This window comes from Pristis pectinata, chromosome 31 (genome assembly GCF_009764475.1).
Source record: "Pristis pectinata isolate sPriPec2 chromosome 31, sPriPec2.1.pri, whole genome shotgun sequence".
Lineage (NCBI taxonomy): Eukaryota > Metazoa > Chordata > Chondrichthyes > Rhinopristiformes > Pristidae > Pristis > Pristis pectinata.
The window spans coordinates 13,173,114-13,244,727 of record NC_067435.1 but is presented as its reverse complement, the minus strand read 5'-3'; the positions used below and the strand labels follow the sequence as shown (position 1 = coordinate 13,244,727).

At 44.0% G+C, this 71,614-nt stretch overlaps 1 protein-coding gene across 2 annotated transcripts; it reads left to right on the top strand.

Moving 5' to 3' along the window:
• The first annotated feature begins 20,681 nt into the window (after window positions 1-20,681).
• On the top strand, window positions 20,682-54,823 carry LOC127584905 (vascular cell adhesion protein 1-like). 2 transcript variants are annotated; one of them, XM_052041896.1, is made up of 8 exons: window positions 20,682-21,243; window positions 29,946-30,221; window positions 33,442-33,756; window positions 35,059-35,352; window positions 36,223-36,504; window positions 45,026-45,271; window positions 46,055-46,336; window positions 52,084-54,823. In XM_052041896.1, exons 1-8 carry the CDS (start codon window positions 21,177-21,179, stop codon window positions 52,362-52,364), a joined length of 2,043 nt encoding a protein of 680 aa, XP_051897856.1. In that variant the 5' UTR covers window positions 20,682-21,176; the 3' UTR covers window positions 52,365-54,823. The 2 variants fall into 2 exon arrangements, with proteins under 2 accessions (XP_051897856.1, XP_051897857.1); XM_052041897.1 differs by having other exon boundaries at window positions 20,770-21,243; window positions 36,307-36,504.
• Window positions 54,824-71,614: the final 16,791 nt, after the last annotated feature.

Here is a 71,614-nt window from a genome sequence, read left to right as displayed (position 1 = left end):
TATGCAAAGCATCTATCAGGGAGTCCTTTATCACTTCTGCAGTCAATGGCACCCTCCTCCACTCTGTCAGGAGATGATGTTTTTCTGCTGGTACTTCCCCTGCTACCCTTCCTCAAACCACTACTCGTCTTGATTTGCTGTTCATCAGCCCATATCTTGTGTTCCTCAGGCTCCAGAGTTGCAAGCTGCTCTTCCTCAGGCTGCAACTGTCATCTCTGAATTGCTAGGTTGTGCGGCAGAGAGCACATGGTGATGAAGTCTCTTACCTGCTGGGAGCACATTGAGTGACTATAAGCAGCAGTCCCCTTCTCAGAGACGTGGTGTGCTTTATTGGATGCTCGATGGTGTCAATGGAAGAAAATATCCAATATTCTATCAGATAGCTTCTTCCATTAATTTGGGATGTCTCCTCCACAATACAAAATTATAAAAGGTGATCAGATGAGATCTACCCACTTTAGAACATAATGGAACAATTAGTTTGATTGTGATTGAAAATATTTGTTTTGTTTGAATATTAAAGTATGAGAACTATGCTGAGAAATATTTACATGTTGAAGTGGATATTGAATGGAAAGAGACAGGGATGGGGTAATAGGTATTGCTAACTTGGGCAGTTACACTCACCAGGTCCCACATTGAATGGATATATTTCTCTGGCAGATAATGTGAATGCATTTGAGGTTTGGATTAACACAAACTTCCCAGCTGTGAAATATGGAGATTCTGTGGAGGTGACCTGCTGTACTAGATCCACAAATAATTGTGGAATATAAACCAGGAATGCATCCCAACAGGACTAAAAGTGGCAAATGGATCAGAGACCACTTCTCCAGTGTCCAGAAATGGGACTTTACAGTACCTTGCAGTGTCATCTATCAGAAAGCAACATCCTGAAGGACTAAGAAAGGTGCTCACTGTACACAACAAGTGAAATCTCTTGTTCCAAACAAATTTGATATCATAATGTAAAATATGACGCATTACAAAGGATGTTAGTTTCCTGCTGCATTTTATCATGGTTCATAAGGCAGGGGCCACTCAGCATCTCATTTTGGCAACCAACTTGATCGTGGCTGATCTTTAATGGAAACTCAATCTACTTTGGTTCTGTAGCCCTCTTCAAATAAAAATGCTATTGGCTTAGGTTTTATAGTTTGTTTTGAGCAAGATTTGAGAAGGAAAGCTTTTTTATTTATGTTGCTATTTGTGCGAAAAAGCAAGATTTTTCCATCATCTGTGAATGCCTTTGCTCTCTCATTTTCCATTACAAGTATTCTCAGATTTATCTGGTGTTGAGCACACAATTAGATTACTTAATTCTTCAGTATGTTAGGAAACACAAGTCTAATCTATGGAGCCAGGTCTCATTGTTTAACCCTCTTAGCCCTGGTGAATTGGTACAAAGTCCCCTCTAAGGTTAATGTACCCTTCCCGCTGTGCATTGCACAGAATATAACACAGTACTGGCAATGGAGTCTAACTAAAACTTGAAGCTTTGTTCTTCAGCCCAATGAAACTAAAGCTGAACATTTCATTAGCCTTTTTATTTTTCATATGTTTTTCACGCAGAGAGTGATGGGTATGTGGAATGAACTGCCAGAGGTAAAAGTGGGAACAATTACAATGTTTAAAAGGCACTTAGGCAGGTACATGGGCAGCAAGATTTAGAAGGATATGGGCCAAATGCAGAGAAATGGGACTAGCTCAGGTAGGCACTTTGTTTAGCATGGACGAGTTGGGCCAAAGGGCCTGCTTCTGCACTGTATGACTCTAAGAACACAAGAAGGAGGAGGAGGAGTAGGTTATCTGACCCTTCAAGCCTGCTCCACTATTCATCAAGATCACAGCTGACCTTCTACCTCAACACCACTTTCCTGTGCTTATCCCCATATCTCTTGCTATCCAGGAATCTCTTGATCTGTTTTGAATTCATCAATGACTGAACCTCCACAGAGGGTAGAGAATTGCCTGCCCTCTGCATGAACAAGTTTCTCCTCAGCTTAGTCTTAAATGCCCTACCTAATATTCTGACATTGTGATTCCTGGTTCTAGACTCCTTAGCCATGGGAAAAATCTTTGCATACAGCCCGTTGAACCTTTAAGGATTTTGTAAGTTTCAATAAGGTCTTCTTTCACTTTTCTAAATCCTAAATACGGGCCGAGTATACTCAATGTCTTCTCATATGGTAAAACCTCCATCCCTGGAACCAATCTAGTGAATCTTCACTGCTCAGCCCCATGACAAGTATATCCTCTTTCAAGTAAGGAGATCAAAACCATACACTATATTGCACATGCAGTCTCATCAAGGCCTTGTAATATTGTGTTTAGGCATCTCTATTCCTATACTTAAGTCCTCCTGTAATAAAGGCAAACATACCACTTGCTTTTCACTTTCTACACCTGTATGTTGGCTTTCTTGTGTGCAAGGACATTTTGGTCTCTTTGAACACCAACATTGCCTAATCAATCACCATTTAAAGAATAAAACTCTTGCTTTTCTGCTTTGTGCCACTAAGTGGATAACTCCACATTTTCCAGATTGTATTTCATTCGCCATGTTGTCATCTATTCACTCAGCTTGTCTGTACTCCTCTTTACATCCTCTTCCCTATTCAGAATCCCAGGTAGTTTTGCCTTTAGCAAACTTGAAAACATGACATTCGGTCCCGTTAATCAAACCTTCAAAATAGATTGTGAATAGTTGGGGCCCAAGCATCAATTCCTGTGGTAACCCTCTATTCATAGCCGGCAAAGCTGAGAAAGATCCACTTATTCCCAGACTTTGCTTTCTGTCTGATAATTCCCAATCCATCGCAGAATATTACCCACAATTCTATGTGTAATGTTGACCTATATCCTGTATGAGACCTTATCAAAAGCCTGATGAAATGCCTTCTGATATAGGAGAATGGATTTTCCTTTTATAAATCCATGCTGACTCTGCACAATGCTGTTTTTTTAAATTAGAGATTTCAGCACTTTTCCTAATGCTGAGATTAGGCTAATAGGTTGGTACTTCCTTGTTTTCTCTCTTCCTCCTTCCTTTAAATTGTGGGGTCACATCTGCTACTTCCAATATGCAGGAACAATTCCAGAATCTATAGACTTTTGAAAGAAAATAACCAGAATATTCATAACATAGCGCCTGTTTCAAAACTCTCAGATGTTAATTGTAGAATCCTTTGACTACATTGGCTTTTAGTCTCACCAGCTTCTTTTGTATTACTTTTGAACTACAGTAAAACTCTGATAATCCACTATTCCATTGTTTGGAAATCCCATTGGTTTGGCATGTGACTCACTAGGGCCCCTGGTCCACACTCACTTTAACCTCGGTGGGGGGGGGGCCCATTCCCATGCTGCTTTTAAATTCACCAGGGCCCCTTTCCTGCACTGCCTTTAAACTCACCAGATTAACTGGAAAAAATGTCATACTGCAATGTAACATCTAAATAAAGGTGAATTAAAAGTCTGTTTGTATATTAATAGGAGTTAAATCTATCAGAATCTGTCTGGCTCGCTGCCAGATTATCAGAGTTTTACTGTATTTGTTTCCTTCAGTTGCTCATTCTCACTGGATCTGATATTTTGCACATGCCTATTAGTGTTTTGTGTGCATTTACCACATACTTCCTAGCAAGCATTTGAGAACCAAGTCACTTACCTAACCTTCTATTAGGGCTTATAATGTAGAATTGCTGGTTAATGTTGCTCTAAAACTAGCTATGACCCATTTAAGGTAATTTTTTTACATTGGAGTTCAAGAAAAAAATGAAATACCCAGGCTGCAGGCACCAAAGATGGGAATGTTGAGGGGACATCATAGTAAATGGGCTAAATAAAATGAAAGTCAGCCATTGGGTCTCTACCCATTTCCCAGGTCTTGGTCTGTAGCCTTATAGATTATAGCACACCATTCTCACTAAAGATTAATTTTTAAATGCATTGAGGGTTTCTGCCTCCTCCACCCTTTCAGGTTGTGAATTCTAGGCACTCGCTACTGTCCGGATGAAAATATTTTCCTTTTAAACCCTCTAATTCTTCAATCTATTACCTTAAATCTAAAACCTTTTGAAATGACCTCATTGCTAAGAAAAGTAAATTGACTTGATTCACTTTCTGCAGCTCTCATAGTTTGAAACATTTCTCCAAAAGATAGCTGTAACTATCTGCTCATTATTCAACTGTAACGGAGTGTGCAAAACTTAGCTTGAAAGGGTCAACAAATATTTTGCAAGCACTTTGTGCCAATGGCTCGGCTCCACTCACCAGGATTCCTTTTTTTCAATTGTGCATTCAGAGCTAACATTAAGGAAATGCCTCAGTGCAGGGAGGTTTGTATGTAAAGTCTGCTCTCTGATGCAGATATGGATATTTTAATATTGGCCTTTTTTGTGCATTGCCACCAAGTGGAACCTTAATAGTGTTGCATGCCTACAAACAGCTGACTTCATAGACAGATGTACATTTTTGAGGCCTCAGTAACATTGCAGCACATATCTCACAGTTTTAAGTACCAATCAAAGAGCCACAAGCACCTACTGACAATAATTTTTTTCAATATTCCTGGGTGGATTTCCCATTGCCAGGGGCTACAATGGGACTTTTTAATGAAGCAAAATAGAATGCTGTGCCAAATTATTAATGTTATTATATAAATATATTGATTTGTTAACTTTAGTATTCAAGGGTTTACATTTTGAAAATCAACTGGATTAGGTTTATTGAATGGGTGAGCACATTTTTTGAAAATGCAAAGAAAGATCTTGCACTTTGCATTCACTGTGTTCCTAAAAAGATTCCCACTTCCCAGAAGAGAGACTTAACCTTTTTGGGCCCCCCTTTTCACCCTTCTCAGTGCAAATTATAAACAATGAAGAAAAAACTATTTGTTTCTCTAAAATATGCAATTATTTATTTCTCTAAGAGTGTGCAACTCAAGGCTAAGTAACAGCAGGAACTAAATCTGTTGAAAGGTGGATCAGAGCTTAATATGTGATGTAGACTGGGTATGCTTTATTTAATTTTCTTCTAAATCTTTACTAGATAAAACAAAAAACACAGCCGTAATCAGAAAATGACAGAACTCTGTCTGGGTTTCCAGTAAACATTAATTAAACTGGTGAGGTTACAGTGACTTGCAGTTCTTGTGAAGACCCCCTCAGGCCCCATTAGAGAGGGCTAGCGACAGTCAGGGCAGCAAGGTCGAGACTAACCCTTCTTAGAGTTCTCCCCAATCAGAATGTGGAGGAATTTATAAATGTAGCACCAAGAATGAACTTACTGCCTGGCAATAACAGTGCTGCTTTGTAACTGGCCTTTGGGTTATTTATGCCCAGTGGCCTAGGCACCCTCCCTTCCAGCCATTTCTGCTCTGGGGGAGGTCACTCACTGTTGCTTTGTGTTTGTCCAGATGAAGGGTCATGACCCGAAACATCAACTGACCATTTCCCTCCATAGATGCTGCCTGACCCGTTGAGTTCCTCCAGCAATTTGTGTGTTGGGTGGGCAGTAGGGCAGGAGGGGAGTTGAGGCTATTAATCCACACGTTGCCAGTTTGTGGTACAGGATGTGGTTGAAGGTTGCAGTAGGTTAGCCCCGAATCTGTGAAGAAAATGGAAGGGGTATGCTCTGGGATGCAAAGTGAAAGATGAACAGAAACTTGAACATAGTTAGGGGCAATGCTGGGAACAACTGATGCAGAGGAAGTACCAATGCACCGCCTGCCCTTGTTCATTTAAAGAATGGGAAATTGCTTGAAGTTCTGCATATTAATCATAAAGCAACAAAAACTGCAGATTCTAGAAATCTGAAATAAAAAATGATAATGTTGTAAACCCTCAGTGGGTCAGAGAACCAGTTAGCATTTCAGATTGGTGACCTCTTGTTAGAAGCAATGTTAACTCTGATTCCCTTCTCCACATATGCTGCCCATTTTTATATCTTTATGTTATTAGCAGCTTGCTATAACCATTGCTTTATGTGCTATAACCATTCAGAGGTGATTCACAGGCACAAGCATCAAAGGTAGTTTGTCACTGTGTCATTTAGGAAGGTAATTGAGCAGGTAAAGCAAAGGATATTTAAATGAACTGCAAGATTTAAGGAAGGTTTGAGTAAAAAGAAGTTGTTGAGAGTATAAGGGGGGGAAATCCAGAACCAAGAGCCATCAGTGATTCAAATCCTGAATGTTCAAGTAACTAGATTTAGCAATGCAGAAATGTAGGGCTGCAGACCTGGAGGAGGTTACTAAATCTGGGAGAGTGAAGCAACATTGAGAATAGATGAGTATTTTTGAATCAATCAATTGCCAGTCTGGCAACTCATCAAGTATGGGCACCTGAGCTGGAGTATTCAGTGACCAGGATTTGAGACACATTAGAACAAGGACACCCACGTTCCGAAGGAGCTCGGGTTTATGGAGAGTGATAGGTATGAGATTGGCCAAGGTGATGGAATAGTTGAGTCTCCAGGTAAGAAGAGAAGGAGTGAGGGTATCAGCAGCAGAGAGGTAATGTTGCAAAGGTGGAAGTATGTGTTTCTGGAGATGGAGAAGATATGGGGTCAGAGGGTGAATGCACAATCAAATAGCTCACCATAGGAATGTATTTTGTTAATGCAAACCTTTCTTGTCCCTAAATATTTTTCAGCCACTATTGTCACTATGGCAATGTTGGGAAAGGCAGCAGTCAATTTTCACAAGGTAATTTGCCATAACTGCACTCCGATTATGACCAGATAATCTTTGTTAGAGGTGTTGATTGAAGGATAAACATTTAGTCAGGACACTGTGGATAACTCCTTCATCAAAATAGTTCTATGGAACATTATACATCCGCGTAGGAGAGCAGACAAAACATCAGTTTAATGTGCAATGTGAAAGATGAGCCTCTGTTTAATATTTCCTCTTGATACTCCTTCGGTACTGTACCAGAGTAGTGTGTGTGGATCGCTGTGCTCCAGCCTCTGGCTTAGGACTTGAACTCAGAATCTTTTGACTCCCGGGTAGAATGTGAACCACTGGTTCACAGATAACATGCTACATTGTTTCAGAAAGTGGCTGGGAATAGGGATGGAGACTGTGGCCAGCAAATAAAGTTTGTGGCTAGGAGTCAGGATAATTGTTTTAGTCTTCCCAATATTTATTTGCAGGGAATTTCTGCTTATCTAGCAAAGGATGTTGGAAAGGCAGTCTAACAAATCCAAGGGAGCGAAAGAAAATGAAAAGAAATAATAAATGAATTAAAGTTATTAGAGAGGCAATGAGAAAATACATAGGTCATCAGGAATTGATGTGGGGGAAGGGAGGTAAAGAATGGAGGGAATGTTGAGCCGAGCAAAGTAGCGATTTAGAGGAAAATGTTCATCACAATGAAGACACAGAATTTGGAATATTAGCTACAAAATAAATAAATAGCCTGGAAAAAATCTAGAATTTGTACTTTTATTGCTGTTTTCACAGATTGACGAATGAAAATTATTCTAATTGTAAATTATTTACAATGCTCACTGTATTTTTTTATTACTCGGGGTTACATACGTGACCAAAAGAAGAAATTATGCTGTATGAACTCAGTTTGGGAAGGAATTCGGCTAGATGAATGCAATGAATAAACAACTGTTCCAAACAAGTTCATCCAAAAAACAGAAATGGGTATTATTCCAGATGGTTAAAATAACACTGTTGCCATTGCCCTTACTGAAGAAAATGATTAATTAGAGTCCAAAGTAAAAGTTGTTTATTTTTTATTCTAACCATAAGGTCTTCACATTTATTTTCAAAGATGGCCTCAACTACTGAGGAAATTTTATGAATCATTTGTACTTTAAAACTATTTTGACTTTCACACATTGGATGGTGTCTGGATTCTGGATTCTTAGAAGATTTATTACAGAATTCAACCCCTAGTCCATTTTCAGCATTTAGAGCACTCACTACTGATCTGTACGTCAACTCTGTTTATCTGCCTTTGCTCATTTGTTCTCCTAGTCTTGAATGGTTGGGGAGGGGTGAGATGCATGGGTAGACTGATGCAGCAGTTTAGCAATGTTGACACACAGCTCCAGTGACTTGAGTTCAATCCTAACCTCTGTTGCTGTTTGTGTGGGGTTTGCACGTTCTCCCTGTGACTGCTCTCCCAGGTGCCCTGGTTTCCTCCCACATCCCAAAGATATACTGGTTGGTAGGTTAATAGGGTGCTGTAAATTACTCCAAGTGAAGCTGGGTGGTAAGAAAATCAGGGGGCGTTGATATTCATATGAGAGAGAGTAAGTGGGGGAATGGGACTGATGGGATTGCTCCGAGAGCTGGTATATATTCAATGGGCCGAATGGCCTTTTTAATGTCATAATGACATATATAAAATAGAAAACCTTTTAACTGACCTCCAGTATCCACTGATTTTCGGGGCAGAGAGTCTGTGAATTTCACTCCCATTTATGTGGAAAACAGACACTTCTAACTAAATGAGATATGGAGGAGTGATTTGATGTTCTTGGCAAGCAGCCAGTCCCACCCTTTGACACATAAATTGCAGGGCATAGTAATTTAGAAGGTGGGAAAATGTCACAAAATGACAGATAATTCTAGATTCAGTTTGAGAAAGTTGGATTGTAAACAGTGACACAAAGTGCTGTCTGCAACTGCTTGCTATCGAGTACACATGAACAGAAATCTTATTGATCCTTTAAAGTCCAATTGCATACTTTAAAAATCAGATAAGATGTTGGAAAAAGTAATGTTGCACAAAAATAAATTCTATGTTGCTTCAAATATAAATGTAAGATTTTGAACCTGTGTTATTTCTTCTTTTCCATGTACATCACTATCCATCAAAGAGTAACTGAATATAAGTAGACCCCATTAATTTGACCATCTCATGGTACACATCCCTACTGATGTCTTTTGTAACAGACTGAAAGAACCCAGTAGGAAAAAAGTTAAGAACTGTGGTTTATCCTGTGTAAATTTGGGTCAGCCAGTACTGATAAGTAGAATTTGTCAAATTGCTTTATTTATGAATATTAAATGTAGCATTTTTTTACCTAACATTTGGAGCTTTAATCAACTACCTGATAATAGACCATCGCATATCATGGTAACTGCTATAAAAGCACAGTATTAGTCAATCAGCAAATCATTATGTCATTAATGAAATGCTTCTGCCTTCAGCCTAGATAATTTTCTTTGATTCACTATCCAATGTGTATTGATACAACAGAAAATCTGTCCAGGGTGAGGGAGGACAATGTGTAGTCCAAGATGGAGAAAGTTGTGTGTACTTGGCTTAGAGGAGGCAAACTGAAAGTGAATTTATACCTAGAGCTGTGTTTTACTTAATTCTACAAAATGATAATAGTTAAAAAAAATCAATTCCCCTCTGCTTGAAACTCATCTGTGTGTTTCTTCTCATTTTTTCTATCCAACATGTAATGCTTTGCAATTGTCAACATTGTTTCTTCTGCCACCTATTACCACCAGCATAACCATGTCACCTTGATGTCTATTACTATCCCCCTTACAGTTCACTGCCCTTCCAAAGTTTTATATCATCTGGAAATTGAGTGCTTGCACTCAAGTCCAAGTCATTAATTCATACTTTAAAAAAGCAGTACCCTTGTTCTGACCCCAAGAAATGTATACTTACAGAAAAACAACCATTCCCTATTACTCTCTGTTTCCTGTTATTTAGCAATTTCCTATATATTCATCCTGGCAGAGCCCTTTTATTCCATAGTCTTCAATCTTGATGATAATCTTATGATGCGACACCTTATCCATATACACCACATCAACCACATTTCTCTCATCAACCCTGTTATTTCAAGAGGAATACAATCAATTTCATCAGACATGGCTCGATCTGCATGTCATCCTACACCCTTCCTCAGCCTACCAAATCACCTCTGGCCCATGTCTCACCACTCCCCCCCCCCATATACTGACTATCTCCCCTCTTCACTCTTAGTCCTGATGCAGGGTTTCATCCCAAAAGGTTGACAATTCTTTTCTTCCCATTGATGCTGCTTGACCTGCTATGTTCCTCCATCAGATTGTTTGTTGCTCCAGGTTCCATTATCAAAACATTCCCCACTACACAGGTTAAACTGACTTCTCTATAGTTACGGTATTTATCTTCATATCCCTTTGTTGAACATTTATAATTTCCAGTCCTCGGGCATCACCCATGAATCTGTGGATGTATAGATGAGTATGGCCAGGGCCCTTTAATTTCCTTTCTTATTTCCCTCAGTAACCTAGGATACATCCCATTTGAACAAGGTGACTTGGATTCAGTTAGGCATTCAAGTGCCTCCTCTTTATTCATTTTTAGCCCATCCAGAATCTCAACTGCAAATTCTTTTGCCAAGTCTGTGTGGAGTTTGTGCATTCTCCCTGTAACAGTGTTGGGTTTCACCCATATTCTCCAGTTTCCTCCCCCACATCCCAAAGCATGCAGATTGGTAAATTAACTGGTCATTGTAAATCACCCCTAGTAAGTAGGTGATGATAGTATGGGAGAGCTGATGGCTTTGTAGGGAGAAAGAAATGGGATTAGTGTTGGATTAGTGTAGATGGATGCTTGATGGTCAGCGTGGGCTTGGTGCACTGAAGGACCTGTAAACATGCTGTATGATTCCAGGATTCTGGAATTATAAACAACCTAGGATAGGAATGAAGTTGGCTGCAAGGTGTAGTGTACTGGGAGATGGTCTATAAGCGATTATTGAGAAATGGTGAATACCACATTGAATAAACTCCAGGATTCACCTGGAGCTTCAGAACATGTAATAACTCTTCATTAAAGATGACAACAACTAGCACATGGCCTTTTGTCACATGTACCATCATGTCATTATGCAAGAAATGCAAAACTTATTTACATAAGATATCTTTATTCGTCGCATGTACATCGAAACACACAGTGAAATACATATTTACGTAGAGTGTTCTGGGGCAGCCCGCAAGTGTCGCCACGCTTCCGGCACCAACATAGCATGCCCACAACTTCCTAACCCGTATGTCTTTGGAATGTGGAAGGAAACTGGAGCACCCGGAGGAAACCCACGCAGACACGGGGAGAATGGACAAACTCCATATATATACTGTATATACAAATTTACAACTCCAGGAAATGGAGTTGGTGTTAGGAACTGAAGTGATGTCTTAACTCTTCCCAGTATTCAGTCAGAGGAAATTTCTGTTTATCTAGTGCTGGACATAGGATAAACAGTTTGACACTGGAGAAGTCAACAGAGGCACTTAGAGGTAGAGCTCAATGTCACCAGCGTACATGTGGAAGCTGATGCCATGTTGTTGGTTATCATTGGACTGAATAATGGGCCCCGTTACCACGCAACATCCCAGTCAGCTGGACGTTGTCACACTACCTGTCCTTTGTGGAATAGTACTCCCAAGTAAACACCTTTGACCAGGGGTTCTATGGGTATGGTAGGTGGTTCCCTGAGCAAATTGTCCAAACCATATGCAGAACGCCTCATCGCCAGAGCTCACCAACAAGTACCAAGACCTCGCTTGGCTGGTGGTGAAAGGGGCCCTCACAGTCAGATCCTTCCTGTACAGACGACATAGCATCGGAAATGCCTGCACCCTTGGGACGGCTGCAGTGGGGAAGAGACTGTGGGTTTGCAAAGAGAGTATGGAGAAGGATGCAAGGGTCTGTGTCCTGGTTCATTCCCAGTAGCTGTGTAACAGAGGACACTCTGATCTACGGGCTGTTCCCAGGGACAGACAACAAGTGCTGCTGGAAGGTCATCAACTCGGTGAAAAGTCTTCTTTGGTTTGCCCGAAACTTCTTGGTCTTCCAGCACAGCAAGATGGCTGTAAGGGAATGCTGCTGACTGGCACAATCCAGGTTGCAGGAGAACGTGCTGAGGGATGCGCTGAAGCTCAGTGCAACCAAAGTCTGTATGGGGAAGGACCACAGTATAAGCTCCTTCCACTACCGCATATGGAGGGGCAGAGTTGGGTGGGGAAGCTCCTCGAACAATGAGCGTATCACCCCGGGGGGCTATAGGAGTGGCCTATAGGTGCTTGCTATGTTTGTTTTTCTTTTTAAAAAATTTTTTGCACTGTTTCTTCTCTTGTATTTTTTATTATGAATAAAGTTTATTTTTGAAATAAAAACATCATGTGACCACAGTCAATAGTTCCAAACATCAGCTACGAGCTGTCCTGGTGATTTTTCTTCTCTATAATTGGATAGATAAAAATGGAACCAGGCAAGCAAAACCACAACCAGTCAACAATGCATGAGCTATATTCTGAGAGGATGTTGTGGTTAGCAGTGACAAAGAATTGTTCCGATCTTTGCAGCAATCCTTCAGAAAATCCTTAGCAACTTTGGTGAAAGCCTTTGTAATACTGTGGAGGCCTGAAAATCAAACAGGATAGATTCAAAAATGAATTTCTGAGAAAGACGACTATGAATTTGGGAAACTGCCCTGGACTGGTCGTTAGTTTACATAGATAGTAGGGTCAACTTGAGGACAGTGATGATGATAGTTAATTTGAAAGAAAGTTGTAAATACTTGAAGTGAGGACCAATAACAATACTGGTTGAGGTGGAAGTTGCCGGGGGGGGGGAGGGAGGGGGGGTAGGGAAGCTGTAGTTGGATGCTTTACAATTTAATGTGGAGAGATTGGAAGGAGCAGGAGGTGGGTATCAAGGACAGCATGGAATTATGGTGGCAGGTAGGGGAGAAAGTGAAGAAAGTTGAGAGATTGGGGCCAGGGCTGAGGTAGGAAAAGGGAGGGGAGTAGAACAAGCAGCTGATCAGATAGTGTAAATCTTAATGACTGAGAAGTCCATTTGCTCCTCATACATGTTGGGACCATGAATCTTGCCTAAGAAGATTGTCTGCCTTGGAGAAAAAAAGACAAGGGTTACTATTGCGTTCCTGGACCATCCTGGGATAATCAGCAGATTTGGTACATTATACCAAATGATGGTATTGTGTGTGTTCAAGTCAGCAGCTAAACCAAAGGTTTGCCTTTCTAGTCTGCTTTGTTTGCTCTTAGGAGTACTGTGATGAGATCTGTGCAAAGTGCAGTAGCCAGGACAAGAGACAGTAAGGGGTTTTGGGGGGGGGGGGAGGAGGAGGAGGGTAAGGACATCAAAGTTGGAGGTGAGGTTTTACAGACTCATTGCCACAGAAATGTAATCAAGGGAGCCATTGTGCAGTTAATATATTGAAAATGCAGGTATGTGAAGGACTTTTTCTGAAGCAGGGGAAAGTGGGTGGGATGTGGTGAGGGTGTTATGAATATGATATGGTGGTGATCAATAGAAGGAGGTTATTAGAGTAGTCCAGTCTATGGCTGAGATAAGAATAGCCTGGCCACACAGGATGTCAAGGTGGCTGAGAATGAAGTGTTAGGTAACTCATTTGGAGGGAGAGTTTAAAGCTGAATGTGAGGGCAGTGAACTCAGAGAGCAAGATGACCTGAGATGGAGATTTCAGTTACATAGAAGTGGCAGTGTGGAGGGTGAGAGGGGAAAGTGGTGGTTTGTTGGGGAGGGGCAGGAGGAATAGAGCATGCGCTGGAATGCATCACCATTTTCAGAGATGATGTAATCGCCCTTCATTTCAGATTCTCTGACATGCTCTGATATTTGTTAAAAGTCTCTAATGTGCAAACTTACTGAGTGCCTTCTGTAAATACACATAAATAACAGGCGGCAGAGAGGTGCAGCTAGTAATGCTGCTGTCTCCAGCTCCAGTGACCTGGGTTCAATCCTGACATCGGTAACTGTGTGAATTTTGCATGTTCTTCTTGCAATTGTGTGGAGTTTCCTCTGGGTCCTCCAGTTTCCTTCCACATCCTAAAATCAAGTGGGTTAGGAGATTAATTGGTCACTGTAAATTTACCCTAATGTGTAGCTGAGTGGTAGAATCTGGGAAGAGTTGATGGGAATGTGGGAAGAATAAAATGGGATTAGGGTTAATAGATGAGTGAAGGTCAGCATGGACTCGGCAGGCTGAAGGGTCTGTTTTTATGCTGTATGACATCCAGGGACATTGCCTTATCTATGATGTTCATTGCCTCCTCAAAATACTAAGCTGTACTTAGCTTCCAAGCTCTCACAGATCAGTACACATTTTCCAATTACTCAGTCACTCATGTCCTTAATAAGACTCCAGTAATTCTCCCACAACAGAAGTTAGACCAACAGACTACAATTGCTTGTTATTTCTTCCCCCCTTAAGTAATGAGTTGGCATTGCCAACATTCCATTAGGAAGAAATGTTAGAAGGATCATGACTAAGTACATGTAATTTCCTTGTTTCTTATTAATATCCTAGAGTGGAATCAATCAGATCTGGGAGATTTATCTGACTTTAGTCTTATGATTTTTTTCCATTACCCATTCTTTTACATATTTTATCTATTAAGTTCCTCGCTTCATTCACTCTGTTACTTTATTGTCTTCCTGTTCAGTGAAGACTGAAAATATTAGCAGGGCTCTGGTTTCCTGATGTTTAGAGCTGTTCTTGCTATCTCCTTATTGATACAAGTAACAAAATAACTACAAAGTAAGCTTTGTTAAGAAGCCTGGGTTTTAACAGTCCCAATGATGAGATCCACTTTGTTTGATGGATGTCGGCACCAACAGCAGAACAGGATTGACCTTAGCACAGAAATAGAATTCAAGCTGAGGCTGACTTGAAGTTAAGTTAGTGTGGTGCAAATCCCATTTGGAAATTACATTCATGGTCTGATAGGTTGAGAGGCCAGTCTCACACAAGATGTGTGGGAGTAATAGCAATAGGTAACTGGTGGTTGGTGGGCCATTGCAATGGGTAACCAAGGATGAGTCGGTGTTTGAAATATGTAACTGGGGTAAGGTGTGGGGGAACGGCAATTGTATTGGGCAACTGGGGTTAGGAGTGTCTGTAATAGATAAGTGGATGTGAGGGTACTACTGCTATGGGTAATGGGTGTGAGGAAGCTACTACAATGGGCAATCAGGAATGACGGTCTTACTACAATGTACAACTGGGGGGGTGAATGGGTGACTGTAATGGATGGCTGGGAGTTTGAGGGTGCTACTGTTATTGATAAGTGGTCATCAGGGAGTTATGCAAAGGGTCACCAGAGGGGAGGGGGTTACCATAATAGGCAACTGGAGTCGAAGATGTGGCTGTAATGGATAACCAGGTTAAGGGGGTGACTAATGTGTAACAAGCAATAAGGGTGTAGCTGTAACAGTAACTGGGTAAGATGGGGGTTACTGTAAAGAGTAACTGAGGGTGAGTGAGTTACTGTAATGAATAACTGTAGATGAGGAGTATTTCCTACAATTGGTTACAAGTTGAGGGGGGTTACTGTAATAGTTAACTGTGTGTTTGTGTGTGACTGTAACAGGAGCCCATGGATGAGGGTGTGAATGTTACAGATAACAGAGGGTGAGGGGGTGAGGGTATGTCTGTAAAGGGTTACCAGAGCTGAGGCTGTGGCTAATAGGTACCCAGGAATGAGGGTTCAATGAGACACAACAAATAGAAGTAGGTCCTTCAAGCTTTCGAGTCTGCTCTACCAATACGATCATGGCTGACCATCCACTTTGGTATCCTGTTCCTGCCCACTCCAATATCCCCTCAATCCCTTCAGCATTAAGAAATATATCTATCTCCTTCATGAAAATACTAATGACTTGGCCTCCACTGCTTCTGTGGTAGAGAACTCCCCAGGGTCACCTCCCCCTGGGTGAAGGTGTTTCTCCTGATCTCAGTTTTAACTGACACACCCTGAGGCTGTGACCCTGATGCTGGATTCGCCAGCCATTAGGAACATCCTCCCTGTATCTAATCTGTCTGCTTTTGTTGACATTTTATAGGTTTCTATAAGATTCCATCTCATTCTTCTAAACTACAGTGAATATAGGCATAACTGACCCAATTTTTCGTCATACATCAGTCTGCCTTCCTGGGAATCAGTCTAGCGAACATTGGTTGCAGTTTCTCTGTGGCCAAAACAATCTTCCTCCAATAAGGAGACTAAACTTCACACAAAACTCCATAAGACATAGGAGCAGAATTAGGCCATTCAGTGCTTCAAGTCTGCTCTGCCATTTGACCATGACTGATTTATTTTTCCCTCTCAACCCCATTCGCCTGCCTTCTCCCCATAACCTTTGACACCCTTACTAATCAAGAACTTATCAATCTCCGCTTTAAATATACCCAATGACATGGCTTCCACCACTGTCCGTGGCAATGAAATCCACAGATTCACCATCCTCTGGCCAAAGAACTTCCTCCTCATCTCTGTTCTAAAGGGACATCCTTCTATTCTGAGGCTGTGCCCTCTGGTCCTGGACTCTCCCACTACTGGAAATATCCTCTCCACGTCCACTCAATCCAGGCCTTTCAATATTCAGTAGGTTTCAATGAGATCCCCCCTCATCCCTCTAAACTCCAGTGATTAAAGCCCAGAGCCATCAAACGCTCCTCATACTCTTACTACCGACTCAACCTGCAAGTTAACCTTTAGGGAATCCTGCACTAGTACTCCCAAGTCCCTTTGCACCTGCAATTTCTGAATTCATCTCCCATTTAGAAAATAGTCTACACCTTCATTCCTTCTACCAAGGTGCATGACCATACACTTCCCTACCCTGTATTCCATCTGCCACTTCTTTGCCCATTCTCCCAACCTATCCAAGTCCTTCTTCAGACTCCCTGCTCCCTCAACACTACCTATCTCTCTACTTATCTTTGATTCATCTGCAAACTTGGCCACAAAGCCATCAATTCCATCATCCATATTAACATATAACATGAAAAGTAGTGAACCCAACACTGACCTCTGTGGAACACCACTAGTCACTGGGAGCCAACCAGAAAAGGCCCCTTTTATTCCCACTCTTTGCCTTCTGCCAGTCAGCCAATCTTCTATCCATGCTAGTGCCTTTCCTGTAATACCATGAGCCCCTATCTCGTTTAGCAGCCTCATGTGCATCACCTTGTCAAGTCCTTCTGAAAATCCAAGTAAACAACATCCGCTGACTCTCCTTTGTCTATTCTGCCTGTTACTTCCTCAAAGAATTCCAACAGATTTCTCAGGCATGATCTCCTGTTGAGGAAACCATGCTGACTTCGACCTATTTTATCACGAGCTTCCAAGTACCCTGAAACCTCATCTTCAATAATGGTCTCCAACATCTTACCAACCACTGAAGTCAGGCTGACTGGCCGATAGTTTCTTGTCTTTGCCTCTCTCGCTTCTTAAAGAGTGGAGTGACTTCAGCGACTTTCCAGTCCTCTGGAACCATTCCTGACTCTTGTGATTCCTGAAAGATCACTACTGATGCCTCACAATCTCTTCAGCTGCCTCTTTCAGAACCCTGGGGGTGTAGTCCATCCGGTCCGGGTGCCTTATCTACCTTCATATCTTTAAGTTTCCTAAGCACCTTCTCCTTAGTAATAGCAGCTACACTCACTCCTGCCCCCGACTCTCTTGAATTTCTGGCATGTTGCTGGTGTCTTCCACAGTGAAGATTGACGCAAAATACTTACTCAGTTCATCCACCATTTCTTTGTTCCCCATTACTACCTCTCCAGCGTCATTTCCAGCGGTCTGATGTCCACTCTTGCCTCTCTTTTACTCTTATATATCTGAAAAAACTTTTGGTATCCTCTTTTATATTATTGGCTAGCTTACCTTCATATTTCATCTTTTCTCCCCTTACTGCTTTTTTAGTTGCCTTCTGTTAGTTTCTTAAAGCTTCCCAATCCTCTAGCTTCCCACTAATCTTGGCAATATTGTATGCCCTCTCTTTTGCTTTTATACTGTCTTTGATTTTTCTTGTCAGCCACAGTTGCCTCATCCTCCCTTTAGAATGCTTCTTCTTCTTTGGGATGAACTGATCCTGGGTCTTCTGAATTACTCCCAGAAACTCCTGCCATTGCTGCTCTACCATCATCCCTGCTGGGGTCCCCTTCCAATCAACTCTGGCCAGCTCCTCTCTCATGCCTCTGTAGTTATCTTTACTCAACTGTAATACTGATACATCTGACTTTAGCTTCTCCCTCTCAAACTGCGGGGTGAATTCTATCATATTATGATCACTGTCTCCTAAGAGTTCCTTAAGCTCCCTAATCAAATCTGGTTCATTGCACCACACCAAATCCAGAACAGTCTTCCCTAGTGGGATCAGCCACAAGCTGCTATAAAAAACCATCTCATAGGCATTCTACAAAATCCTTATCTTGGGATCCAGTACCGACCTGATTTTCCCAATCCACCTGCATATTGAGATTCCCCCATGACCACCATAACGTTGCACTTTCTTACATGCTTTTTCTGTCTCCTGTGTAATTTGTACCCCACATCCTAGCTACTATTCAGGGGCCTGTATATAATTTCCATCAGGGTCTTTTTACCCTTGCAGTTTCTTAACTCTACCCACAAGGATTCTACATCTTCTGATCCTATGTCACTTCTTGCTAAGGATTTGATTTCAATTTTTACCAACAGAGCCACCCCATCCCCTCTGCCCACCTGCTTGTCTTTTCGATAGGATGTGTGTCCTTGGATGTTTAGCTCCCAGCTGTGATCTTCTTTCAGCCACAACTCTGTGATGCCCACAACGTCATATTTGCCCATTTCTAACTGCACTATGAGCTCATTTACCTTATTTCGTATACTGCATGCATTGAAATTCACCACCCTTCTTCTCAAATTTGTCTCCATGTTGCTTGCACTTAGATTCTTATCCCTTCCTAATCTTTCCATCTTATTCTTTATTCTGGAGACTTCAGTAACCTCTCCTACACTCTCCTTCCCTTTTACTTTATCCATACTTTTCTAATCTGTTGAACCCACCCCCCTACTATTTAGTTTAAAGCCCTATCCACAGCCCTAGTTATGCAATTCGCCAGGACCTTGGTCCCAGTGTGGTTCAGGTGAAGCCCGTCCCATCAGAACAGCTTCCTCCTCCCCCAAAACTGGTGCCAATGTCCAACAAATTCAAACCCACTTCTCCCACACAAATCTTTGAGCCACACATTTAATCCTCTGATGTTATTGACCCTGTGCAGAGATTATTGCCTTTTTGGTTCTGCTTTTTAATTTAGTCCCTAGCTGCTCAAATTCCCTCAGCAGAATCTCTTTCCTTGTTCTACCTACGTCGTTGGTACCCATATGGACCACAACAACTGGATCTTTCCTCTCCCATTCCAAATTCCTCTACAGGTCAGATGAAATGTCCCGAACCTGGGCACTGGGCAGGCAACACGGCCTTCGGGTCTCTCGATCCTTGCGACAGAGAATTGTGTCTATTCCCCTGGCTATACTATCCCCAATTACAACTACATTTCCCTTCTCTGACCCCTCTTCAATGGCTCCCTGAACCACGGTGCTACGGATTGGTTGCTGATCCTTCCTACAGCCCCCACTCTCATCTGCACAGGGAACAAGAATCTCAGACCAGATAGGGTCTCATTATAAGACCAGTACAGCTGCAGCAAGACATTCCTACTTCTGAATTCAAGTTCTCTTGAATTTGAGGATTTGAATTTGAATTTGAGGCCAACATACCATTTCCTTCCTTACTGTTTACTACATCTTTCAGCAACTTGTTTAAAAGGACTTCCTAGATCTTGTTGCACTTCCCCTTTTCCCTATTAAATTGTCTTTCGGTTTTTAGAACCAAAGTGGATGACCTCATACTTATCCACACTTCAACCACTCACCCAACTTGACAAAATTACACTAGGGATTCCCCAGTTTTGTGTCATCGGTAATTTGGAAATTGGGGGTAGAGAAATGTTACTGCAATGATCAAACAAGAGTGAGAATCTTACTACTGAAATGTGGAACCAGGTGTTGAGTGGCTGGGGGTGGGGTGTGGTGGGTGTTATTGTAACGGTCAGTTAGGTGTGAGGAAACTGCAGTGGGTGTTGTAGTGAGGGTATTATTAGTGTTATTATAACAGGTAACTGGGGTTTGAATGTAGTGAGGAGCAAGGGATGAAGGGTTACTATAATGGGTAACCAACTGTGAGAGAGAGGATGAGATTACTGTGGGTGGAAACTGGGAGTGAAAGGGTTATTGTAGTGGGTAACCAGGGCTGAAAGGGTTACTGAAAAACACAATGATGCTGGAGGAACTCAGCAGGCCAGGCAGCATCCGTGGAGAAAAGCAGGCGGTCAATGTTTTTGGTCAGGACCCTTCTTCTTGACTCGAAACATTAACTGCCTGCTTTTCTCCATGAATGCTGCCTGGCCTGCTGAGTTTCTCCAGCATCATTATGTTTTTCATCTAGATTCCAGCATCTGCGGTCCTTTGTTTCTCCTGAAGGGGTTACTGTCATATGAAATCTGGGACGAGGGGTTACTTTAATGGATAAACAAGTTTGTCCGTGTGTGTGTTGGGGGGAAGTGAGGTTATTGTAATGAATAACTGGGCGTGGAGTGGGGGGGTCACTGTAATAGGTACGGGGATGAGGGTGTGAATTCAACAAGTAAACTGAGAAGTGAGTGAGGGGTTAGTCCTTGGAATCTGGAGGCGAGGGGGTTAATATGATGGGAATCTGTGAAAGAGTTAATATGATGAGTAACTGAGAGTGAGGGGGGTTCATATAATGTGGCTTTGGAGGGGAGGGGTTAATATGACGAGTAACATAGATGATGGCAGTTGGTGTGATGAGAATATGGGGGTGGTCAGGAGGGGGGAGGCGTTAATGTGATAGGAATCCGGGAAGTGAGGAGGGGGTTAATGTGATGGGAGTCCGGGTGAAATCATTGCGTCCTATAGTTTGAAACTCGGGACAAAGCCCAGACTGAATTGGAACATCTCTTTGATGTAAAAAGCAGTTTGCCGCCATGTACATTCCTTTTAGCGTTGGTCATCGTCACCGCAGAGTTGAGTACTTAATCTGACGGGGCGTGTTTTATATATTGATTGTAAATGGAATTTCCCTGTGTGAGCACCGCTGCCCACTGAATCGTTCTTCGCTGCAGCGGGTCAAATGTCGAAGAGTATAATGGAATTTTTACTCGGGGCTTTCTCCGCAGTTGGTTTCCAAATAGTTTCCGGGAAAGTATAGAGGTCATTCGCATTAACAGCGAGCTGCGTGGCTCGGAGAGCACAGTTTCCAACTTGGAAGGCAGTGATCAGATCGGCACAAGGCGCCACAGCCATGGACTTCACATTCTCTTCATGCGGGGGATGCATTCACCTTTTCATTTTGATACTCAGACTAACAAGTTAGTATAAAGCTTAAACCGATCGTGTTTTTCCCCACTCATGTGTACTGTTATTTTAAATTGTTTAATTATGGCTGGAAGTTTATAATCGGCAGTAGACTTTCCTGCCATTTGCTATTTATAACAGATTAAAAACTAGATTATTGTTGTTAGGTACAGTTTGACGTTGAAGTGGGGTGGGGGAGGGAGGGGATTCGTTTAGCCGTGTCTGCTCTGCTTCAGGTGCTGTGTATGGGGGTGATTGTACCTTTAACACTGAGTGGTGTGGCCTGGAGGCGTCGGGCTGATTGGATGCCAGTCTGTGATTTGCCCGGAGCTGCAGTACGAGGCGCTTCTGTCCACCGGCCGGCCATGTGTGAGGCTCCTGTTCCCAGCCCTCCGCAGGCGCTGATCCCGTCAGTTGATCCGTTCCACAGGTACTGGAGGTGGTAAACACCCCCGGCGACGGTGTTCCTGCGAACACTTGTGGCCCTACAGCTGACCCCACAGTTGGGAAACTTCGCCGGCTCCCCACATCAGTCACCTGGGAGGAAGCCAGGGTTCGAAAAACTATTAGTAATAAGAAAAAAATTGTTTGATTGAAATGCATCTGCCTTGTGGGCTGATGATTATTTGGGCAACGTTGACGAGGTTCTTGCGTCCAGCCACACCTCATTCCCAGAGTCCCAGACCGAGCCAGACTCGCCACTCGGCAGAGGTGGACTGCAGAGAGGCGGAGGGGACTTGCCTGCAGCACAAAGGCTGGGCGAGGAGTTGGTGTCTTTGGCGAGCCAGCAGTTGTCTCATGGCCAGCCCGGCCGCTCGACCCATCCAGTTGCCTTCCGACCGCAGACAAAAGTAAACAGCAACAGTCGCTCCAGTAACTTCCTGTGGGGTGGCCCAGCTGTTGCACCAGATGTGGGAGGTTTTGGCGGGAAACCAGCAGGCCATGAGTAGTCCATAGGCCGTCAAAATGTGAATTCTCGGTAGGGCGGAGCATAAATGGGGAAATATGTAGGGATTTTTTGAAGGAATCTTGTAAAAGCCACGGGAGATTTTAATCTACATGTTGATTTAATGAACCAAATTAGCAATGGTATCATTGAAGAAGAATTTGTGGATTTCGCCAAGGGTTTGTTTCCAAAAATAGTATGTTATAGAACCTACCTGGGAACAGACTATAGTTTGATCATGAGTAATGAGGAAGGATTAATAAAAGATTTTGTGATTAAAAATCCCCTCTGAGGTAGTGACCACAGTATGACAGAATTCCAGAATCAGTTTGAGGGTGATCACCACAAGACTAAAACCATTGATTTCAACATAAGATATAGGCACTTATATAAAATGATAGAGTTGTCTAAGGTGGACTGGGAAAATAAGCCAAGAGACAGGTTGGTAGATGAACAGTGGTAGATTGGTATCGGTTTATTATTGTCACTTGTACTGAGGTACAGTGAAAAACTTGTCTTGCATACCGTTCGTACAGATCAATTCATTACACAGTGCAGATACATTGAGTTAGTACAGGTAAAAACAATAACAGAGTACAGAGAAAGTGTCACAGCTACAGGGAAGTGCATTGCAGGTAGACAATAAGGTGCAAGGTCATAAGGTAGATTGTGAGGTCAAGAGTCCATCTCATCGTATAAGGGAACTGTTCAGTAGTCTTATCACAGTGGGATAGAAGCTGTCCTTGAACCTGGTGGTATGTGCCCTCAGGCTCCCATATCTTCTTCCTGATGGGAGAGGAGAGAATGACCCAGGTGGGTGGGGTCTTTGATTATGTTGGCTGCTTCACCAAGGCAGTGAGAGGTATAGACAGAGTCCATGGAGGGGAGGCAGGTTTCCATGACGCACTGGGCTGTGTCCACAACTCTGCACTTTCTTGCGGTCCTGGGCAGAGCAATTGCCACACCAAGCCGTGATGCATCCAGATAGGATGCTTTCTATGGTGCATCGATAAACATTGGTGAGTGTCAAAGGGGACATGCCAAATTTCTCTAGCCTCCTGAGGAAGTAGAGATGCTGGTGAGCTTTCTTGGCTGTGGCGTCTATGTGGTTGGACCAGGACAGGCTATTGGTGATGTTCACTCCTAGGAACTTGAAGCTATCAACCCTCTTGACCTCAGTGCTGTCACTAAGCTCTCTATCTCCTTCCTGTACTCCGACTCATCATTATTTGAGATACGACATACTACGGTGGTATCATCTGCAAACTTGTAGATGGAGTTAGAGCAGAGTCTGGCCACACAGTCATGAGTATATAGGGAGTAGAGTAGAGGGCTGAGGACGCAGCCTTGTGGGGCACCAGTGTTGAGAATAATTTTGCTGGAGGTGTTGCTGCTTATCCTCACTGATTGCGGTCTGTTGGCCAGAAAGTCAAGGATCCAGTTACAGAGGGAAGTGTTGAGTCCCAGGTCTCGGAGTTTGGTGATGAGTTTGCTTGGAGTTCATAGTATTGAAGGTGGAGCTGTAGTCAATAAACAATAGGTTAACGTAGGTGTCTTCAATGTCCAAATGCTCCAGAGCTGAGTGCAGGGCCAGGGAGATGGTGTCCACTGTAGACCTGTTACAGCAGTAGGCGAATTGTAGTGGGTTGAGGTTGTCTGGGAGGCTGGAGTTAATGTGTGCCATGACCAGCCTCTCAAAGCACTTCATGATGGTGGATGTCAGAGCCACTGGTCAGTAGTCATTAAGGCATGTTACCTTGCTTTTCTTCGATACTGGGATGATAGTGGTCTTCTTAAAACAGGTGGGAACCTGAGATTGAATCAGGGAGGGGTTAAATATGTCTGCAGATACCCCTGCCAGCTGATCAGCACAAGGTCTGAGCATTTGGGCAGGGACACCATCTGGGCCAGATGCGTTCCTCAGGTTCACTCTCCGGAAGACTGATCTTATGTCCTCAATGGTGATCACAGGTTCAGTTGCACTGAAGGCTGTCAGGGTGGGTGGTGATAATCTACTTCCCTTCTGTTCAAAATGCACATAAAATGCGTTAAGCTCATCAGGAAGGGACGTGCTGTTGTTAACTATGCAGCCTGACTTCGTTTTGTAGCCTGTTACTGAATGTAAGCCCTGCCATAACTGACGGCTGGTCTGGGACAATTTTGAACTGGTATTGTCTCTTGGCATTCCTGATAGCTTTCCGGAGGTCATATCTCGATTTCTTGTACAGGTCAGGATCAACAGATTTGTGTACAGCAATCCTTGACTTCAGTAGGGAGTGGATCTCCTGGTTCATCCATGGTTTCTGGTTTGGGAACACCTGTATTGTCCTCTTTGGTATACAGACCTCAACACACTTGCTGATAGTCTGTGATGGTGGTGACAGATATTCAAACAGCTGGTCCACAACACTCAGCAGGAATTTATCCCGATTGGATAGAGGGATTCCCTGAGAAGCAGCCACAACCTTTGATTAACAAAAGTGGTTGAGGATAATGTTAAATTGAAAAGTAGGGCAAACAAAGTGGCAAGGGCTGGTGACGAGAGGACTGGGAAGCTGTTAGGATCCAGCAGCGAAAAACTAAAAAAACTCAATTTAGATAAGTGTGAGGTGTTGCATTTTGGGAAGTCAAATCAGGGTAGGACTTTCACAGTGAACAGTAGGGCCATAGGGAATGTTGTAGAACAGAGGGACCTAGAAGTACAAGTACATGGTTCCCTGAAAGTGGTGTCACAGGTAGACAGGGTGGTGAAGAAGGCTTATTGCACGATGGCCTTCATCACTCAGGACACTCAGTTTGAAGTTGGGATGTTATGTTGCAGTTATACAAGGTGCTGGTGAGGTTGCATTTGGAATATTGTGTTGAATTTTGGTCACCCTGCTATAGGAAAGAGTGCAGAAAACATTGATGAAGATGTTGCCTGGACGAGGGACTGGGTTATAGAGAGAGGTTGAGCAGGCTGGGACTCTGTTCACTGGAGCATTGGAGAATGAGGGGAGATCTCAGAGGTGTATAAAACCATAGGGGCATAGATAGGATGAATGCACACAGTCCTTTTCCCAGGGTTGGGGAATGGAGAACTAGAGGGCATAGGTTTAAGGTGGGAGGGGAGAGATTTAATAGAAACCTGAGTGGCAACTTTTCCACCCAGAGGGTGGTCCTTCTATGGAATGAGCTGCCAGAGGAAGTGGTTGAGGCAGATACATTAACAACATTTTAAAAAATACTTGGACAGTTACATGAATAGGAAAGGTTTAGAAAGATATGGGCCAAATGCAGGCAAAAGGGACTAGCTTAGAAGGGTATCTTAGCTGGCATGGACCAGTTGAGCTGAAGGGCCTGTTTCCATGCTGTATGACTCTATGATTCACAAGAAGGGAGAAAATGTCTTTTGATAGAAAACTTGTTTGTAATATCAAAACAAATGGGAGTTTCAATGGATATGTAAATAGGAAGTAGGCGTTTAAGGTAAGTGTGGACCTCTAGAGAATGAGGCTTGTAAATCAATAACAAGCCAAAGTGTTTGTTAAATCAGATTTTTGTACGTCAGTCTTCACTGTGTATGATACAAATGTCAGACTACAAGGTTGAACTTGTAAAAATTCCAATCACAAGGGATAAGGTATTCAACAAACTCCCAGGGCTAAAGTTGGACAAATCACCGGGACCCAATAGCTTTAAAGGAAGTGGCTGCAGATAAAGGTGACTCCTTGGTTGAAATTTCTCAAAACTCACCAAATTCTGGGAGGGTATCAGGAAACGGGAAAACAACCACTATGACTCCTTTGTTTAAAAAGGGAGGAAGGGATTCAGAAGGCTGGGAACATGAGGCTGTTAGTTTAACATCTATTGTTGGCAAGGTGCTAGAGTCAATAATCAAAGAGGAGATAAGTAATCATTACGAAAGTCTCAAATATTATCAAAACAAGTCAATGTGATTTTATGAAAGGTTGACAAATTCTCTTGAATTATTTGAGGATGTCATAGGGAGAGATGATAGAGGGCTACCTGTAGATTAAAAATAATGAACTCAGCGGATCAAAGCTGCATCTGTGGAGGCAAAAGGTGTAAGTCGGTGTTTCAGGCAGAGAACCCTGCATTAGGACTAGGAGGGAAGAGGAAAGATTTCCAGTATACAGCAGTACAAGAGAGGGGTGGGACAACGGCTGCTAGGTGATAGGTGGTACCGGATGATGGGCAGTGGGGATGGGACGGCATGCGAAAGGTGAACAAAGGCTGAAGAAAACTTAGTGGAAGATGAGTGTGTGTGGGAGAAGAACACTGAGGTTGTGGGCTACCGGAAATTGGAAAATTCAGTGTCCAAACCATTGGGTTGTAGGCTACCCTAGTGGAATATGAAGTGTTGTTCTTCCAATTTGCATTTGGCAGTGAAGATGGCCGAAGACAGACAAGTTGATGTGGGAGTGGGAAGCAGAGTTAAAATGACATGCATGCAACTGGAAGCTTGAGATGGCCACAGCGCAGGTGCTCCACAAAACGATCACCTATTCTATGCTTGGAATCTCCAATATAGAGGGAAGCCTGCAGATGTAGTGTGTTTAGATTTCCAAAAGGCATTTAACAATGTGCTATGTAAGGAGCTGGTGCATAAATTAAGAGCCCAAGTTATTGGGGGATGTGTGTTAGCATGGACTGAAAACTGCCTGCCACCTAGAAAACAGTTGGAATAAATGGGTCCTTTTCAGACTGGAGGGATGTAACTGTAACTAGTGGAGTATCCTAGGGATTTGTTCTTGGCCCTCAGTTGTTTACTATATACATTAATGACCTGGAGGATGGAACAAAACATAAAGTTTCAAAGTTTGCCGGATACAAAAGTAGGTGAAAACATGTTCTGCTGAGGATATTGTTATTTTGCAAAGGGATCTAAATAGATTGAATGATTAGGTGAAAACTTGGCAAATGGGGGGTAATGTGCGGAAGTGTGAGGTCACGCACCAGTAAGAGGAATCAAAAGACAGATTATTATCTAAATGGAGGGAGACTGCAAATGATTGAAGTTCAGAGGGATCTAGGTGTTCTCATGCATGAATCATGAAAAGTTAGCAGCCAGGTCCAACAAGTAGTTAAGAAGGCAAACGGCATGTTGGCCTTTATTCCGAAGAGGTTGGAGTTTAAGAATAGGGACGTTTTATTACAGTTGTACAGGGTGTTGGTGAGGCCACAGCTGGAATACTGTGCACAGTTTTGGTCCCCTTACCTAAAATAAATATAGTAGCGTTGGAGGCAGTCCGAAGAAGATTCACCAGGCTAATTCCTGAGATGAGAGATTTCAGTTCCTAAAGCGGCTTGGGTAGATGTTGAGATGTTTTTACTAGTGGGAGACAATGTAGCTGTAAAATAAGAGGCCAGTCATTTAAAACTGAGGTGTGTAGAAATTTCTTCTCTCAGAGGATAGTGAATCTCTGGAATTCTCTGCCCCGAGGGTGGTGGAGGCCAGAACATTTGATATATTTAATGTGGAGATCGATAAATATTTGAAAGATTGAGGGTTATGGGGATCAGGAGAAGCCAACATAGATAAGCCATGATCGTAGTGAATGGTGGGACAGGCTTGAGAGGTTTGGTGGCCTACTCCTGCTCCTATTTTCTTGTGTTCTTCTTGTGGGAAGATTACGTATCACATGGGTGGAAAAGGTGGGAGGCCTTGCCATGGATGACATCTTATACATCTAGACTCAGGAACAAAGACAAAGTTGCTTGAAGCCTTCAGCAGGTCAGGCAACATCTGTGGGAAGAGACCTTTTGTCAGAACTGGGAAAGAGAAAAAATGGGGTAGTTTTGAGTCGCAGAATATGGTGGAGGAAGACTTGGGTAGGATAGAGGGAATATCTCTGATCGGATGAGACCAGAGTTAATGGGGCAGTTGGAGGGTGATTCTTCTTGTCTGTTGTCTATTGCTAATAGCAGGACTGTGAGATATGCCCGACAGGTCAGGCTGTGCTAATGGAGAGAGAAAAACAGAGCCATTATCACAGATGAATGATTTACAGCAGAAAAAGCCAGTTCTAAATCAGAGAAAGCAAGGTAGCTAAAGTTGGGGAACTTGATATCGAGTCCAGATGGAAGATGAGTTCAAGCTTGTGTTGGGCCCCACTGTAACACCTCCCTGTTAACCCATTCTGCTAGGACATGATTCCTATCGCATCTATTCCAGTATCCAATAAAAAGGATCCCCTCTTTTCCACACCAGTCTTTTATTCATGTGCTAATTCTCCTGATCTCTCTGTGTTGCTATGGACACTGTGTGCATTGCTGTGCAGACTCATTTCCAGTAGGAACATGTGTATTCTGACCCCCCCCCCCCCCCCCCCCCCCGTTCCTCTGTCCTCATTGGGCCTGCACCTTCTAAGTAATGAAAATTTATTTTTCTCATTTATCTGTGTTGAGTCTCTTCTGCCATTTAGTTGCCAATTTTGCATGTTTACTAATGTCCTCCTGTAATTTGCAGCTGTCCTTCAGTTCTTGATTCCATGATTGTTGTAATGAGTGAAGAGCAATAGTCCCAGCTCTAATTGCCGTGGAACTCCACTATCCAACTTCTTTCATTTTGAAAACCTACCCTTTACTCCCACAATCTCCATTCTTTCTTGAAATCAACAAGCAATCTGGTTCACTATTTGTCCTCTGACTACACCTGCTAGTCAGAGGACAAATAGTGTCTTTATTCATTAGTCTATTATGGGCAACCTTATTGAAGGTTTTTTGAGAATCTTGATATCTTACATGTACTACATTACCATTTGTTACTGAAGTCTTTATTTAGTGATCATTTACAGTTGTATTAAATATTTCAGTAATTAAGATATAAATTTAAGGCAGTAAGTTCCTGATCCTGGTTTAAACTGCTACTCTGGTTTGGCCTATCAGTTACCACTTATTCTAAAGTCCTTCACTCCTGAAACCGTTCTGGTAAATCATGTCTCCATCCTCTCTTGGATGTTCTTGATGACCAGAATTGGACCTGTACTCCCACTATGTTTCACCATTACCTCCCTGTGTTCCTGCTGCTTTGATGAAGACATTTCTGCTGGTTACAGTAGCTGGGAAGGGGAAGGGCAGCAGGTTGCAGATGGCTCCCAGACTTAAAATATTAGTTAAATATTGTGTTTAGTGGGGATGTGATGAAGTATGTGTCCAAAATTCACAGCCTTCATGTCTTTAGATGCAGAATCTCTCACTGAACTGCTACAATGATGCAAATTCTAGATGGCCAGAGGACTCTCAACAGAGCATGTGCAGGCACCGAAGCCACTGTCTGATTTACTCTCTGATAACAGTGAGCACCGATGGCCTTACATTTCATTTCTACCACAATGTCTAGCTCAATATATTCTACTTTAGAAAAGTCTCTTTCTTGTATGGCATGGTAGTGTAGCGGTTAGCGTAACGCTATTACAGCTCCAGCAACCCAGGTTCAATTCCTGCCACTGTCTGTAAGGAAGTTTTACATTCTCCCTGTGTCTGTGTGGGATTCCTCCAGGTGCTCTTGTTTCCCCCCACATTTCAAAGACATATGGATTAGGAAGTTGTGGGCATGCTACATTGGTGTTGGAAGCATGGTGACCCTCGCGGGCTGCCCCCAGAACGCTCTACGCAAAAGATGCATTTCACTGTGTTTCGATGTACATGTGACTAATAAAGATATCTTATTTGAAACTGCACTGTTGGTTGAGGAAATTACCTTGATCATGCCCTTTGTTCATGGGTTCAATATCCCTGTACTGATTGTGATTCTTTCTCTGGCAGCTAAAGTGAATGGATTTGTGGTTCAGATTGATACAGACTCCCAAGCTGTGGAATTTGGAGACTCCCTGAAAGTGACCTGCAATACAACATGTACTGAAGCAGTGATAAATCTGGAATATAAACCAGGGATATTTCCCAACAGAACTAAAGGTCCTACCTGGGTCACAGATCAATTTGAGAGTGTCCAGAAATGGGATTTCACAGTGCCCTGCTTTGTAATCTGTAATTCTGCACAAATGACAGTGAAGGACAGGACAATGGTGGTCACAGTTTACAGTAAGTGAAATCTCTTTTTCAAAGTATATGTGATAGCAAAACATAACAGGGTAAATGGCAGCAAATAAAATCATTTGTCATTTGAAAAATTTACACACAAAGATGCTGCTATGTATCAGGTTTACAACTGAACCTAACCCCGTGATGATGGTGGATCTAAATCAGGGATAAGGCGGAGCAGAAAATACGGGAGTAACTGGATAATTAGCTTTTCCTCGAAGCTGGGATCGTGGGCTCTGCCTGTGCCGTGTTCTGTTGCATGTAATGCAAAAGCCAATGAGAATAACTTAATGATCACAGTGTATAGTCTTGTTCTAATATGATAATTCATTAGTTACAGAGGCCACAGGTGACATTGCAGAATGTCTGTTTACAGCAGCCAGCATTATAAGGTAATGAAAATATTGTACTAAAGTTCCCACATAGAAGAATCTTAATTTCAACTGACATAATGAAGAGGCTAAACATGAAGCCAAGGAAGAGCAATAAAAGAAATGTAAATAAACCACATCTTAAAAGGAAAATCAAGGGCATGTGGATCAATCAACACACACAAAATATTGAAGGAAATCAGCAGGTCAGGCAGCATCTGAGGAGGGAAATAAACAGTCAACGTTTCAGGTCGAGATTCTTCATCCACTGCTCCTTGTTGAAGGCTTAGAAATCCTTAGCAAAAGCAAAAAAACTGCAGATACAGAAAACCTGAAATACGGGAAACACTCAGCAGGTCAGTCAGCATCTGTGGAGAGAGAAAACATTTCAGGTTGATGATCTTTCATCAGAATAGGGAAACACTTTTGTCCCTATTAGCAATTCAATTATTGACATTAGAATCTTGTCAGAAATACTGCACTATGGACCATGCAGACAGGCTGGTGTACTGAGTCAAGGTTAATGCCTTGAGGGAGATCAGCTAGCTCCATGCTGCTTTGTATGCTGTTCATATTATAGAGTCATACAGCAAGGAAACTGACCCTTCAGCCCACCGAGTCCATGCTGACAATCAACCCTCATTACACTAATCCTACAATAATCCCACTTTATTCTCCCCACATTCTCATCAATCCCCACTCCCCCCCCCCCGCCAGATTCTACCAGTTACCTATATACTAAGGGCAATTTACAGTAACAAATTAACCCAGGTTGTTGAAGCTGTGAGGCAGCATCTCTACTATTTGTGCCGCAACGATTGACCAACAAACCGCTGAATAATGAAACAAGTTAGTGGTAGACTTCACTATAAGGGGGAATTATTCCCACTCAGCTCAGTCAGTTCACTGACAGTGGTTGGGAAGATTACCATTACTTTTGCTCTGGAACACTGTATAGCTAATGAGCTGCTGCCTTACAGTTCCAGCAACCCAGGTTCAATCCTGACCTCTGGTGCTGTGTGGCATTTGCATGTTCCCATTGTGACTGTGTGGGCGTCTGCTGGGTGCTCCAATTTCCTCCAATAATCCATAGATGTGCTGGTAGGTTAATTGCTGTAAATTGCCCTAGTGTGTGGGTGTATTTCTCTGGTAGTATTCATTGTTCACCATCCAGCAATCCCACTTTACACACTTTATATTTCCAAAGACTTGACCGTCCCTGTCTGTGCCCAGCTCTGTGATTCGATGAAGAATGCATCTATCTAAGCTGTGACACACACACACAAAATGGTGGAGGAACTCGGCAGGTCAGGCAGCATCTATGAAGGGAAATGAATAGTGGATGTTTCGGGCTGAGAACCTTCATCAGGACTGGAAAGGAAGATGGTAGAAGCCAGAATCAAAGGGTGTATTTTTCCCTCTTCCTTTCCAGTCTGGCCTCTTCCAGTCCTGATGAGGGGTCTCGGCCCAAAACGTCAACTGTTTATCTCTCTCCACAGATGCTGCCTGACCCACTGAGCTCCTCCAGCATTTTGTGTGTTGCTCCAGATTTCCAGCATCTGCAGTCTCTTGTGTCTAAGGTGTGACTTAATCAAGCAACAGCAACTGCACTAATGAATATGTGAATATAAAGTGACTATATGAAGATATTTTGAGGCAAGATTTTTTTTCATTCAGGAAATATTATGTTTCCTAGCAAATCGACTGATGTATGTTTTTTCCAATGATGAGTTAAACTTGTGTAAATTACAGCTTAAATCTTGCACTGTTTAAATATTTTTTAAAAAGGGCTTACCTCCAAAGTGACATCAGATTTAATCTATTGTTATGTTGTATAATTACATTGTACTTTGGACTAAAGATTTCTCATTGCATAGGAAGGAATCGCTTAACTTTTAAGTAAGTTTCCATGGCACTATCATGCCTGACTGAGTTTGGAAAAGGTGAGAAATAATCAAAAATGGGGGCATTCTAACAGCATATGATTGGGCCTGAGGTTGTGAACTGTGCTCAAGAGCAGTGAGAGAGTTTGGAAAACTCAGTGATGAAGAATGTAAAGTCTTTCAAGTCTAAGTTCACATTCTGCTTTGTATTCAGCAGGAGAACAACAGATTGAATTTTTTATTGTTATTTTTCAGTTAAGACCCTTTTCAAATATTTAAACAATGCAGGATTTAAGTTTCCGCTTGCAGTTTACTTGAATTTAGTTCAGATTTTGGAACAAATCTAACTTCTGTTGATTTTACCATGTTGTGCTCAGATAGGGATCAGATTCTTTGTATCTGCTAATTGATTTAGTAATGCAGTTTAGGGAAAGATCTTGCCTCAATAAACATCTTCACATAGTTAGCATTATCAGTTGGGGGTGTGGTAGCACAGTGGTTACATTGCTTGATTAGTATAGTGAGGTCTAGACCATTGATTCAGAGAAGTTAGTTCCAATTCCACATGGGGGTCTTATATCTGGGCTTTAACATAAAAGCCATGGAACTATTTTAAAAACCCATCTGGTTTGCTAATGTCTTTTGAGAAAAGAAATTTGCTTGCTATGGCCTTTATGTATCTCTAGACACATCAATGTGGTTACCTGCTTACCTAACTCGGGGGTATGGATATGCCAGTGATGAATGTTCTGTGACTGATTAAATAAATGTTAATGGCTTTATTGTTTCTGATATAAGGTTTGAAGAAATCTTTAATGAGGGAAGACTTAATATTGAAGAGTATCCTAAGTTTTTGCTACATGTTTAAGTCACTTGATACAACAGTGAAGGTATAATAAGGTAGGACAAGTACAGTTCAGATTTTCTATTTCAGCAAATTTTATTAATATGATTCTCCTTTAACAGATCGAAACCTAAGCATTAGTCGACCTCCTGACGAACTGGAAGTTAACAAACCGTATCAGCTGGAGTGCATTGGTCCAAGGGTCTATCCAAAAAACAAGCTCATACTCACATGGTTCAGAGGGAGTGACTTTGTTCAGCGTAATACCACAGGGAAAGCAGGTTATGCGGATGAAGATGATCGATTGAGGAATGTCCTCAGTTTCACTGCAAGCACTTCGGATGATGGACAGGTGTACACCTGCTTGGCAGAGGTGGATTTGGGCGGTAACACCACAAAACTAATCACGAATTCCTCTGTGACTCTGAAAACCTACTGTGAGTTCCACTTTAAATATAATTGCTCCCCTCTGCTAAAGAATTAAAGTAAGCAATGGGAAGTCACATTTCGAGAATTTTCACATCAGTTCCTGTTTAATCCATTTTGGAAAATCTGCTGAGCAAGAATTGTTAATCTTGAACTTGAACTGAAAGTTTACAACTTCAGAGAGTCATGGAAATAGAAGAGGTCATTCAGCTTATGGTGTATCTGTAAACTGAAAAACACTTACTGCAACAATTCCAAATTCCTGCACTCAGTTCGTAGTTTTGTAGGCTACAGCCTATCAAGTGCTCACCAGATTACTGTTTAAATTCAGTGAGCATCAACTTCTTGACAATCACAGTTCCAGGCCTGCTCCACTCTTTGAGCAAGAACAATTTTCCACAATGTTTCTCAAATCTTTCTGTCTATTAATTTAATTCTAAGGCTTACTATTGATTTCTCTGCTAAAGGTGGTTCTTACTTCCCCAAGCTAGACATCTCATAATGTAAAACATTTCTCCAGAGTACAGCTGTAATTATCTGCTTGTCATTTAACTGGCCAGTGATGGGGCAACATTTGATTGGGGAAAAAAAGTCAATGAATATTTGCAAGTCCTTGTGCACCAGTTAAGTTCTGTTCATTTGCTCCAAAATGTTACCCAGCCCTCCGCTTGATTCCTACTGTCAAGTCAAGTCTATAATATGGAAAGAAGGCAACATGGAGTGATGTAAAGTTTTGACTGGGATAGATAGGCCAAACCCAGTAGTTACTTTCTACTCAGAAAAATGTTCAGGTGAGGCACACTAAACCAGGAGAGATGAGTCATCAGCAGAATGAGCAGTTTGAGCCAAGTTCCTTCCCTTGTCCTTATCTGCACTTCTGTAACAACACATTAGTGCAATATTTGTTGCTGTTCATCATCTTTCTGCTGATTTTCCCTGTAGCAGCCAGATGCTCCACAAAGGTGACATGATGCCTTACAGCAACTCACCTGACTACTCTTGGTGGTGAGTAGAGACGGTGGGATGAGTAGACCAAACCTTCTCTTGGGCCATTATAGGGGGAACAAAATAAGTTGAAAGACTTACATCCATAATCTTTGATCCAACTGATATGTTATATCTAGATGCCCGTAAAGATGGGACTCTAGGTAAGTCAGTGAGAGTATTGGCCTGTATCAATGCCAGTGGGTGGAGGACAAAGCAGAGTAAGATGCTTGGGATGCCTAAAGAACAGGAAGAGTTCAATTAAAAAACAAAGTATGGGACCTGCTGAGGCTGACCAATGTGCAATGAATTTCTTGTGTGTCTTGCAGCTTTTCCAGAACCTCCTAGGATCCTCAACAGAGGCCCCATAGAAGTGAATCGGGAGGTCACATTAACATGTGAGGTCCCAAAAGTCTATCCTGCTGAGAAGATGAGAGTAAAATGGTTTCAGGATGGTAAAGAACGGGAGTCAGTTACAAACAGACCAGATCCCACCACTGTCCGGGCAACAACTGCATGGACACCACGAGAGACTGGTCTGACTGAACTCATCTGCATGGCAAAATTTGAGGATTATCCATCAGTTCCATCAAAGGTTGATAGCATTTCCATTGATATGTACGGTAAGCATGCTGGATAATGGGGCATTTTGACTTGACGTTATCTGTTAAAGTTTCCCATCTACTCCTAGGCAGTCAAGTCATAAGACTTTGATCAGCCAGTGACACAGAGCAGATTCTCAATCAATGTGTGTTTGAAACAGAAATCAATAGAATTATGGTAAAAAGGGAATATAGGAGGTTAAGTAGATATAGTTATTCAGCCATGGTCTTATTAATGGAACAGGTTCGAGGGAGCATGTGCCCAAGTCCTGCTCTTATTTCTTGTGTTTTTATTATGTCCTGTTGCAGAAGCAGCTACCAGCAACTGAATTTGTCAGAGATAAAAACTGAATGTAGAATCAGAAACTGGAAACAAACATATCATTAGACATAAAGGAAAAAAATTTGCAGCAATGTTGTTCTCTCCTCACCCTCAGGAGATAACAAAGTACTTCATGCCCAAGGAATTAATTCTGTGGACTATTTACCATTCTTTTGAAGGCAAAGTGTCATATGAAGTGAGCTAGAAATCACTGGCTGGTCACCAGCTAGGCCACCCTGGTGTGGTGATCAATGACGGTTTTGCCAGTATTGCTCAGACTCGAAGACATTGTAAATAAATGTGTGCTGCAAACTTCCACTCAGAAGGATGCGCTGAACCAACATGTCATTGGCTTTGATGAGATTGGGTCAGGAGTGAATGATGCTGGGAATTGTGGGGGGATTTTGATAATTGCCTCAGCACCTTGTCTGGCCACATGAGACACAGTGAGGTGGATGCTGTGCCAGAGACAGACTTCAGAGTTGCATTAGCTGTGTTAGTCCAGTGGTGCAGAGGGCCCGCAGGACTCATTCTGAGAAGGTTTCAAATAACGTTTTCTGTTATTGCAGTTTTTTCCAACCCTGAAATCCAAGCACCGACCACCACAGAGGGAATCCCAGTGAATATTACCTGCAGTGTGTTTAATGTCTCAGGGGAACTTCAACTTGTACTGAAGAAAGGAAGTGAGATAATAGTGGATGGATCTGCCAGTACTGAGCTCACTATCTACCACACTGTGAATCCACAAGCAGAACTCAATGGACATCCGTACACCTGTGAGGCTGAGCTGAGACTTCAGCTTCACTCTAACCCCATTGTTAAACGACAGTCTGCCACTCTCAATGTCCAGTGTAAGTAGCATCATTCATATCAATATGAAAGGCTGGTGAGGTCTTTATTTCAAATGGAGATCAATGAACGACCACCCCTCTTCCTATTCCTTAAAGAACTCCTCAAACTATGGCAGTGTTTAATTGGCACATTCATCACTGTTATTTTGATGCAGAGATAATGTAGCCATTGTATGTTAGTGCCCTGTTGAATAATGTGCAGTCCACAACCTTGTGAACAGGTATCCTCAGTCTGCACACAGTAAGGTCCCTAGGCTGACCTGATCATTGGGAGGGGTGCAGTTTGAATACTTAACAGGAAAAGTAAAGATGTGCAAGGTAATTTTCGTTACATAGGGAGTGGTAAGTGCCTGGAATGTGTTGCCAGGCGAGGTGGCAGAAACAGTAACGTTTAAGAGTATTTAGACAGACAGACACAAACAGGCAGGGAATAGAGGGATATGGGCCACGTGCAGGCAGACGGGACTTGTTGGAATGGCATCATGGTCAGTGTGGACATGGTGGGCCAAAGGGTCTGTTCCTGTTCTGTACTGTTTTATGTTCTATCTTAAAATTAGCTGAGGGTTAATTTGCAGGAAATATTAATTGATTTCATGTGCTTTGGGAAAATATTTAAAATAAGGGAACACATCTGACATCAGTGATGGGTAAGTTGCTGGAAGGGAATCTGAGGGACTAGAATTTGGATAGACAAGGTATGATCAGCACGGCTTTGTGCGTGGAAAATCATGTCTGACGAATCCGTTAGTTTTTCGAAGAGGTGACCAAGAGGATAGATGAGGGTAGGGCGGTCAACATCTCTATGGAAGGTTAGATCACAAGGGATCAAGGGAGAGCCTTTTAACTGGATTCGTAATTCACTCAATGGTGGGAAGCAGAGGGTAATGGTGGAAGGTTGTTTGTCGAGCTGGAGGCCTGTGACTAGTGGTCTGCCATAGGGATTGATGCTGGGACCTTTGTTGTTCATTATTCATATAAGCGAACGTACAAGACATTGTTAGTAAATTTGCGGATGATACTAATTAGTGGTATTGTAGACAGTTAAGAAAGTTACCAAAAATTACAGGGGATCAGCTAAGTAAGTGGGCCGAGGATTGGTAAATGGCGTTCAATCCAGATAAATGCGAGGTTTTGCATTTTGGGAAGTCAAACCAGGGTAGGGCTTTTACAATGAATGGGAGCACCCTGGGAAGTGTTGTGGAACAGTGGGACCTCGGAGTAGAGGTACATGGTTCACTGAAAGTGGCATCACTGGTAGACAAGGAGGTGAAGAAGACATTTAGCATGATGGCCTTCAATAGTTAAGACACTGAGTATAAGGGTTGGGACATTATGTTGCTGTTGTATAAGATGTTGGTGAGACCACACTTAGAGTATTGTGTACTGTTTTGGCCACCCTGATAGGAAGGACGTCATTAAGCCAGAAAGAGTGCAAAGAGAGAGGTTGGGTAGGCTAGGATTTTGTTCCTTGGAGTGTAGGAGACTGAGCAGTGACCTTATAGAGGTGTATAAAATCATAACTGGCATAGGTAGGGTGAATGCACACAGTCTTTTTCCCAGGGAAAAGGACTCAAACACTAGAGGACTCAAAACCTAGAGGGCAAGGTGAGAGAGGAAAGATTTAAAAGGGACCTGAGGGACAACTTCTTCACATAGAGGGTGGTGCGTATATGGTAAGAGCTGCCAGAGAAAGTAGTTGAGGCAGATACAATAATGATATTTAAAGGATGTTTGGATAAGTATGTGGGTAGGAAAGATTTGAGAGATACAGGTCAAACGTCAGCAAATGGGACTAGCTTAGGTAGGCAATTTGGTTGGCATGGACGAGTTGGGCCAATGGGGCCTGTTTCTGTTCTGTATTACTCTGTCTCTATTATATAGCAGAGTGGGAATGCAAAAGAACCACCTTCATAGATATGAAGATCATATCCCAGAATCACTACAGCAGAGGCCATTCAGCCCATCAAGACCTTGCCTGCTCTTTGCAAAGGAATCTATTTAGCCCCATTCTCCTGCTCTTTCCAAATTACTTTCCCTCAAGAACCCACCCTTTTGCCTGATTTGATTCTGTTCCCCTCACCCTTCAGGCACAGAGTTCCAGATCACAGCTATATCCTGCATGAAAGAGTTCTACTTAGCTTCCCATGGTTGCCTTTGACTCTGAATCTAAGGTCTTTTAAACCATCTACTAACAGAGACATCAGCTCACTATTTGCTCCATTTTAAACCTGAGCCAAATCTTCTCAGAATCTTCTTTGCTCCAAGGAGAACAATGCCAGTTTTCTCAGTCCAGTTTTGCAGCCAAACCTCTCATCTGTGGAACTGTTCCCCCCTCCCTGCCCCCTTGTTTGCTTATTCATTTCTTGGGGCCTTGGCATCACTGGCATGACTAACATGTATTGCCTATTTCTCATTTCCCTTGAGGTGCTGGTTAGTTGTCTTCTTGAACCAATGCAGTCCTCTGGTGAAGGTACTTCCCAATGCTTTTGGTGAGGGAGTTAGACCCAGCAACCAGTGAACAACATATTTCCAGGTCAGGAAGGGAACGTCATTTGATTGTGTTGGCTTTGTTCCACTTTTTGTAAATGCAACATACTTGGGCAGCTTCTCACATTGGACTTCTGCTGGCATTTTAACTCTACTGAAATATTTTGTCTCAGTTTACTGTTGGTCTAACCAGCCTATTATAAAAAGTCAACATAAACTCTGTGCTTTTGTCCTTTGTGGGTTCATATATGAAGCTGAGGTTCCCCTATTCTTTACCAACTGGTTTCATAACATCTCACAGACTAGAGGAACCACATCTCATGTTCTGCCTTGGTGATGTATAACCCACTGACATGAACATTGAGTTTTCCAATTTCAGGTAACTCTCCCCTCCGGTGTGTTTTCTCCCACCACCACCACCCCCCTCACCCCCATCTCTCTCTCGCTCTCCCCCCGATCCTCCTTCAGTCCTCCCATGTCTGCCCCCTTTTCCACCCCTATCCTTCCAGCCCTCCATCACCCATCTTCTTCCCCCTCCCCCTCCTACACACACACTTCCCCCACAGGCTTTCCCTTCCCCCTTCTAGGTTACATCTGCCATTCACCTCTCCCCTAATGGTTCCCATTGTCACCTCCCTCAGATTCCAGCGCTGGTTGCCTTCGTGTTCCTGCTCATCACCCTCCAGGAGCTGTCTCCCAACCTTTCCCCTCCCCTCACCCCACCTTGCTCCATCTGCCTCACTTTTCTGTGTCTCCATCCATCATCTACTTGCCTCTATCTTCCAATTCCACCCCTGCCTCAACCACTTCCTCTGGCAGCTCATTCCACATACATAGCACCCCTTGTGTAAAATAGTTGCCCTTCCGGTTCCTATTAAATCTCTCCCCTCTCACCTTAAACCTATGTCCCCTAGCTCTTGATTCCCCAACCCTGGGAAAAAGACCCTATCTATGCACCTCATGATTTTATACACCTCTATAAGATCCCTTCTCAGCCTCCTATGCTCCAGGGAATAAAGTCCTAGCCTGCCCAACTTCTCCCTATAACTCAGTCCCTCAACTCCTGGCAACATCCTCGTAAATCTTTTCAAGAAGTGAGTGGAAATGTGGGACTTCAGAACTGGGGACTTCAGAAACAAAACAGAAAATATTGGAAACACACAGCAAGCCAGGCAGAGTTAACATTTCAGGTTGAAGACTCATTGTCAGGCACTTTTGGAGACCTCAGCTTGGCTCATCTTGGAAGTTGCGGGGAGCAAGGAATGGGGGGAGGTCTGTGGGAATACGTGTTTCTGAATCCAGTCCAGGATGGTGCAAAACATGTAGAAGGTGGTACATGTAACTTGTCACCTCTCTGTTTCTATTTCCAAGGTGGGAATATTGGGAATACAGAATTACCATCAACACTGAAGGGAACAATACACATTTTCTATCTGGTGATGATCACAGGGAAGGAACGGGCTCAGTGCAGGGAGGTTTTAAAAAAAGCTGAGGCTTGATATCAAAATGCACAAAGTGTTGCCACCTTGTGGATCTGTTGTGAACTGCATGCTTCCTCACAGCTCACTTCAAGAGCAGGATGCTTCCAATGCTGAGCAGGCATCTTTCACTGTTCTAAATGCAAATCACAGTGCCAACTACAGGCATAAAGCTTACAGCTGTTAACCCTTGACAGAGTTCAGCGCAGAGGATGACAAAGTAATTTCATTAGGGATGGTACAGCCACTATTATATATTTTACTGGTATTGTTTGTGATGCTTAAAGGGATTTTTATTTAGAAAACAACTGCACCAGGGTTATTTAAATATATGAACAATTCTGTTAAAAAAGTGAAGCAAGGTCATGTATTTTGCATTAGTACTGTGGCCTGTTAAATGCTGACCCCCACTTTTGAGTGATATCTGCTTTCTAGATCCCACTTTGCCTCATTCTCCACTCAAATTATGTACAATGAAGAGAAATAAAGTGATTCAATAAGGAAATGCGACTCAAGTCAAGGTATCGCCAGACAGTTATTTAAATCAATGACACACAGAGAAGAAAAGGATTTCATTCAATGAAAAGTATTGCATGGTTTAGGGCACTGAGAGGACTTGGTTAGTGAGACTTTCACTCCTAAAGGAACTTAGCAGACTTAATGAAGTTTGTTTTCCCCTTGGTCTGTCTAGACAAAGCTGTTGGTTGCCTATTGAGTGGGGGAGTGTAAAGGTCGAAAGGTGAGATGCTGTTCTTGGACTTGCTTTGGGACACAACGTGGACTCCTTTACATCAGTGAAACAAAAAGCAAATTGTCTGCCTGCTTTGCAGCACACCTCTGTTCAGTCTGGAAGGGCAACTCTGAGCCCTTGGTCTCCTGTCACTTTAATTCTCCACCCCACCCTCACTTTGACCTTCCTTTATTTCCTACATTGCTCTGCTGACGCCCGAAGTAAACTTGAGGAACAGCACCTCACCTTTCACCTTAGTAAGTTACAGGCCTCGGAACCTTATACTGGATTTAACAATTTTAGGTGTCCCTTTTTTTTCTCTGTATCTCTCTCTCCCCACAGATGTTGCTGTACCTTTCTATTTTGATTTGTTTCATTCTTCTTTGTCTTCAGCTGCCAGTTTTTAAAGTAATTGTTGCCATGACAACTTCCGTAGGCACCCTATCACAGACATTCTCTGTTCTCTCCGCTTTTCCCCATCTCTGCAACTTTATTTTCTGACTTTTTAAGTTCCAATGAAGGGTCCTTGACCTGAAGAGTTGACTCTGTTCTCTGATGCTATCTGATCAGCATTTTCCATTTTTATTTAAGGTTTCCAGGATCTAATTAAGAACAAAGATGCCAATAGGTTGCAGTTCCATGGAAGCTGACAAATGTGCCAGACCTCCAGCAGAGGTCTTCTTATAACAGTACAGTAGTTATCAATACTTTGTCCATGAGTGCCGTAACTTCTTCCTTTGAAACTGATAAGATGTACTGGCACATGTCCACAGAATTATGTATGTGGTTGGTGCTTTATGGCTGACTAGCTTTAGTGGGGAAGGAAGCTGTACTAAGCAGTAGTTACAAGAAAAATCTAGGGCTGTTGAGTGATAGTTGAGTGTTGAGTTTTAATCTTAAAATTAAAGTCGTGGTTCATTTTTAAATTAATTCCATAATTTTAAAGATTAACAACATTAGACTACCAATAGTTTTGAATGGTCTAATGCAAATACTTTGCCTTTATAGCCATTTATTTAAAATTCTCATCATATTCAAATGTTGGTAACACAAAGATAGGTGGGAAAGTACGTTGTGGAGGGGACATAGGTACAAAGGAATATTGATAGGTTAAATGAGTGGCAAAGATCTGGCAAATGGAGTATAACGAGGAAATGTGTGAAGTCATCCACTTTAGTGGGGGAAAAATAAAAAATGAAGTACGTTATCTAAATGGTGAGCAATTGTGGAGCTCTGAGACGCAGAAGGTTTTGAATCTTCTGATTTGTGATTCACAAAAGAGTAGAATGCAATCATAGCAAAAATTAGGAAAGTGAACAGAATATTCCTGTTTATCGTGAAGGAAATTGAATGCAAAAGTAGGGAAGTTAAGCTTCAGCTATATAGGGCGTTACTACTTCTGGATTACTCTGAACAACACTGTTCTTCTTATTTAAGGAAGTATGTAAATGGGAGGGTTTACTAGACTAATACCTGGAATGTGTTATGCAGAAAGGTCAGACAGTCCAGGCTTTTACCTGCCGTTGAGAAGAGTGAGAGGAGACAGTGAGACTTATAAGATCTCGAGTGTCCTTGACGGGATGGATGTGAAATTGAAGCCACAATTAGATCAGTCCTGGTCTTATGAAATAGTGGAACAGACCTGAAAGACTGAGTGACCTACCCGTGGTCTCATTTGTGTTTGTTATTCTTTCTGTGGGCTTGTTTCTAACTTTGTAATCTCATGAAGTCCTACAACTCTCAGATTCCTGCCTTCCTCCAATTCCAACCTCACACTCAACCCTGATTTCCGTCATGCCACTATTGGTCACCACCTCAAAGTCAAAGTTGAGTTTATTGTCAGATGCACAAGTGCATGTGTGCACAGGTGCAATGAAAAACTTATTTGCAGCAGTATCATAGGTACATAGCATCCTATAAGCAGCATTCACAAGAAAAACAAATTAAATATAAATTATACACAATTTTTACAATTTTCACATTCCCCACTATCAACAGCTTACCTACACACTGCTTAGCTTATACACCAAGAATAGATTTTAATCGGGTGGTATGGCACAAGAGGGGAGGAGTGAGGGGGCCAGGAAACAAACCCCAGTCTGGTTTGGCATATGATAGCTCCTTACTCTCCATGCTCGGTGTTGGTGTCGACCCAGACTGTAGTGGATGAGAGTGGGTTCAGGTCGGCAGGAGATTGTGAATCAGCGTGGCGGTTTGTCCCAAAGCCGTGGCTGTCCTGTGCCAGTTGCCGGAGCCCTGGCATTCGATACAAAGACTGGGAGTCCGGGTGCCTGATTCGGACTCTGCCCATGGGAAGGGTGAGGACTTGGTTGATTTGCTTCCTTCTCTGTATATTTTGCTTCAGTGTTCTCGCTCATCCTTCTAATCCCCTCCCACCCTTTCTCTCTCTCTCGCCCCACCTGCTCACTCTCCTTCTACCTTCCTGCCCTCTCTCCCACTTCCACACTCGTTTTCTCCCCGTCAGTCCTCTCCTTCTGCCCCCACTTCTCTCACTCCCTCTCCTAATTTGTCCTGTATCTCCCTACACCTGCCCTCTCTTCTGCTCCCACACCCCTCTCTCCCCCTCCCTGGCTCCTTCTCACTCTCCCCTCCTTCTCTCGCCCATACCATTTCTCTCTTCCTCTTCCCCCCTGCCCGCATCCTGCCCACTCTTCCCCTCCCCTTCCTTTTCACACCACCTCCCTTCGCTCTCCCCCACCTTCCTTTCTTCCCTGCAGATGATCCAGAGCTGAGTGTCGGTTACCTGCAGCAGGAGAGTTGCTCTGTCCAGACCAGATACCAAATGTGCAAGGAGACAGGTGATGGGGTTGGGGTGTTCATCGCCTGAGGCAATGTGCAACTTTTCACCCCCATTAACTCATGTTAATTCCCAGCCTTCATCCAGCTGCCTTCTAACATTGACATATCTTCCAGTATGAAGGCCAACACATTCTGCAGTAGATACTGACTGTAGAATTTCAGCACCTTCCTGTGAATCTGTCTGACTGGAGTTGCAAACATCTTTCGCAAGGCCAGAAGTTAACCAACGCTCATTTCTCCTCTGACAAACTGGTGTTGCTTTGGTTATTCAGAAACTAGAAGGAACAGAATTGTCCCAAGAACTTTCAGAGCTTTATTCTTTTTACTGCAGGCTACAAGGAGGTTTCCTCTGCATTGAGGCATTGGGGGAATCTCATTGAAAGCTACCAAATAATGAAAGCCTGGATAGAGTGGATGTGGAGAGGATGTTTCTAGTGGTGGGAGAGTCTAGGACCAGAGGGCACAGCCTCCAAATAGAAGGACGTCCCTTTAGAACAGAGATGAGAAGGAATTTATTTAGCCAGCGGGTGGTGAATCTGTGGAATTCATTGCCACAGACAGCTGTGGAGGCCACATCATTGGGTATATTTAAAGCTGATGAAAAACACGATGATGCTGGAGGAATTCAGCAGGGCAGGCAGCATCCGTGGAGAAAAGCAGGTGGTCAACGTTTTGGGTCAGGACCTTTCTTCAGGACTGGCATTTAAAGTGGAGGTTGATAGGTTCTTGATTAGTAAGGGTGTCAAAGGTTACGGGGAGAAGGGAGAAAAATAAATCAGCCATGGTCGAATTGATGGGCCGAATGGCCTAATTCTGCTCCTAAGTCCTATGGTCTTATAGTCTTTTTTAACCTGAGGTATATTTGAATTGCTGAGCTTGGTGGTGGTACTGGGTATTAAAACAGAAGCCTGAGATGTAGGACATGGACAGTACCAAACATCACCAAGGAGAAATTCTGTGCTCTTAAATTTCAGGTTTTAATTTTCATTTCTAATTAACTTCACAGATTCTCCGAAGGAAGCACTGATCTCTAAAAATCAGGTTTGGATTGAAGGGCAATCGCAGATTTTGACCTGTCGTGCCGATGCGAACCCAGCTCCCCATGTGCACTGGACCAAAGATAGAAAGACAATCGGTAGCGGTGAGACACTACACATCCCCTCAGTCCAACTGGGAGACGGTGGTCAGTACGTGTGCAATGTCAGCAATGACATTGGTTCCATCTACTCCTCGCATTACGCAGAGATTTTGTGTAAGTATAGGAGGTTTCATTATGGAATTTATTCACTGTCTGTGCAATATTATTACACAGTCGGGTCCAAATAAGAAAAAAATGTTGGCCAGGGCACAAGGGTGAACTCCGTTTCTCCTCAGAGTGGTATCACTCACAAAACAGAACTTCAATTTAATGTCTCAACCAAAGGACAGCAGTGTGCCAGTGTAGCACTCCCTCAGTATTGAGCTGAAGAGTCAGCCTAGATTTTGTTCTCCAGTATCTGGAGTGCAACTTGAATTCAGAGCGGTCTGAACCAAGACTGATGGTGCTCCCACAAGCCACAGTGGATGCAGTGACTCTGAAATCATTGGTTGCTGAGATTATTCACCTCGTTGCATGTGTGAAAATTGGTGTTTACTGGAGAGAAATGTGGGCCACTTCACTGGGCACTCTGGCGGCGAATCCCACTCATGTGGATCATCTGCTTCCCACTTTGGAGAAGCAGGTAGTGGGATTGTACTCTGCACAAGTGTTGCTGGTTGAAATGAGTTCACTTGGTTCCAAAAAGCACCCATTGTTGCACAATCTGAGAACAACCAGAGTTCTAGTCCTATCAGTATGTATTTACACAGAGACATGGTTTGTTTACTGAGAGTAATCTCTGGGAACAAAGGCTCTCTGGACCTTGACCACAGCTGCTCTGAACTGAGCTCAACACATGGTTGAGTTTGATTTTCCAGTCTTTCGGAGACACGATATGGTGTCAGTGATGTCATGGGAGGGACTGCTTAATTTCACTGTGTTCTCACTCTTTTCCAGATAAACCACAAAACACAACCATATCAGTAAATAATGAAACCGTGTCCGGGTTTTCAGTCTTCATCAGAGCAGATGATGAAGTTACAATGACCTGTCACTCCAGTGGAAACCCCCAGCCCACATTAGAGTGGGAAGGCCCCAATCAAGGCAGCAAGCTGGACACTGACCCTCCTGGAGTTCTGTACATTTCCCGAGCAACATCAGGACATTACGGAATTTATAAATGTAGAGCCAGGAATGAACATGGAACTGATGAGAAGCAAGTGGAAATCAAGATGAAAGGTCAGTATGTTACCTTGGTCACGATACATAGATGCAAATAAATAATTAACCCTTTCAGGACAGAAATATCATCTTATGACCACAAATAAATGCTGAGGGTTATGACATGGCCAGGATTGCTTGGTGGACCATCACTCCTATGTCAGACTGTGTGTGGCTCATCGGCTGGTACTTCCACCTTGAGTCAGGAGATTGGCAGTTCAAGTCCCTCTCTAGAAACTTGAGCACCAGATCTAGGCTAATGTCCAGTGCAGTACTGGGGAAGCAGTCTCAGACATACCACCAATCAAATGGGGCATTATACTGAGCTTCTGTCTGATTTCTTAGATTGATAAAACAACCCCACCACATTGCTTCAAAGCAGGGAAGAGGATGAACTTATTTAATTCTGTTATTCATTATTTTACCCCTAATCTACTACACGCTAATGGTAAAGGAACAAATGGACAAACTACCTTTAAGAGTAATGAAAACAGAAAATGTTGGGAACACTCAGCAGGTCAAGCAGCATCTTTGAAGAGAGAAACAAAGTTAATGTTTCAAGTCAGATCTGATGAAAGGTCATTGGCCTGAAATGTTAACTCTGTTTACTGCTAAGTATTCCCAATCTTTTCTGTTTTTATTTCAGATTTCCAGCATCTGCAGTGTTTTGCTTTAGACCACTGCCTTTAACAGTGCTGCTTTGTAAATATTCTCAAGTATTTATACCAGTGGCCCCAGGAACCTTCTTCCAGCCATTTCTCCTTTGGGAGAGGTCACTCGCTGTCGCTCTGTGTTTACCCAGACAATAACTCTGCAGGAGGGGAGTTGAGGCTGTTAATTGACATGCTGCCAGTCTGTAGTGTAGGCTGTGGGCAGCTCACTGGTCTGTATCATACAACTTCCAATCCAGGGGCAACTTCAGTCCAAAACAAAAACAGGATCTGCTGCAAATACAATAGATCAGCCCTGAATCTTTGGAGACAATGGAGAGGGATATGCTCTGGGCTCCAATATACAAGATAACCAGGAATTCACCTGGAATCAACAAAGCTGAGGACAAATCAGCAAAGAGAAGGTAGAGAAACAAAGGACTGCTGATGCTGGAATCTAGATGAAAAACACGATGATGCTGGAGGAACTCAGCAGGCCAGGCAGCATCCGTGGAGAAAAGCAGGCGGTCAACGTTTCGGGTCAGGACCCTTCTTCAGGACTGAAGATAGGAAATGGGGAAGCCCAATAAATAGGAGAGAAAAGCAGAGCAGTGATAGGTGGACAAAAGAGGGGAGGCGGGGTAGGCACAAGGTGGTGATAGGTAGATGCAGGTAAGAGATAGTGATAGGCAGGTGTGGGGGAGGAGGAGAGAGCAGATCCACTGGCAGATGGGTCAAAGGCAAGGAGGAGAAAAGGGGGGTAGAAAAAAAGAGGCTAGGAAAGGGAAGAAAAGAAGAGATATGGTGGGTGTGGAGGGGGTGGGGTTACTTAAAGTGGGAGAATTCAATGTTCATGCCGTTAGGTTGCAAGGTTCCAAGACGGAAAATGAGGTGCTGTTCCTCCAGTTTGCACTTGGACTTCTCCTGGCAGTGGAGGAGGCCGAGGACTGACATATCAGTGATGAGTGGGAGGGGGAGTTGAAGTGACTGGCAACAGGGAGATGCAGATCATGGTTACGGACAGAGCGCAGGTGTTCTGCAAAATGGTCACTTAGTCTGCGTTTGGTCTCACCAATGTAGAGGAGGCCACACTTGGAGCACCAAATGTAGTAGATGATATTAAGGGAGCTGCAGGTAAATCTCTGTCTCACCTGAACGGACTATTTGAGTCCCTGTAGGGGCAGGTGTTGCACCTATGGCGGGGGGGGGGGGGTGGAAAGTTCCCGGGGTCGGAGCGGGATGGGTTGGGTGTGGGAGGAGTGAACTAGGGAGTCGCAGAGGGAGAGGTCCTGCGAAAGGCAGAAAGAGGTGGGGAAGGGAAGATATGCTTGGTGCTGGGGTCCCGTTGGAGATGGCGGAAGTGGCTGAGAATGATGTGTTGGATACATAGGTTAGTAGGATGAAATGTGAGGACTAGTGGGACCCTATCCCTGTTTGGGCTGGGAGGGGTGGGGGTGAGAGCAGAGGTGCGGGAAATGGGAGAGATGCGGGTGTGAGCTCTCTTGACCACAGCAGGGGGGAAGCCATGGTTAGTAAGGAAGTTGGACATCTCAGATGTCCTGGAGTAGAAAGTTTCATCAGGGGAGCAGGTGCGACGGAGGCGGGGAAATTGAGCAAAAGGGAAAGCGTCCTTACAAGAGACAGGGTGGGAGGAGCTGTAATCGAGGTAGCTGTGGGCGTCAGTGGGTTTGTAGAAGATGTCAGTGGATGAGGAATCTCCTGAAATGGAGATGGAAAGATCAAGGAAGGAGAGAGAGGTGTCAGAGATAGTCCAAGTGAATTGAAGAGTAGGGTGAAAGTTTGTGGCAAGATTTATGAAACATGGGTGCAGTAGGTGGCACCAATGCAGTCGTCAGTACAGTGGAGAAAGAGTTGAGGAATGGGGCCAGAGTAGGATTGGAACAGAGACTGTTCAACGTAGCCAACGAAGGGGCAGGCATAGCTGGGGCCCATGTGAGTGCCAATGGCTATGCCCTTGGTCTGTAGAAAGTGAGAGAAATCGAAAGTGTTTAGGGTGAGGACAAGTTCAGCCAGGCGGAGGAAAGTGTTAGTGGAAGGGGACTGGTTCTCTCTCTGGTCAAGAAAGAATATGAGGGCAGTGAGGCCGTCATGATGGGGAATGGAGGTATATAGGAACTGGACGTCCATGGTGAAGATGAGGTTGTGCGTGCTGAAGAACTTAAAGTTATGGAAGAGTTGGAGAGCGTGTGATGTGTCACAGACGTAGGTGGGAAGAGATTGGACCGGGGGACAGGATAGTGTCCAGCTACGAGGATACGAGCTCTGTGGGAAAGAGCATGCGGAGATGATAGGTCTGCCAGGACAGTCCTTCTTGTGGATTTTGGGGAGAAGATAGAAGCGGGCAGTCCTAGGTTGCGGGACTATCACGTTAGTAGCTGTTGGGGAGAGATCTCCTGAGGTGATGACGTCAGTGATGGTGCGGGAGATAATGTCCTGGTGGTCCTCGGTGGGATCGTGGTTTGGGGTAGGTAGGAGGAAGTGTCCGAGAGTTGGCAGCTGGCCCCTGCAAGGTAGAGGTCAGTACGCCAGACCACCGGCACTACCTTTGTCGGCTGGCTCGATGACAATGTCAGGGTTGGTGCGGAGGCAGTGGAGAGCAGAGCGTTCAGAAGGGGTGAGGTTGGAGTAGGTGAGGGGAGCAGAAAAGTCAAGACAGCTGTTGTCGCGCCAACAGTTGGGTATGAATAGGTCCAGGGAAGGTAACAGGCCCGATGGGGGAGTCCAGGTGGCAGAAGAGGGCTGGAGGCGGGAGAATGGGTCATTAGGAGGGAGAGAGGACTCCATACTGAAGAAGCCACGGAGGCGGCGGAAAAAGAGCTCGGCATCCTGCCGGGCTTGGAATTCGTTGAGGTGGGGGTGTAGAGGTACGAAGGTGAGGCCTTTGCTGAGAACAGACCGCTCAGCCTCAGAGGGGGGGAGGTCAGGGGGGGTGGGGGGGAGATGGTAAAGACCCAGCAGGGGTTGGAGCTGGGGCTAGAGGAGGGGGGCTGTAGAGGGGCTGGGCTGGTGAGAGGAAAGGGGTTGGGAGTGGTACAGGGTGAAAAGTGCAATGAAGGATAGGAGGTGGATGTAGGGGATGGAACAAGAATGGGGGGAGAGGTCAGGGATGAGGGGGGCTAGGAGTGGGCTGGTGGAGGTGCAAGGTGGGATGTAGAGTTAGAAGTGGATGGGGGAAGAAACAGAGCAGAGGCAACAGAAGGCGAAGCCTGGAGAGAGGGAGGGCCTGGGGAGGAAGGGGTGTGAGGAACAGAGAGTGGTGTAGGACCGTGTGGCAGCTGGAACCTCTGACTCCAGGCGGGCGGGGAGGGGAAAGTAGCACGGCCTGGTCCTGCAGAGATAAAAAGAGGGAATGGTTGGTTGATTTATCTCCTCTGCATCAGTCTGTGTGGGAGGCTCACTGGGTCACCCTGGTTCAAGTGCCACTTCAGACACTTGAGCACAGAAACCCAGGCTAGCACTCCAGCGTCATAGCATGGAAACAGGCCCTTCAGCCCAAATGGTCCATGCCTACCAAGATTCCCATCTAAGCTAGTGCGATCTGCTCACATTTGGTTCATATCCCACTAAATCTTTCCTATCCATGTACCTGTCCAAGTGTCTTTTAAATGTTGTTAATGCACCTGCCTCAACTACTTAATCTGGCAGTTTATTCCATATACTGACCACCCTCTGGGTGAAAAAAGTTGCCCCTCAGGTTCCTATTAAATCTCTCACCTTAAACCTATGCCCTCTAGTTCTTGATTCCCCAAACTAGGAAAAAGACTATGCACATTCATCTTATCTATGCTCTTCATGTTTTTAAACACCTCTATAAGATCACCCCACATTCTCCTACGCTCCACTGAATAAAGTCCCAGCCTGCTCAACCTCTCTCTATAACTCAGTCCCTCAAGTCCTGGCAAAATCCTTGTAAATCTTTTTTGCACTCTTTCCAGCTTTTCCTATAGCAGGGTGACCAAAATTGAACACAATATTCCAAATGTGGCCCCACCAACATCCTGTACAACTGCAATATAATGTCCCAACTTCTATCCTCAATGCCCTGGATGATGAAGGTCAGTGTGCCAAAAGCCGCCTTCACCATCCTGTCTACCTGTGACACCATTTTCGGGGAACCATGTACTTGTAGAACAGAGGGACCTAGGAGTACAACGTTCCCCAGGGCCCTACCGTTCACTGTGAAAGTCCTACCCTGATTTGTCTTCCCAAAGTACAATACCTCATACTTATCTAGAACATAGAACATAGAACAATTACAGCATAGTTCAGGCCTTTTGGCCCAGAAAGCTGTGCCAAACATGTCCCTACCCTAGAAATTACTAGGCTTACCCATAGCCCTCTATTTTACTCAGCTCCATTACCTATCTAAATTAAACTCCATTTGCCATTCCTGAGTCCACTTACCCAGCTGATCAAGATCCCTCTGAAATTACTGATAACTATCTTCACTGTCTACGATGCCACCTGCTTTTGGTGTCATCTACAAACTTACTAACCACACCTTGTACATTCTCATCCAAATCGTTGATATAGATGACAAATAGCAATAGGCCTAGCACCGACCCCAGGGGCACACCACTAGTCACTGGCCTCCAGTCCGGAAACAACCTGAGGGAGCACTCAGAGGTGCTGCCTTTCAGGTGAAAGATTAAACTCCTGCTCTCTCAGGCTTATATACGTATAAAAAAAACACAACTTGAAAGAAGAGCAGAGGATTTCTCCGTGGAGTCCTGGCCAATATTTATCCCTCAATGAGCATTATTGAAACAGATTATGTCTTTGTTGCATGTTGTTTCTGGGTCTTGCTGGGTGAAATTTGGCTTTCACATTCCATACAAAAGACATTATTCTTCAAAAGTTTACATTGGCTGTAAAGTATCATGCCAGAACTTTTGGTATGCAGAATGTGTTGATAAATAAAGTGAGAAAACATGGGAGATTAAAAGTAAAGTATATCTGCACATGAAATCTGTGATCAACACTATGTAACCTGACAAAATTCCTGGATTTTTGAAAAGATCAATGGTTTTACAATTGATAAATTTGCCTGGGACTGTTGATGATTGTGTAACGGCTTTTGTGAATGTTCCACAGATGACATATGGATACTATTGTTGATCATCCTATGCACTGTAATCCTGATCCTACTAATAGTGGCACTCGTCTGGTTCCTGATAAACAGAGCTCGTAAAACAGGACAATATAAGGTACTGAATGCAATACCCCACAAAAATCCAGAAATCCCTAATGGGTATGGACATCAGGAAAATTTTCCTTTACAAGAAGTGAATTCAGACAATAACCACCACCCACAAACTAGTTCAACCAATACATGTGGTATTGCACCTATTGGTTCTACGCAGATAACACAATAATTTTATGAATATTGTTGTTGAGGGAGGCTGCTGATTGCAATGTCTGCTGACAATGTTTACTGTGCTAAATGCAAAGACAGTTCATTCCCAAGAACGTTTTGAATTTCGGGCTGTTTTTGAATCAGTGTGTCAAAAAGTTAATTTTGATTTCCACAAACATGGAATAGGCACCTGAACCCTGGCATCAAGGCCATTTTGGCAGTGGGAACATCAGACCCTTGCAACTTTCCTTCCCACTAACGGAAATGAACGTTGGATCACAGACTCATTAATGTGGTGCAATAATCTATTTCTGTGGTAACAATTTGCTTAACTGACACAAATATTGTTTATTAAGAGTATGTTACAAGTGGATAAAATGTGAGACACCTTTTGCAATATTCTCATCCTCTTGCTTAAATACTTCCATATCCTCTTCACTTTCTATCCCTGTAACCTCCTCCAGCTACACAACCCTCCTAGGACTTGCTGCTGCCCATTTCTGATCTCTTACTCATCCTGATTTTCACTCCTTGACTGGGAGCTGTGCCTTCAGCTGCCTGCAGTGTTAAGCTGTGCAGTTCCCTTCCTGTACCACACGGTGTCTCTCCCCTGTTTTTGAGCATCTCCTTGTATGGATCAGTATCCATTTTTAAGAGCACAATAAACAGAAGCTGGTGGCATTCTGTCCAGGTGCACTGTTAAATAAGCTCATGTGCTGGTCCTGCCCAAACCCAACATCCCCCAATTCCATTGAATATATTCAATGTGAAGCATCCACAGCCTGTGCATGAAGAATTCCTACAATTCACAACCTGAGAGAAGAAATTCCTCCTCAGTTCAGTGCTGGGCACCCACCCACTCACCCTGAAACTTTGCCTCTAGTTGCAGAGTCTTCAGTCTGAGGAAAGAGCACCCACCGTATCAATCCCTTTCAGAATCAGATGGGTTTGATTGAGATCACTGCCTGTTCTTCCCACCTTTTTGTAAAGAAGGCTCGATTCACAGTCTACACAAATGACATTTTGTCCAAATCATTCAGCAAAAACTGGTGTGTTTCTCAAGAAAGGCTGGCTGTACACAACTCTGACGATTAACATTTCTCATTTCACAAAGCAAGCAGGGATATTTCCTTTTTGTCCACCCTCGGTGAACACTTCGATTTCATGTACTCTGGCCTCTAACGTGGGTCAGATCTGGGAGGGAGAGTAATTCAAATATTCTTGCAGCCAGAATAATTCTGAGAGTTCATTGAAATTGCAGTTATTGCCAGAGGAACTTGTGCTCTGGAATACCATACACCAGCATCACACAGTGACAGACCTGTCCCCACCAGTACTTTGCCCCAGTTTTACACAGTGCCAAACACTCGTCCATTAGAACTGTATCCCAGTGTAACACAGTGATGGACCTTTCCACACCAGTACTCTACACCAGCGTTACACAGTGACAGACCTGTCCCCATCAGTACTGTACACCAGCATTACGGTGTGATAAACCTGTCCCCACCAGCACTTTACCTCAGTGTTACACAGTGACAGACCTTTCCCCGCCAGTACTGTACCCCAGAATTACACAGTGACAGTCTCATGTCCATTTGATTGTTATAGCTCTTAGCTTTTTTTAATATTTTTACTTACTTTTCATGCTAAATTCATTCTAACTTCATCAGTTTTTAACTCTCCCATTTCTGCTTCCTAAATCCAAATAATCAGGCTTACTACTTTTCAGTGCGTTGGGCCTCCTGATGTTAACTACATCATAGACTCAATCTAAATGCAAATTGTTTATATTGTATTAAAAATCTGTTTGTTATAGCATTAATATTGTTGTAATACTGTGTTTCACAGTCATATTTTTAAGCTTTTGTTGCACCTGGTGACTGGATATGTACTGTGTATTTCATTGCATGTACAGTCATAAACTGTTTCTTGTGAGGACGAATTTTTCAGCAGTGCTACTCTTATTTTTAACACTGAGCAGAGATTGTAGGTAATGACATAACAAAGGCTGTGTCTAGTCAACTGCTGTTGTATGTTTGTATAAGTAAATTTATTGAAGAAAATGTATATTTTTGAAAAAAATGTATTTTATTGGTGAACCAATATTAAACACAAATGTTGGAAAGAAGAATCTTTTCACACCAATGTTGGTATTGAAAGTAACTGAAGCCACATTCATACTTCAACATGCTTGATCTCACATCAGGCACAATCTCCCACACACCACTGTCCTCCGCTAAAGTTTCCATCTGTGGCGACTCACCGTCTAGTCAGGCGAACCGGCTCGGCAGTCGGATCGCATGGCGTCGGAGCGACGAGGCCCAAGATGGCGGCGGGCCTCGTCTTTCCGAGTGATGGGGAGAACCCGCACGCGGGAAAGTCCTGATGACGTAGGACTTATGTCATTGCCGGTTTTTTTGGGTGGGAGTTTTTCTCCCTTAAAGGGCCCGCACAAGGCGGGAAAATAAACCAGTTCTGTTTGGCAATCCTCCGAGTAGAGTCTTGTTTTATTCCGCGGTAGCAACCGCTACGCATCCATCTCAACAGTGCAACAGAAGCACCCACCCATTGCTCAATCAGCTCAACCACATTGTTCAGTATTGAGTCACTTCCTTCAGTCAAAACCTATTACTCCAGGATTGCCCCGAAAAACAGGGATAGACTTTGACTCCTTCAACTCGGCTTGTCCTGTTTCATTGTAAGTTGGTCACAGAGTGATACTGCACAGAAGTATGCCTGTTAACCACCATGTCCATGCCAAGCAAGCTTAAATTCCTTCAGCCATGGCTCTGCCCATCTTACCAACTCATCAATATCATCCTGCAGCCTGACTACCCCTTCCCACTATCAACAACACTGTCAATATCTCATCTGCACACTTACTGACCATACTGCCTACATTCACACTAAAATTGTTCACACTTATAGCAAAAGGTAGGAATGTCAGCACCGATCCCTGTGGTACACTACTGGTCACAGGCTTCCAACCACAAACCCAAACACTCTTCATCACCCACATATCTCATAGTACCTTGTCAGCTTTGCATCCAATTTGCCCTGGATCCCATGGGCAAGTCCCACTGACATTCCACCTTTGTCCTTGCACATCTGCATCAGCTCCCTGTCCATTGAATTTTAAATGTGCCTCACCATATCTCCACAACTTTCTTTCAGTTGCATTCTGAATCCTTTGAGTCTGCCTTCTGTTTAACATGAATAGATTTGAGGTTTGAATGGATGCAAACTCCCTGCCGTGGAATTTGGAGACTCTCCGGAGGTGACCTGTGATACGTAGGTGGCTTCTCCCACAACAATCTTCTTTTTAAGTTTGGTCTGAATCTATACATCAGGGGAAGTATGACAAGGCCTGAGCAGCACAACTCAGAACTCTTTTAAACAGTTTATTAAATCCTGACCAAATGCCACATGTATGCCGTACCTTGCGTGCTTTAACTCTTAAATGCAGTTGCTGGCCTCTGTCTCCCTGCATGTAGTCAATCCTGTTTGCAGTTGCTTTTAATTCTAAACATTGCTTATTCTCTAACTCCGTATGACTTTAGAAAGAACTCATCATGCCAAAACTGCAGGTTATTCTGCCTCTGACTCTGTACAATGTACCTCTTACAACACTTTAACCCATAATTGCAATTTCTTCTCTCTAAGCACTCCTTTCTTAAATCGAAAAATCACAGGATTGATAATTTGATTAATACATTTTGATTGGATCATCTTAATATCCAATCATTAGCACAACAAAGATGTCTTGTAGGAGAGTAAGTTTTGTTTTGAGTTTACCAGCAGTCCAAAACTTGTTAACAAATGTTTCCACAAATGTCACACCTGCGAGCGCCTTTGAGCTCAGAGCTGGATGCACTAGAGTCATCTTTTTATTTATGTGATGACTTGTTACTTTGGTGCACCACATAACACCAGCCCGGAGCAAAAGTCTGTCCTATAAGTAAACCAACACTTCGAGGCTGCCTTTCCAGCCTGTAGTCTGAAAGGTTCAGCTCTGACATTGGGAAACCACAACACATTGGAATAGGAATTTCAGTCAAATTTTTGGTCAATTTTTGGTTCACCAAACTGCAGGGCGTAACATGTACAGATGCTGGAATGAATGTGGACACCAACGTGACTGCAGTTAGTAACGGGATCACAGATCAGTGTCTGAGTGTCCAGGAATGGGGTTCCACGGTGCCTTGCAATGTATTCAGAAAACAGAGGAGGACAAAAAGTTGGTCATGGTATCTTTTGTTCTAAACACATCTGATAGCAGAATATAAAAGAAAGAAAATAAAATCATCATTTGAAAAATTTACACAGAAAGATGCTGCTGTATATCAGGTGAGGTAGTGAACTGCCTGCTGGAAACTGGTATACACTTCGCACCCACACAGTGAGCTCACAGTCTGGGACAGGTTCAGGGAATGACATTGAACACAGGCAATTTTACAGAAACAGAGAAAGGAAAGTCGGAGTGAAGGCACACTCAGTCTCAGGTCAAGAACTGTGTAATGGTGTACCAACTACTATTTCAGAGAAACGACAAAGAGAGAACTACATGAAGGTGGAGCAGACTCTGTTTCCTAGGCTTCAGCCTGGGCTCTCTGGTAGCTCTGTGGTGATAGCACTAGGCTTGGCCAAGCTTCTGTAGGCTGAGCAGTTGTGGGCAGGCCTCTTCCAGTTGTCAGAGAGAGTACTGAATTTCTTGAGACCACGCTTGACCTTGTTCGTGTATTGTCACTGTGAAGATTTGAAGTTCATCAGCTGCCCCCTGGTTAGGGTGACATTCTCAAAGTAAGGGTTCTGGCCAGTCAGGACAGAAACGAAAAGAAATTTCTTCACCCAGACAGTGGTAGGGATTAGTGCAGGAAAGTGGTGCTGAGGGTAAAGGTCATTGCTGATCCTTTCTTAATTAGTGGAGATATGTTTGCTATCTTCCAGTCTGTAGGAAATGCTCTCGAGTCTGTGGTACTTTGGAAGATGACAAACAGTTCATTCACACTTGGTCACCTATTTCAAAACCCTCGGATGCAGATCATCGGGTCCCGGAGATTTGTTGCCTTTCAGTCCCATTAATTTCTGCAGTGTTTGTTTTTCACTTACACTCTTCAGTGTAGATCTGTAACCATCCACTCTTTCCAGGTTTTCTGTGTCTTCTTCCATAACCACCATATTTGTGTAATTTCTCTGCTATTTCCTTTTCCCACAGGATTTTTTTTCAATAAAAGACTGGCATTAACTTTTTTTATTCATTCAAGGGATGTGGGTTTCATAGGCTGAGCCAGCATTTAATTGCCCATCCCTAGTTGCCCTTGAGAAGGTGGTGATGAGCTGCCTTCTTGAACTGCCACAGTCCTTGAGGTGTGAGGTTATCCACTGCAGAATCTCTTACAACCTGCTTTATGTTGTTGTTAGTTTACTCCCGTATTCTACTTCCCCTTTCCTAATTGCCTTGGTCCTCCTTTGCTCATTTCCCAAACCTCAGGCTCTGGCATTGTCATAAGCCTTTTCCTCTGTTTGACTTCTCGTGATAGCCATGATTAGTACACTTCTTTTTTTGTGTCTTAAAGGGAGATAAATATATAGTTGTAAACTATGTATTAACTCTTTAAAAATTATCCATTTCTGGTTTATTGTCAAACCTTTTAATTTAGTTTCCAAATCTATCATAGCCATCTCACAACTCATGCCTTCTCTAATTTGCTTTCTTTAGATTTAAGATCCTGGTTTCAGATTGAGCCAAATCACCTTTAACCTTGATGTGTAATTCTGAAGAGCCTTAGAGAATTTCAAATGAACCCTTTCTTATTATATGAAACAAACTGATTTAAAATAACCTGTTCCTTTACTGGTTCCTCAACATACTGATTTAGAAATCCACCCCTTATACACACCATGAATTTGTCCTCCTCACTACTGCTGCTAATTTGGTTTGCCCAGTCTATATGTAGCTTATTGTCTCCCATAATTATTGTGTTTCCCTAGTTACATAGACATTTAATTACCTGAATTCTATAGCATGCCCTACATTGTAATAACTATTTGAGGACCAATACACTGCTTGATTTTCTGAGCTAAGATTCTTTCTCTTTACTGTCTTTATCCCATCTTTTAAAATCATCACTCCACTAATTCCTTTCCCCCTTTGTTTAGCACTTCTAAAAGTGAGCCTGAATACTGAATTCCCACCCTTGGTCATTTTACAACCAGAACTCTGAAACGGTTATTTGATTGTGCCCATTTGTTTCTAGTTGTCCCATTGTTTCTTCAGGTAAAGAACCTTCAATTTTGTCTTTGTTTCACTGTTCCTTGCACTGATTCTCATTGGAGCTACACCTTTCTGCTTGTATCCTCTGCCCTTTCCTGAAGCACTCTGGTGATCATTGCCCATTTTGCTGTCCTAGACTATTGCTTTGTCCTTTAACGTTTTAAGTTTCCCCTCGCCAGGCCCCTTCCTCCAATCCCCATCGCTGACTATTAGTTTAAAGCCTTGACTATAGCCTCAGTTATTTGATGCACTCAGTCTCTGGTCCTAGCCCAATTCAAGTGAAGCCACACCAATGGAACACCTCCCTGTTCCGCCAGCACTGGGATTGGTGCCCCCTGATTTGGAATCCATTTTCCCCACACCAATCACTGCACCATACATTCTGTTCTCTGAAATAACATACCCTGTGGTCAAGGAGCAATCTTTTGTGGTTCTGCTTTTTCATTTCATCCTTAGCTGCTCATATTCCTCAGCAGAACCTTCATCTTTGTTTCATCGATGTCTTTGGTTGCCAAATGGATGACAACTGTATCAATCAGTAAGGATAGGCAGCAACACCTCCAGCAGGATTATTCTCAACACTGGTGCCCCACAAGGCTGCATCCTCAGCCAACTACTCTACTCCCTAAACGCTCATGACTACGTGGCCAGATTCTGTTCTAACGCCATCTACAAGTTTGCAGGTGATACCACCGTAGTGGGCTGTATCTCAAATAACAATGAGTCGGAGAACAGGAAGGAGATAGAGAGCTTAGTGACATGGTGTCATGACAACAACCTTTCCCTCGATGTCAGCAAAACAAAGGAGCAGGTCATTGACCCAGGAAGGGAGCGGTGCACGCGCCCCTGTCTACATCAACGGTGCTGAGGTCAACAGGGTTGAGAGCTTCAAGTTCCTAGAAGTGAACATCACCAATAGCCTGTCCTGGTCCAACCATGTAGACACCGTGGCCAAGAAAGCTCACCAGTGCCTCTTCCTCCTCAGGAGACTAAAGAATTTGGCATGTCTCCCTTGACACTCACTAAATTTTATCGATGCACCGTAGAATATATCCTATCTGGATACATTACAGCTTGGCATGGCAACTGCTCTGCCCAGGACCACAAGAAACTGCAGAGGGTTGTAGACACAGCTCAGCACATCACCGAAACCAGCCTCCCCTCCATGGTTGATACTTCTTGCTGCCTCAGTAAAGCAGCCAGCATAATCAAAGACCCCACCCACCCGAGACATTCTCTCTTCTCTCCCCTCCCATCAGGGAGAAGATACAAAAGCCCAAACCAACAGGCTCAAAGACAGCTTCCTATCCTGCTGTTATAAGACTATTAAACGGTTCCCTAGTACAGTGAGATGGACTCTTGACCTCACAATCTACCTCGTTATGACCTTGCACCTTATTGTCTACCCACACTGCACTTTCTCTGTAGCTCTGACACTTTGCATTCGGTATTGTTTTACCCTGCACTACCTCAATGCACTGTGTAATGAATTGATTTATACAAACGGTATGCGAGACAAGTTTTTCACTGAACCTAGGTACAAGTGACAATAATAAACCAATTCCAATTCAACCGGATCTCCCAGCCCTTCCCCCACTTCAAGTTCATCTCCAGACCTGAGGAGATGTCTTTAACCATGGCACCAGGCAGGGAATTCAGAGTCTCATGACCATGGCTGCAGAGAACAGTGAATACCTTCCTGTCTCTACTGTCCCCTTTAACCACCACATTCCTTTTCACTCTTCCAACTTGAATGGCCCCTGTACCACTGTGCTGTGGTTGGGTTGCTCATTCACCCTGTAGCCTCTGCTCTCATCCACACAGGCTGCAGGAACCACATACTGTTGGACAAGAATAAAGACCGAGCTTCCTGCAACTCTTCCTTCTGGATCCCTGTATCTGTCCCACTTGTGGTCACTACCTCCAGTCCCCCTTGACTGACCAATTCGATTGTATGTGATCTACGTGAAGCTGCTCCAAACCGGAACAGAGTCTCCAGATAGCTTTCCCCTTCCCTGGTACATTTTTTTGCCACATTGGACCATTTCACATTTTGCCACATTATACTCCATTTGCCAGACAGAATATTGCCGGGTGAGTAAGGTAAGTTCAGCACTTCGTTGATACGAGCACAGCAGAGTTGTGAGGAAACACCAAAATCTCAAACACGGCTGTAACCTGGAACCTACAGACAGGAGATCAGGAGCAGCAAAATGTCTGTGGGAAAGAGCATTGCTGAAACCAGCAGGACTGCAGCATGTTCATTGTGCAGGATGTTCAGAGGAAGTGGGTATGTCTAGTGGACTTCCAGTTTTTGTCCTTTATTCTGAGAACTGTGAGCACTGTGACTGTGAAATAGAATTAGTGCCAAGGAGTGTGATGCTGAGTTTGTTTTCTACTGGGCCTGTAGAAAATAATAGTTTTCTGATCATAAACTCCAAGCAGTAACATATTTTGGACTTTAGTGTGACTGTGGGGACCTCGGCTGCTCTGAATTGCACATAAACAGGTGGATCAGAGCTCAGTATGTGACTGAGTTTGGGCTTCCCTCCTAGTGAGCACTGATGTCATGTCAGTGATTCCATGGGAGGGGCTGCTTAATCTCATTCTTTTCCAGATAAACACGAAACACAACTACGTGGTAAATCATGTATCTGACTTCCCAGAGAGTTAGTAAAACCATATTGTGCAGTAGAGCGGGACGATCCCAATCAAGGCATTAAGGTGGAGACTTGTCCTCCTGGGTTTCTCCACATTTCCTGAACAACATCACAAACATGAAGGAATTTATACATGTGGAACCAGAAACGTACATGGAACTGATGAGAAGGAAGTGGAAATTCAGGGTGTAAGAAATCCTGTAAGTTGTTCTCATATTCACAGTTCACATTGAGGAATAAATAATTAACATTTCTGTCACCACAAATAAATCCTGAGGGCTGAGTTGTTTTACAAAGTTCTATAAAGGTCCATTAACTGTAACCATGTTTTCTCTCTTCTTTTAAACCCTGTTCCACTCCACACTTCTGACAATGGAACAAACTGTTAACCCACTTCCTGCCTCTAACATCCGGGTTGCTAACCAGTCTCCAGGCTGTTTATACCAGAGCCCAACCACCTTCCATTCCAGCCATTTCTCATCTGGTGGAGAAGTTGCTCGCTGCCGCTCTGTGTTTTGCCCAGACTGTCCGGGCAATAATTCTATGGGAGGGGAGTGGAGGCTGTGAAGAGACAACAAGCTGCCTAGAGTAAAAGTAATGGGAAGAAAAGGGCAATGCAGTAGACAGATGCCAGCAACCTCTCCTTGTCATAGGATGAAGCCAATATGGGAAATCGTCGACGCAGGCAGAGGAAGTGCCAGAATGGAGGGGACGAGGAGGAGGAGAGCCTGCAGGCAAATACGAGTGAGGAAGAAATTCAGCCTGCTGTCCACCCCCCCCCCCCCCCCCCCCCCCCCCCCAACTCCAGGAGACAGAGGGCAGCACAGAGGCCACTGGTACACCCCAGCTCCAGGAGACCAGGAGAAGCACAGTGTCCAGTACACCCCAGATCCGGGAGACTGGGAGTTGTACTGAGGCCACTGGCCCCCAGCTCTGGGAGTCCAGGAGCAGCATGTCATCCAGTGCACCCCAGGACTAAGAGATGGAGGGTACAGAACAGTCAGAGCTAGAGATCGGAACAGGAATAGGAACAGAGTCTAATCTCACCACCGCCCCCCACCCCCAGTGGCACCACCAGCATCACCACACCCTGGGGGAGACCATTCCCAGTACCTGAGCCCAAAAACGGTGAGGCAGTTCACCAAGGCTCAGGCTGATTCACAAAGGACAATATTTGTGATCCCAGAACTCAGATAACTACAGAAATAAATGTGGCATCTGTAAATGTGCACAGTGTGAGGAGCACTGTGTAATGTGTGAACACCTTGCAATACCTTGGACAAGGCAGGTGTGACATTTTTGCAGGAGTGTGGGCTGCCGCACCTCTGCAACTATCAGAGGTGGTCGCTATGGTGGTCCCAGGGATTGTCCATATGGTCGGGGGAGGGGGGGGTGGGTGGGGAATGATAGTCACACATCCGGCCTGGGAATTCTGCTGTGGGGAGGTAACTTCTCTACCACTGAAGTCAAAGGGCTGTTGGGGGGATGGGCTCCTCGTGACTGATGTAAAGTACCGTAACACTCCACTCCGGCTAATTGATGTGTACGCCTCGCCCGTGCTGAGCGAGTAGCTAGCTGTCCTCAAGCATCTCCCACCGCTGCTGGCAATGTCTCTACCAGTCGTTCTGGCAGGTGACTTCAACTGCATCATTGCTACGTCTGGACGATCTGCAGTGCTGACAGGAGACTGGACAGCAGCTCCAGACTCCTGATGGAAACGGTTAAAGATGCAAAGTTGTGCGACGCCTTCAGCATCCCTTCAGGCGGAGCACAGCCCAATACACTTGGAACGGAACAGACAGCTCGGCATGGTCCCGGATAGACTTCTTGTTCACGTCAAAGGCAGTCACAGTCAGATCCACCGACATCACACTGGAGTTCTTCTCTGACCACTGCCTCCTTCGTACCTCCTGTTACCTACAGGAGGAGCTGAAGGCAGGCAGGGGGATGTGGAAGTTAAATGTCAAGCTGCTGACCCCAGAGAACATGGAGGAACTAAAGAGGGATCACACAGGTTGGAGAACTATGAAGTCCCTCTTTGACTCCCCAATTCACTGGTGGGAGGCAACCAAGGAGAACATCAAGAGGTTCTTCATCCTCAAATGTGTTCAGAAAGCTAGACAGAGTCAGAGGGAATTGTGCCAACTCCAGACAGACTTGAAGCAACTTCTCCTTCTACAGTCGAGGGAGGTGGACGTGACGTAGGAACTCCTAGAGGTGAAGAGCCAACAAGCTGCGCTCTATATCTCGGAATCCTCCAAGGTCGTCTTCCGATCCAGGGTTCACATTGTGGAGCAGGATGAGACGTGTTCACGCTTCATCTTCCCAAAGGTTCACAGGGGGAGCTCTGTGCTCCACAGCCTTAAGGAAGAGGATGGCTCAGTAACATCCTCACAGACAGATGTACTGAGGATCTGCAGATGCTTCTATGCCCGTCTGTATGACAGTAAGACCACAAGCAGCACAGCCTCCCAAAATTTCCTGTCTTCTATCACGGGGATGCTAGATGACAGCGGGAGAGTCTGGATCAGTCCCTGGAGGAGCTGACTGGCTCCATCCATTCCCCTGGCACGAGTAAAACTCCCAGAAGCGATGGCTTACCGGCTGAGTTGTACTCGGCTCTGTGGGACTGGATGGGCCCAGACCTGCTGGAAGTGTCCAACACTTCCAGCAGGTCTGGCAGCATGTCAGACTCCATGAGGAAGGACATCATTATCCTCATGAACAAGCAGAAGGGAGAGAAGGAGGACATCAGGAATTGGAGACCCATTTCACTGTTGAATGTGGACTATAAGACCCTGTCCAAGGCCATCGCCAACTGGGTCAAGTCTGCTCTGGGACAGGTGATCCTCCTGGACTGTGCTGTACCTGGCAGGAAAACCCCTGACAAGCCTTGTGATGCTCAGAATACCATCGCCTACATACAGGACAAAGAAGTGGATGCCTGCCTGGTCAGCTTGGACCAGGAGAAGGCCTTTGACAGGAAACCGCACACATACATGCTGGACGTGCTCTCCAAAATAGGTTTTGGCGAGGGAATCAGAAATTGGATCCAACTGCTCTACACAGATATCCGTAGTGCAGTCCAAATCAAAGGGCGGGAGACAGATAGTTTCCCCATCAAGTCTGGAGTCAGGCAGGGTTGTCCACTCTCCCGTCTCATTTGTGTGCTGCATTGAACCCTTTGCTGAATCCATCAGCAAGGACGAGAGCATAAGAAGGGTGACATTGACAGGCAGTGAGGGCACACAAGTCAAAACCTCCCTGTACATGGATGTCGCCATCTTCTGCTCGGACCCATGGTCAATTCACAGATTGATCAGCATCTGCAACCAGTTCAAGTTGGCATCGGGGGCCAGAGTCAAACGCAGGAAGAGCGAAGCCATGCTCTTCCGTAACTGGCCCGACTGATCCAATGTCCCCTTCACTGTCATGTCCAACTACCTGAAGATGCTGGGGGTCTGGTTCGGAGGGGCTGAGGTGTATAACAAGAATTAGCTGGAGCGGATTGGGAAGGTCAAACAATAATTGGGTCTGTGGAAACAGCGTTCTCTGTCAATAACTGGAAAGAACTTGCTCATTAGATGTGATGTGCTCTCAGGGCTGCTGTACTTGGCACAGGTGTGGCCTGTTCCTCGCTCCTCCGCCTCAGTAATCACCCGGAACATCTTCCAGTTTACCTGGGTGTCCAAGATGGAGCGAGTCCAACAGGTCACGCTGCACATGTCCTCTGAGAATGGGGGCAAAAGTGTACCCAACATTGCCCTCATCCTGATGACCACCTCTGTGTGTGGCTGTGTCAGTTGGGGTGTGGGCACCAAGTGTCACTATGTGCTGAGGTTCTACCTGTCCCCGATGTTGCGGAAGATGGGCCCGGCCCCTCTACTGCACAACATCCCAGTTAGCTGGACATTGCCACACCACCTGTCCTTTGTGGCAGAGTTCTTCCAAGCAAACACCTTTGATCACAAGTCCATCAGACAGTGGTCAGATCAGAATGTACTGCAGACGCTGCAGGACAGGGACCCTTTGGATTCTGTGGGTTGTTCCCTGAGCAGACTGTCCAAACCATCTGGCAGAATGCCTCATCACCAGATCTGTCCAACAAGCACCAAGACCTCACTTGGCTGGTGGTGAGAGGTGCCCTCCCAGTCAGAGCTTTCCTCTGCAGACGACATATCACCCTCAATGCACGCTGTCCTCGGGATGGCTGCGGTGGTGAAGAGATGGTCACCCACCTTTTTGCAGACTGTGGGTTTACAGAGAGGGCGAGGAGACGGATTCAAGGGTCCATGTCCCGGTTCATCCCCAGCAGCTGTGTAACAGAGGACTCTCTGATCTATGGCTCTTCCCGGGGACACACACCGAGATAAAAGATAAAATTTCTTCATTAGTCAAACGTACATCGAAACACACAGCGAAATGCATCTTTTGCGTAGTGTTCTGGGGGCAGCCTGCAAGTGTCGCTACACTTCCGGCGCCAACATAGCATGCCCACAGCTGCTAACCTGTACGTCTTTGTAATGTGAGAGGAAACTGGAGCACCCGGAGGAAACCCATGCAGACACGGGGAGAACTTACAAACTTCTCACAGACAGCAGCCGGAATTGAACCCGGGTCGCTGGCGCTACACTACTGTTACAGACATCAAGTGCTGCTGGTAGGTCATCAACTCGGTGAAGGATGCCCTTTGGTCTGCCCAACACTTGTTGGTCTTTTAGCACAGCGAGACGTCCATAAGGGAATGCTCCGACTGGCACAGTCCAGTCTGCAGGAGTACGTGCTGAGAGATGCACTGAAACTCAGTGCAGCCAATGCAAAGGCTCTGTGGGGAAGGACCACAGTTGGTCATCAGGATGAGGGCAACGTTGGGTACACTTTTGCCCCCATTCTCAGAGGACATGTGCAGCGTGACCTGTTGGACTCGCTCCATCTTGGACCCCCAGATAAACTGGAAGATATTCCGGGTGATTACTGAGGCAGAGGAGCGAGGAACAGGCCACACCTGTGCCAAGTACAGGACATGGAGGGGCAAAGGTTGGTGGGGAAGCCCCTTGAACAATGCAAGGGCTATCACCTCAGGGAGCCACGTAAGTGGCAATGGTGCTGTGTTTGTTTGTGTGTTCTTCTTTTCTCTTTAGGTTTTACACCACTGAATGTAACAACTATGAATGTTAAGGTTTTATATTTTGCACTTTTTTCTTGCTATGTATATTTTTAAAATTATGAATAGCATTTATTTTTAAAATAAAAAAAAGCCTGTCAATCATAGAACAGTACAGCACAGTAAAGGCCCTTCGGCCCATGATGTTGTGCCAACCTATGTAAACCTGCCCCATGATCAATCTAACCCTTCCCTCCTACACAGCCCATAACCCTCCATTTTACTTACGTACATGTGCCTTTGTAAGAGTCTTTTAAATGTTGCTATTGTATCAGTCTCTACCACCACCCCCGGCAGTGTGTTCCAGGCACTCACCACGCTCTGTGTAAAAAACCTACGTCTGCAATCTCCCCTGAACTTTCCTCCTCTCCCCTTAAAATGATGTCCTCTGGTATTAGCCATTGTTGCCCTGGGGAAAAGATGCTGGCTGTCCACTCTATCTTTGCCCCTCATAATCTTATACACCTCTATCAAGTTGCCTCTGATCCTCCGTCGCTCCCTCCAAAGAGAAAAGCCCTAGCTTGCTCAACCTCTCCTCATAAGACATGTTCTTTAATCCAGGCAGCATCCTGGTAAATCTTCTCTGCACCCTCTCTAAAGCTTCCACATCCTTATAATGAGGCAACCAGAAATGAACACAATACTCTAAGTGTGGTCTAACCAGAGCTTTATAGAAACTGCAACATTACCTCGCAGCTCTCGAATTCAATGCCCCACTAATGAAGGCCAGCACACTATACGCCTTCTTAACCACCCTATCAATTTGCACGGCAACTTTGAAGGATCTATGGACTTGGACCCCAAGATCCCTGAGTTCCTCCACACTGCTATGAATCCTGCCATTAACCATGTACTCCAGCTTCAAGTTCAATCTTCCAAAATGTATCACTTCACTTTTCCAGATTGAACTCCATCTGCCACTTCTCTGCCCAGCTCTGCATCCTGTCTATAAGCCATTGTAACCTACACTATTCACAACACCTCGTGTCATCTGCAAAATTTACCAACCCACCCTTCCACTTCTTCATTCAAGTCATTTATAAAAATCACAAAGAGCAGGGGTCCCAGAACAGATCCCTGTAGAACACCACTAGTCACCGACCTTCAGGCAGAATACGCTCCATCTACCACCCCCCTCTTGCCTTCTGTTGGCAAATTAATTCTGAATCCATGCAGCCAAGTTTTCATGGATTCCATGCCTCATGACTTTCTGGATGAGCCTACCATGGGGAGCCTTGTCAAACACCTTATTAGAGTTCATATACACCACATCCACAACTCTACCTTCACCAATTTGTTTTGTCATCTCCTCAAAAATCTGAATTAGGCTCGAGAGGCATGACCTGCCCCTCACAAAGCCATGCTGACTATCCCTAAGAAGGCTATGCTTCTCCAAATGCTTGTAAATCCTGTCCCTAAGAATCCTCTCCAATAGCTTGCCCATCACTGACATAAGACTCACTTGTTTATAATTCCCAGGATGATCCCTACTTCCTTTCTTGAACAACAGAACAGCATTTGCCATCCTCCAATCCTCTGGAACCATGCTTGTGGCCAGGGAGGACGCAAATATCTTCGTCAATGCTCCAGTAATTTCTTCCCTCACTTCCCATGGTAACCTGGGGTATATCCCATCTGGCCCCAGGGACTTATGTATCTTAAAGTTTTTCAGAAGCTCCAACACTACCTCTTCCATAATCTCAACATGTTCCAGCACATTAGCCTGTTCTACGCTGACCTCACATTCCTCAAAGTTCCTCTCCCTAGTGAACACTGAAGCAAACTATTCATTAAGGACCTCCTCTATCTCCTCTGCCTCGAGGCACGTTTCCCCCTTTATCCCTGAGCGGTCCTACCCTCACCCTAGTCATACTCCTGTTCCTCACATACGTGTAGAACACCTTGGGGTTTTCCTTAAATCTGCTCACCAAGGCCTTCTCATATCCCCTTCTAGCTCTCCTAAGTCCCTTCTTAAACTCCTTCCTGGCTATCTTATAATTCTCAAGAGCCCTGCCTGAACTTCACCTGGACTCCCTCCACTGACTCTCCCTCCTGCCTCTGTCACTCCAGTTCACTCCCCGAGCTCAGGGAGTTGGGTTAAATTTTAGGGACAATATGGGGACCAGAGTTCCCTTCAATGATCCCACCACTGATCTCTGAGTTTGCAGAGCCTGCTGGGGTCATGATGGTCAAACCCAGGCCTGGTCCCAAAGTTGTGTCTGGCTGTGGATCTTTAAGGAGAATGCAGGTAGATGAAGAAAGGCAAAAGGTTAAAACACATTGAACAGATTATCAAGATAGAACTTGAATGCATAGACTAGAAGGCACCAGTCTGTGAGAACACAAGTAAACCACAAGAACCTAATAGGTTAAACCTCTTGCACTAAACATTACACACTCCTTGTGTGCAGACTATGCTTCATTCCCCAGTTGCTCCACACCATTCTCCTCAGGAGCCACATCATTCCCTCCTCAGACACTCTACTTACTTTCAACTAAGTACATACTGTATCATGATCTACAGTCACGCAGCAACCCCCCCCCCCCCCCACACTACTAGATGTTATGAAAACCATTAAATAAGTGCAATTGTATTGTTAACGGAAAGATGCTGAAACGAATTTAAGGCATGAAGAGTGTGTGTAAGTGAAACAAAAAACAGGAGAGATTGAAAGCATTGAATCCTACAGATGAGGTGTGGGTTTGACGAACTACATGGATTTTAGAAATGGTCAGTGGTTCCATCACAGACACCTGTACCTGGAACTCCCTTGAGTAACTACATTTGTGGATGTTTTTATAGAGGAAGCTTGGACAACACTTTCAGTGATTGTCACAGTGGTAGTCACAGTCACAATGGCAGTCACCTCGTATCTGAAATACAGAAGCCATCAAACAGGACAATAAACGTTCACAAAGCAAAATCTTCTTAAGCTCCTTCCTGGCTACCTTATAATTCTCAAGAGCCCTGCCTGAAATTCACATGGACTCCCTCCACTGACTTCCTCTTGTTGGAGATGTCTATTTCTGTGATGATTGTTTGCATTAATGCCACAAATAGTGTCTTTCTTAAGAATATTTCCAAAGAGATAAAGTGAAGGCTAAATATGAGATGATGCCTTTCACAAATATCTCCATGTCTTCTGCTATCTCTGTAACCTCCTCCAGCTACACAATCCTCCCAAGGACTTGTTGCTGTTCCAATTCTGGTCTCGTACATGACCTGATATACACCACCCCTCCATTGGGAGCTGTGCCTTCAGCTACCTCGGAGATAAACACTGCAGTTCCCCAGTATTAAACACATCTCAGCATCCACCCGGACGTGCTCCCTTAGGATCCTATACGTTTCAATAAGATCACCCTTCATTTTTCTTAATTCCAAAGAATACAAACCCAACCTGTTTCACGTCTCTTGATAGGACATCCCTCTCATCCCAGGAATTAGTCTGGTGAAGCTTCTTTGGACTGCCTCCAATGCTACTATATCCTTTCTTAGATACGGTGACAAAAACTGTATGTGGTACTCTAAATGTGGCCTCACCAACACCCTGTGCAATTGTAACAAGACTTCCCATACTTTTAAACTACACCTTTTTTGCAATAAAGGCCTATTTGCCAATTGCCCTCTTAATTTGTCTGCTAACTTTTTGTGATTCACGCACAAGAACTTCTTGATCCCTTGGGAATTCACTCATTTGCAGTCTTTTCCTGTGTAGATAACAATCTGCCTATTGATTCCTCTTCCCAAAGTGCATGACCTCACACTTCCCATGTTAAAATCCACTAGCCAAGTTTTCACCCACTTAATCTATCTCCCATTGCAGAGTCACAATATCCTCATCACAACTTGCTCTAAAAACTACTTTGTGTCATTGGCAAACTTGGATGTCTTATATTCTGCCCCCTCCTCCAGATCATAAGTAGTAAATCACTGAGGGCCAAGAACTGATCCCTGAGGTACTTCACTTGTTACACCCTTCCAACCTGAAAAAGATTCATTTTCTATGCGACAGCTAATTTTCAATCCATGCTGACACGCTTCCTCCAATACCATGAGCTCTTAGCTTGTGCACCAACCTTCCATGTGGCATCTTGTCAAATGCCTTTTGGAAGCCCAACACACCACATCTACAGCTTCCCTGCTATCTACACTGCTTGTTGCATCCTCAAAAAAACTCACACAAATTTGTCGAACATGATTTGTTTTTCATGAAACCATGTTGACGTACTTTGATTAGATTAAGGTTTCCTGAATGATTAGCTATTTCTTCTTTGATTATTGACTCAAGAATTTTTCCATCAATAGACGTGACATTAACTGGCCTGGAGTTTCCCACCTATGGTCTTCCTCCAAGAACAAAGGAGTCACATTTGCTGTCTTCCAGTTCACTGAAACGGTCCACGAATTCCTTGAGTTTTCGAATACTTCAACCAATGGGTCCGCTGTCTCTCCAGCTAATCCCTTTAAAACCCTTGTGTGCAGCCCATTCGGTGGCTTGTCTTCCTTAGTCCCATGAGTTTTTCTGATAGTTTATCCCTTATGATTGGGATTTTTACAAGTTCTTCCATGCTGGTTGAAACTAGCCCGTTATCACTGGAATACTTGCAGTGTCCTCCACAGTGAAGACCAATGGGAAAGATCAGTTCAACGTATCTGCCTTTTCCTTGTTTCCTGATATTAATTCCCTAGCCTCATTCTCTACAGGTTCCCACACTAATCTAAGCTACTCTCTCCCTTTTTTGCATATCCAAATTAACTTTTATTCTTTGCTTTAATATCACATGGAAGTTTTCTCTCAGACATTTTTTCCCTTTCTTATCAGCTTTTGAGACTTGTATTGCTCATTCCTTAAATATTCCCAGTCCTCTAGTCTACTACTAGCCCTTGCTACTTATAGAGTCATAGAGTCGTTCTGCATGGAAACAGGCCCTTCGGCCCAACTGGTCCATGCCAACCAAGATTCCCATCCAAGCTAGTCCCACTTGCCTATATTTGGCCCATGTCCATCTAAACCTTTCCTAACCATGTACCTGTCCAAGTGTCTCCTAAATGTCATTAATGTACCTGCCTCAACCACTTCCTCTGGCAGCTCATTCCATATGCTGACTTCTCTCTGGGTGAACCTAGTTCTTGACTGCCATTCCTCGGCCCACTTACCCAGCTGATC

Bases quoted from the DNA above. Each gene is read 5' to 3' on its own strand.
- LOC127584905 (XM_052041896.1), top strand. From the start codon at position 21,177: ATGGACTTCACATTCTCTTCATGCGGGGGATGCATTCACCTTTTCATT. The intron at 21,244-29,945 runs GTTAGTATAAAG...TTTCTCTGGCAG, and splicing joins TTTGATACTCAGACTAACAA to CTAAAGTGAATGGATTTGTG. The intron at 45,272-46,054 runs GTAAGTATAGGA...ACTCTTTTCCAG, and splicing joins GCATTACGCAGAGATTTTGT to ATAAACCACAAAACACAACC.